The following is a 61,926-nucleotide window of genomic DNA, read 5'->3' on the forward strand; positions in this document are numbered from 1 at the left end:
ATACCTCCCCCTAATACCCCTAGATCAGGTAACCAACCCCAGAGGGAATAAAAAATAGTAGGTTCTGCTTCCTGGGCCTTCCACAGGTTAAAGGCCCGTTCAGCTGACAGGATGTGCTTGTTAATATCCTGTGAAGATTCTGGGACATAAATACAACATTCGTCCCCAATAAGGGCACAGACCCCGCCCCGTGAGGCCAAAATATAATCTAGGGCCTGGCGATTTTGCAGGGATAATAACCGGAGTTGGTATAACTCAGAATTTATGCCTTTGTCTATGGCCAGGGTGTCGTTGGCAAACTGAGTAAGGAATACAGAAAGTCTCTTATAAAGTTGGGCCATTTGTCCTACTCCATAAGAAGGGAGGAATATCATTCCAATCTATCTCCCTCACCGATGGGTTCAAGGGTAGCTCTCAGGGACCGGTAGTACCTGGGGCGACCTGAGGGAGCGTGGGCTACAACACAGAGGGGAGGGGCAAGGAATCCTTTATAGCAACTTCCATGCCACCCATGTGGGAGCCACTTGTAGGCATTTCGGCCACAACATATAAACAAACAATTGCCCTGTCCATTCAGCAACCAGACCATTAAATCCCCTGCTGGCGCTGGGTGGCAATATGAGGGGGCCTGAGTACTGGAGTCCTTCCCCTGTATCCTGGCCAGTGCTGTTGAGGAAAGGGGATGTTGTAACATTAGTTGTTGGAGACAAGTAATAGTGACAGGAATCTATTTCTGCAAACCAAAGGGCATTAGGGTGAAGAAGGCTCACAAAATCAAAGCAGACCTTGGGGTACAACCCGATGCTTGATGGGGGTAGTCCCTGACGGTTTTTGAAAGAGGTTGCCAAAGGGTTGCAAGGAGCTGTTGGGTCAAACTATAAATAAAGCGATCCTGAGAACAATTATTGCTTAGGCTTTCCCGCCAACTCTGCCCGACATAAAAGGCTTACTGCATGCCTGACTATTATAAGAAGTTTATACAATAAGTTCCTGGCAAATATCAGACCAATTTTGGGGTAACGGCACGACAGGGCACAGACCCGCTGAATGATGGGGAATCATGGGGCAACTAGATCCAACAGTTGGATGAGGATTCCAAACTCAAACACGGGGCCAAAAAGCATATTTTCAGTTCAGTCCAGCAGGGCTTCATATGTCATTCGGTAGCCATATCCTGTATGGAGAGGGTCCCCATTCTGCATGTGCCTGGTGGATGCTGTAACAGGAGGGAACAGAAGGAATGCCTCTGTGACAAAAAAGAATGCTCGTTGAAAGACCCTAAAACCTGAACCCATACTGGCAATTACACAGGCAACCCAAATGCAAATGCCCAATGGAATAAGAGATGAACAGCCCACCAAACAAAGCAGGAAAAAATAAAAAAAAAGGACCCTCCGGGGGGGGGGGGGGGGGGGGGGGGAGGACCATGAAAAATTTAGGTCAGAAGAGGCCTTCTGTGAATAAGATAAAAACCAATGCTCAGGATGCTTCGTGGGAAGTGCGCTCGTGGCTGTTCAGAGAGATCACACCACGACAGGCATTCCCAGCGACCCTTATTGTCTTTTGAATAGCAGTTTAAGTCCCAAAGTCGTCGCCTAGAAGAAGCCTGCTTCATTCTTTAGCAGGCTGCACAGTCCACACTGTTTCAGAAGGAGACAAAGCAGCCAGAGGCACTGCTCTTTTCAGAGTCCTCCAGGAGAGTGATGAATCCAGTTCTTTGTGTCCTTCGACAAACCACCTATTGCCGCCCGTGTGGGAAAACTAAGCAGGGACGGTGTAGGGTCCCCTTCACACTTCTCTTAGGAGAGGGTCGTCCTTCCAGGTCCGAACGAGTACAGAATTGCCTGGCTGCAAGGAGTGGACCGGGGTATCCAGTAGAGGAGGCTGTGAATCTTTGGTATACCTGTGAAGAGAAGAAAGAACAGCAGACAGGACACGATGCACATGTTACTGAGACCAAAAACCCCGCAGCCTACCTCCCACTCCCCTAACAGAACCGGTTTACCATCCAGGAGGCCATGCCCTTCACAAACATAATCTCAAAGGGACTAAGCCCTAACCTGCCCTTGGGGAGAGCACAAATGCGGAGTAACACATGGGGCAAAGCATCAGGCCACTTAAGAGAGGCTTCCTGGCAAATCTTAGAGAGGTGTCGCTTGAGTGTCTGATTAGTACGTTCCACTACACCACTGGCCTGTGGTCGCCACGGTGTGTGGAGCTTCCAGGAGATTTGCAAGACATTTGAAATCCTTTGAACAATTTGAGATGTAAAGTGTTCTCCCATTGTCAGATTCCATCCACTGGGGGCAGGGCCGGCTCTAGACCCCAGCGCGCCAAGCAGGCGCGTGGGGCGGCCCTTTCCCAGGGGGGCAGCATTTGGCTTCGGCGGACCTTCCGTAGGCAAGCCTGTGGGAGGTCCACCGGGAGCCCGGACGAGCGGACCTGCCGCAGTCATGCCTGCGGCGGGTGCCGTGGTCCTGCGGCTCCGGTTGAGCTCCCGCAGGCATCCCTGCGGCAGCTCAAGCGGAGCCGCGGGACCACAGCACCCGCCGCGGGACCGGGGAAGGGCGGCGCAGCACGCCGCGCTGCTTGGGGCGGCCTAATTTATAGAGCCGCCCCTGACTGGGGGAGCCCAAAGCGGGGGAATGATCTCCTTGACAAACTTAAGAGCCACTGTTTTGGCAGTGTTGTTACGACATGGGAAGGCTTCGGGCCATCCACTGAATCGATCCCACCATGACGAGGAGATACCTGTACCCTTTGGTTCTAGGAAACTCAGTAAAGTCTATTTGCCACACCAATCCTGGGCCTGGGGTAGGTTCCAAGGTGGCTGGCAGCACTGGCACTCTCCGGTCGAGGGTTATTCTTTTGGCAGAGTAGGCATTCAGCCTGTACCTGGGATGCTAGGGGTCTAAGTCCAGAGGTTTAGAAAATACTTGCTCATGGGCTGAGTAAGAGCCTCCCTGCCTGCGTGGGTGGTTTTGATGCAGTTTTTGCAGCACTGGTCGGATTAAGCCCTTGGGCAGGAGGACTTTTCCCTCTGTGGAGTAAAAACCATCCCATCCTTTTCCTGGAGACCAAGCCTGTCAGCCAGGTTTCTGTCCTCAGAGGAGTACTTAAGGGGCTGCAAGCTCACCCACTGATGGATATGAGGGCATGCATTTGGGCATTCTCCACTGTTGGTGATTTCAGGGTAGCAGCACGCTTGGCTTTCCCCTGTCTGCTCTAGCGTTGCCCTTGGTTACATCCTGGTCCTCCTTCTGGTGAGCTTTTGCAATGCATCACTGCTACTGCTGAGGGGAGCTGTACTGCTTCTAAAAGCCGGAGAATTTGAGACCCATGCTTGACCGGAGAAACCCTGAGCAGTTAACATTCCCCTTTGTTTCCACAGACCAGCGTGAGCATGCAATACCCCAAAAGCATATTTTGAGTCAGTAAAAATATTAACCCGTTTGTCTTTTGCCAGTTCAAGTGCACGGGTTAAGGCCACTAGTTCAGCAAGCTGGGCAGATGTTCCAGCAGGGTTAAACTCTCTGCTTCCACTGTATCGTAGAGGGTCACAACAGCATAGCCCGCCCTCCTTTGCCCCATCTATGACAGCACTGCTCCCATCAGTATTACCACTCACAGTCTGCATTTGAGAGCGGTTGATCTTTTAAATCTGGGCGGCTGGAGTATTGGGCATCTATGACATCCAGACAGTCATGTTCCCTGCTTCTCTGTTTTCTGGTAGCAGGAGTTGCTGGATTAAGGGTGGGACAGGTTTGCAAGGTAACTTCAGAGTTCTCTAACAATTTTGCCTGGTACCGAGCCACCCGAGCCTGAGTGAGCCAGAGACCACCCTTAGTGTCCAGCAGGGCTTGGACCATGTGGGGAGTATACACTTGAACAGTTCCTCCCAGTGTTAATTTTTCAGCTTCCCCAAGCACCAGGGCCGTGACTGCGACTGCCCGCAAGCATACTGGCCACCCCTTGGCAACTTGATCCAGTTGTTTGGAAAAGTAGGCTACAGGACGTTTCCAAGCACCCAACAGCTGAGTAAGCATTCCCAGGGCTACCCCTTTTCTCTCATGTACATACAGTTGGAACGGCTTAGATAGATCCGGCAAACCCAGGGCTGGAGCCTCCATTAACTTCCTCTTTAAGATTTTAAATGCCCTGTCCGCTTCTGGGGACCAGTGAAAGGGGTCATGATCCGCTCCCTTAACACATTCATACAGAGGTTTTGCCCACAGTCCAAACTCTGGGATCCACATTCTGCAAAAGCCTGCCATGCCCAGAAATGCCCTGAGCCTTTTCCGGTTGCTTGGGATAGGAACTTGGCAAATAGCCTCCTTTCTTTCGTTAGAGAGCTGCCGTTCTCCTTGCCTTATGTGAAACCCTAAGTACCTGTACTTCTGAGAGGGCAATTTGAGCCTTGTTCCGAGGCCACCCGGTATCCTCGGAGCCCAACAAAGTTCAAGAGGCTCACAGTGGCTTGGAGGCAAGGGGTTTAATCCCACAGTCGCAATTAAACAGGTCGTCTACATACTGCAGGAGGAGGATCCCGGTCCGGAGTATTCCACTCCTCCAGGTCTTTGGCCAGCGCCTGGCCGAAAAGCGTAGGGGAGTTTTTAAATCCCTGTGACAACACAGTCCAGCAGAGCTGTTTTTTAACCCTTCCAGTGTCTTCCCACTCGAAGGAGAAAATCTCCTGAGATTGGGTATCAAACTGGAATTGTAAAGAAAACATCCTTCAAATCTAGGACTGAAAAATGGGTATACTGCCCCCCTATAGAAGCTAACAGTGTATACGGATTTGGAACAAGGGGGTGCAGAGTCTTAACCCCGCTCGTTGACTGCTCTCAAGTCCTGTACCAGCCGATACGTCCCATCGGGTTTTGCACGGGCAGGATGGGGGTGTTCCAAGCTGATTGGCATTCTCGTAGTACCCCATGCTCTAGGAATCGAGCTATAGTCTTTTTCAGTCCCTCTCTGGCTTCCCTTTTAATTGGATACTGTTTGATCCGCACTGGGCTTTTTCCTGGGAGGAGTTGAACCTTAACAGGGGTGTGATGGGTTGCCCTTCCGGGGGCTTGCATGGCTGAGGGTTCAACTGCAAGGGCCATTATCCAGGCATTCTCAGGGGGTAAGGTAAGGGTTATATCATCTTGAGTAAAATGCAGAGTGGCACCCAAACGACAAAGCAGGTCCCATCCTAATAGGGGTGTTGGACAGTCAGGGAGGTAAACCAGCTTGTGAGATACAGTTGTGTTTCCCAAGGCACATTCCGCTGGGGCATATACTGGGCACTTGGTTCCTTTCCCCGTGGCACCAACCACTGTAAGGGAGTCTGCTACTGGCAGCTGAAGTGGTTGATTCACAGCAGTTCGTGCTGCTCCAGAGTCTACTAAAAAGTCTATTTCTGAATTTCCCACCCTCATTTTTACTCGGGGTTCCAGGGGCAGGATGGTCCGTCTCCCCTGACACCCCTAATCTTGATCCTCTGCTGCCATCATGGGGGTATCTTCCCTTTCAGGGCACTCATTTTTCCAATGTCCCTCCTTCCGGCATATGGCACACTGGTTGCGACCCAAACGCCTTTCCTGGGAACCGGGGCGCCCACGTCCACGGCCTCTCATTCCCCGGCCCCTTTCACCTTTCTGTGACTTTCCTCTGCTGCCGGCCTGCACCGCCGCTAACATCATCTTCACTTGCCTTTTTTCCTTCTCTCCCTCTCTAAGGGCATAGACCCTGTTGGCAGTCTCCAAAATCTGAGCCATAGACATTCCCATTAAATCCTCCTTTTTCTGCAATTTCCTTTTAATATCAGGGGCCGCACGGCTAGTAAAGATACCCTTTATGATTGCCTCAGTTGTCTGATCGTCTGGGTCTGCGCTAGTACTTTGCCGGATGGAGTCCCGAATGCGCTGTAGAAAAGCCACTGGACTCTCTTTTGATTCCTGGATTAGCTCATAGGGCTTTGCCCAGTTGTTATGTCGGACAGCCGAGTGCCTGAGGCCATACATAAGCAATTCCTTATAGGAGTTAAGCATCCTCAAACCCCCCTCCTCATTCGGATTCCACCCGGGGTCCACTGTGGGGACAGCAGCTTCTGGCAAGTATTTTCCTTCTCTATCCTCATTATACCTTCTTTGTGCCTCCTCTCTAGCTTTAGCTATAACTTGACTCAATTCCACTTCAGACAACAAAGTTCTCATAAGTATGTTGCAATCATCCCAGTCAGGCTTATGGCTAGCTAGACACCCTTCAAAGATTGAAATGAACCAACCTGGATTCGTTGAGAATTCCCCTGCTTCTGCCTTAAAGGCAGCTAGGTGAACAGGGTTAAAAGGAACATGAGAGTACACTGGCACAATCTGGGCTGCACGCTCCTGTGTTCCAGGACGGGTTACCACATTCTCAGTAATCAACGGATACAATCCCACCGACGGGGCATTCCCTGGAACCTGTGGGGGTGTTGGAGCCGAAGGGGACACCGATACTGCCATTACAACCGAGGGAGGGTTCTGGGGATTAGCAGCAGTTACTACCGAGTCTGTCGGAGTCAAATGGCACTTATATAAAATATCAGTCCTATTTCTTAACATCATAAACATATATGCATAGAGATGTTCATTCCATTTACCAGTTCGCTGACAAAACAAAAGTAATTGAAGGATCGTGTTGTAATTAAGTGATCCTTCTGGTGGCCACCTTTCCTGGTCCTCTAGCTGATATTGAGGCCAGTCAACTATACAGAACCTTTTTAGTTTACTTCTAAGCATTGAATCTGATGAGAACACATCCCAGTGGGCTAGAATGCATTCTAGGGGTGTACACTGTGTTCTGCCGGCTGTACTCTGTCCCTGTCCCATATTCTATGAATATGGAGACACTGGGCGTCCCCAGGTCCTAACAGGCAAAAAGTCCACACCACTGGACCGTTCCTACCTTATCCACAGGACCGGTTCCTCACCGTCGCCCGCAGCTGCTTCTCCACTTATCTGTGCGTTGCACCGTTGTGCCCTCCGGGGTCGACCAAACCACGTCTCCGCCGAGGCCCCCGATGAAGTCACCGGTGCGCGCTGGGCGTCGGTCGTTATCACAATCCGTCGGCCACCAGGAGGGATCCAGGCAAGGCTAAATTTTGCCTCGAGCCCACCCAGGGATGCCAAAACTGTTGCCGGCACAAAGGCCTGAGGCGACAGCAACAGTGGTTTGTTGCCCGGTGTGCTTCGCTCCAATAAACACACCAAGGTGGAGAAGCAAAACAAAGTTTATTTGAGATCTCAAAGCAGGCACTAGGAGAAACAGTATCTCAAATCCAGCGCAACAAAAACAAGCAATTTTCCCTTTTTATATTTCAAGCTGTTTGTAAAAGCCTTTGTTTCATTCCCCCCTACCCCTCCCTTGTTAACTGCAGCCACATTAGGAATTACATTATAGCTTGTTAGAAAAGTTCTCATCCGCATGTTTATCTGTTGGCCTTGTCAGCTCAGGCACATGAAGACTTCTCCCCCTTTCCTCCCCCTCTTATCACTACTTTTGCTAGTTTAAGCAGGACCGCAGCTGTCTGCTAGAAAAGCTGACTCTCACCTATTCTGCTTTTAGGCTGTTAGTATGTAGGTTGGTTAAAGTTCACAAGATGGAGTTACTGTGGCTCACTTAGACCCAGAGCAGGGGGGCTTCATCGACAATCGTGGTCTTCCACCCCCCCCCCCGAGTTACCTGGTAGCTACGTCCAGTGACACCAACAACGGCGCAGAGTACTAACCACTATACGATCACGGCCAGGCGCTGGGAGCGCAGGCAGCAACCCAGCGGAAAAGACGCAGGTTTTCCGGCGGCCACAGGTCTTTCTCAAGTCTCCCCATTACAGTCACAGGTCAAATGCTGAGCAAAGGAAAAAAGACAGGAAGCCAATCCCATGCCTGTCCCTTTTTCTGTCTTCCTCCACCCCTGGACCAAGTCCCTCCCCGTTTGTCTGGGCCATTGTCCTCATGGCCCTGGCCAGCCTATTTCCCTTTGCCGCTCTGAAACGTGCCCCCACGTGCAGGCCCCGAAGCTGGGCCCGGGGGAGGCTTTGGCTAGGGCGAGCGTGTCCTTGCGAGGTAATTGTCTCTCGGGAGGTGAAAGTCATCAGTGCGGGGTGCGAAGGGAAGTGGCCGTCGAAGGAGACTGCACGGCATGTGGTGGGCAGGCCAGGGATTTCTTTGTCCCCCCTTCAAAAGGGGTCACCCTCCCCGTCGGGGAATCGAACCCCGGTCTCCCACGTGACAGGCGGGGATACTCACCACTATACTAACGAGGAAATGGGCATGGGGAGGGGCCCCACCTCCCACAGACCAGCTATGGTCAGCGTACACCTACACCGTCGCATGGGCCCCAGCAGGCAACAACACCCCTGGCCCTCTTCTGCTTCCCAAAAGCTTTGGCCGCAGCAACAGCCCTGGGAAAAGCCCTGGCCCTCCTCACCTGCCCTTGCCCAGCAGGACGCCTTTCCGGGCCTACACAGCTCCTCACACAACACCCGCCTGGGACCTTGCCCTCCCCTACCAGCTCAGCAGAACCTTTTTTCCTCTCAAAACCTCCTCTTGCCACCCTCCCCCTTCCACACTTCACACTCACCTCATCACAAACTCACCCACGGCCCCTTTGGCTTCTCAAGCGCCTCTGGAGGGACGCAGCTTCCCAGGCACGCAGATCCTTCCCTTCAACACGCACTGGACGGATATTCCAAACACAGCCCTTTCCAGGAGGGAATGCGCCGCTTTTGGACCCTGGCGCCCAGCAAGAAGTCCTGGGACTCTTTTTCTGACCGATGGACCCCACTGACTTGCCTTTACCAAGCAGAAACTAAGGACCGGCTGATGGCTGTCTTTGCAAACGGACGCCATCAGACTGAGCCACGAGGCGTGGTGCAGGATAGCCCCTCCCCACCAAAAAGCAATGCCGTGACCCGGATTCGAACCGAGGTTGCTGTGGCCACGGCGCAGAGTACTAACCACTATACGATCACGGCCAGGCACTGGGGGTGCAGGCAGCAGCCCAGCGGATAATGCTCAGCTCTGCGATCTCGGGGCGGCCACCTACCTCGCCGGCGGCCACAGGTCTTTCTCAAGTCTCCCCATTACAGTCACAGGTCAAATGCTGAGCAAAGGGAAAAAGACAGGAAGCCAATCCCATGCCTGTCCCTTTTTCTGTCTTCCTCCAGCCCTGGACCAAGTCCCTCCCCGTTTGTCTTGGCCATTGTCCTCATGCCCCTGTGTCATGAATAGTTAGTAAAGGGTTAAAACATAGTTCCTGGTGGGCACCTGACCTGAGGACCAATCAGGGAAGAGAGTTTGAAATTCCTAGGAGGGAACTTTTTCCCTCTCTGTGTGTGTGTATTGTTCTTAGCCATCTGGAATTACAAGGGTCCAGAAGATTTAATCAAGTCTCTACAAGTTCCACCTTTCTGAGCTAATTTCTTCTAGTCAAGATAGTGAGTATTAGAAAGATACTTTGTGTATGCATCTAATAATCCTATGTTTGCAATTCTGTGTGTTTGTTATTGATTATTCTTAATTCTGCCTGTTTTGTTATACTGAGAAAGAGAGAGGATTCTCTCCAGAACTTAACAAGGTTATACCCTATGAGTGTCCAGCTTGGACTCATAGAGATTCTGTATTTTCTTGTTTTTCTTTTAATAAATTCTTTCTATAAAGATTTGATTAAATCCCTTCTACTGTGGATACAGGGGGAGGGAGCTAAGGAACTGTTTCTCTCTCGGTAGTGAGACCAGCTTATCTCCGAGCAGAGAAGGCAGGGGGAAGAGATCAGTCTCCCTGGGTTTGATTCAAGCAGTTTGAATCAGGTATCTCTTTCCAGTGGCTAGGAGAGAGGGAGGGGGGAGGTTTCCCTCCTGTGAGTGGATCTGTGTTTCCCCAGGGAACGCCTTTGGAAAGAGGCAGGGAGGAAAACAGGGGTGTCCCGGCCCATGTAATTGACCGCGGTGGTGGCAGCAAAAGGGGAGACCCACCCTAGGATTTTAGGGTGGGGAGTACATGCGGGTCCTCACTTTGGAACCCCCCAGTTTCAAGTGAGGGTAGGACTCTGACATGGTGGCAGCGGTGTTTCGGACCCAGAGGGAGAGGCAAGGCTTTTCTACCAGAGGCACTCTAAGGCAGTTTCAGGATTACAGGGCTTTCTTGTTACAAAGCCCACCTGCGGAGCGGTGTCTTCGTCCATTTTGATACGAGGTACCACTCAGGATTCCTGAGGTGGGGGGAAGTGCTCCTCAAAGTACATTCCCATCCAGCAGGAAAAACAGGTTTTGGGGGGGGGAAATAAACCCTCCAGCCAGGTTTTTTTTTCCCTGTGTCTTTTGCAATCCTCTGGAGCCAGGGAATACAAACCCCTGAGAGGATGCACTAGACTTTTCTCGCAGGTACTAAATAGCACCAGCCTGTCAGCTGGACTTATTAGTACCACAGCTCAGAAGGAGAGGGAGACAGAGAATTTTTTTTTTAATCTTTCCCTCTTTCTCAGTACAAAACAGTAACATTACACAAACCACAATTTGCTATACAGAGGATTGATTTACCTTTCTTTACTCAAGTTATCATAGGCAGGGGTAGGGACTGTCAAGCACCACAAACAGTTCACTGCCTGCATAGGAGTGTGGCCAGCACCAGAGGGCACAGACATGAGTGATACACAGGAACAAATGGACCTTGCTAGATTGCAAATACAATTAATTGAGGCACAAAAGGAGAGGGAGGAAGCTACCCACCGGAGGGAGGAAGCTAGCCACCAGAGGGAGCTGGAGATACTTCAAGCCAGGAAAGCTAACCACAACAGGGAGATGGAGATACTACAAGCCAGAGAGGCTGACTACAAGAGACAAATGGAGTTAAAAGACAAAGACCTGGAATTGGCAAAGGCTAAGCAGCAGGAGCCAACCAATCCAACCCCTCTTCAACCTACTGATCAACCTTCTCGGAGAAAATTTCCCGCCTACAGGGCAGGTGAAGATGTTGAGGCCTTCTTAGAAAACTTTGAAAGGGTCTGCCTTGGGTACAAGGTTCCTGAAGGCCAATACATGGTGGAGCTGAGGTCACAGCTCTGCGGAGACTTATTACAGGTGGCAACTGAAATGCCTAGGGACAACATGAACGACTATAAACTGTTTCTAACCAAGGCCAAGTACAGAATGGGCATTACCCCTGATCACGCCCGTCAGCGTTTCAGAGAGCAGAAATGGAAACCAGAGGAGTCATTTCCAAAACACGCCTCCTACATTGAAAAGCATTATTCTTCCTGGTTATCAGGAGCCAATGTTAAAACCATGGACGAACTAAACCTCCTGATAATGATGGAGCAGTTCTTGGATGGTGTTCCTGAGGACATTACACGCTACATACGAGATGGAAATCCAAAAAATATCACTGAGGCAGGGGAGATTGGAGCCAAATGGATGGCAGTTTCACCGAACAAGAAAACTGCTGCCAAGGGGAGCGAATCCCACAAGGTACCCACCGAGACTAAACCCTACCATCGAGGGCCAATCAAGCCCACACCTACAACCCAAGGACAGTCACACCCTACTTCTTCTTCTACCACACCAGTCTCCAGTAGACCAACACAAACCGGTGACCCATCAAGTGGGCGATGTTTTCGATGCAATGAATTGGGGCATATCAAAGCCAGATGCCCAAAGAACCTAAACCGAGTGCAACTCCTTGCACCTTCACACCAAGGAAAGCCGGACATAGATGTATCTCAAATACCCTTGGAACATAGGGAAACTTTGAGAGTGGACGGAAAGGAGATCATCGCATGGAGAGACACTGCAGCACATGTGTCAGCTATCCACCGATCCTTCGTGGACCCCAAATTCATCAACCAGAAAACCAAAGTGACAATTCGCCCCTTCATGTCAAAACCTGTAACGTTACCTACAGTGCGTTTACCTGTCCAGTGCAAGGGCTGGTCAGGGACGTGGACTTTTGCTGTCTATGACAACCATGTGATTCCCATGCTACTGGGGAACAACTTGGCCCGACACGTTGAACAGCAAAAAACAGAGGGAGTGGTTACACGCAGCCAAGCCAGATGAGCTGCCGGACCCATACCTGTTCCTGAGCCATCCACCGAGACCCCGTCTGTGTTACCAGAGAGGGTGGAACCGGCTCCCATACCTACAGCTACAGCAGCCATAACACATCCAGTCCCAGGACCGGAACTGGAAGAGCAACCAGCGCCAGCACCAGCGCCAGCGATTACAACACCATCGCCAGAGGGCGCCAGCGAGACGGAACTGGCAGAGGAAGCAAACAACCCAACCCAAGAGGCTCAGCCAGAGCCTGAAATATCACCTTGTGCACCTGCGGAGAGCGGTTCACAGTCAACGGAAACAACCTCATCACCTACATCGCTTCCAGAGGAACTGGTGTCTCCCGCCTCAAGAGAACAGTTCCAGACCGAGCAGGAAGCCGATGACAGCCTCATGAAAGCATGGGTGGCGGCACGCAGCAACCCACCGCCTCTCAGCTCTACTAACCGATCCCGGTTCGTTGTGGACCAAGGACTGTTATACAAGGAATTTCTTTCTGGTGGACACCAGGAGGGCTGGCATCCTCAAAAACGGTTGCTAGTTCCGACCAAGTACCGGGAAAAGCTCTTAAGCTTAGCCCATGATCACCCTAGTGGCCATTCTGGGGTGAAGCGAAGCAAGGACAGGTTGGGAAGGTCTTTTGACTGGGAGGGGATGAGCAAGGCGGTAGCCACTTACGTCCGGTCTTGTAAGGTATGCCAAACGGTAGGAAAACCCCAAGACCAGGTCAAGGCCCCTCTCCAACCACTTCCCATAATTGAGGTCCCATTTCAGCGAGTAGCTGTGGATATTATGGGTCCTTTCCCAAAGAAGACCCCCAGAGGAAAGCAGTACATACTGACTTTTGTGGACTTTGCTACCAGATGGCCAGAAGCAGTAGCTCTAGGCAACACCAGGGCTAAAACTGTGTGCCAGGCCTTAACTGACATTTTTGCCAGGGTAGGTTGGCCCTCTGACATTCTTACAGATTCGGGATCAAATTTCCTATCAGGGACCATGAAAGACCTGTGGGAAACTCATGGGGTGCATCACTTGGTGGCCACCCCGTACCATCACCAAACTAATGGCCTAGTGGAACGGTTTAATGGAACTTTGGGGGCCATGATCCGTAAATTCGTAAATGAACATTCCAATAATTGGGATCTAGTGTTACAGCAGTTGCTGTTTGCCTACAGGGCTGTTCCACATCCCAGTTTAGGTTTCTCAACCTTCGAGCTGGTGTATGGCCATGAGGTTAAGGGGCCATTACAGCTGGTTAAGCAGCAATGGGAGGGGTTTACACCTCCTCCAGGAACTAACATTCTGGACTTTGTAAGCAACCTTCAAAACAGCCTCCGAGACTCTTGGGCCCTTGCTCAAGAGAACTTAAAGGATGCTCAAGCAGAGCAAAAGGTCTGGTATGATAGACACACCAGAGAGCGTTCCTTCAAGGTTGGAGACCAGGTTATGGTCTTGAAGGCGCAACAGGCCCATAAGATGGAAGCGTCCTGGGAAGGACCATACGTGGTCCAGGAGCGCCTGGGAGCTGTTAACTACCTCATAGCATTTCCTAATTCCTCTTTAAAGCCTAAAGTGTTTCATATTAACTCTCTGAAGCCCTTTTACCCTAGAGAATTACAGGTCTGTCAGTTTACAGTCCAGGAAGGAGATGACACCGCGTGGCCTGACGGTGTCTACTACGAAGGTAAAAAGAATGGTGGTGTGGAAGAGGTGACCCTCTCCACAACCCTGCACCGTCTACAGCGGCAACAGATCAAGGGACTGTGCACTGACTTCGACCCCTTGTTCTCAGCCAAACCAGGACGGACTGAGCAAACCTGCCACTCCATTGACACAGGTAATGCTCACCCGATTAGAACCCCACCCTACCAGGTGTCACCTCATGCCAAAGTTGCTATTAAAAAGGAGATTGACAACATGTTGGAGATGGGTATCATCCGCCCTTCTACCAGTGCATGGGCATCTCCAGTGGTTCTGGTTCCCAAACCAGATGGGGAAATACACTTTTGCGTGGACTACCGTAAGCTAAATGCTGTAACTCGTCCAGACAACTATCCAATGCCACGCACTGATGAGCTATTGGAAAAGTTGGGACGTGCCCAGTTCATCTCTACCATTGACTTAACCAAGGGGTACTGGCAAGTACCACTAGATGAACCCGCCAAGGAAAAATCTGCCTTCATCACCCATGCAGGGGTGTATGAATTTAATGTGCTTCCGTTCGGACTGCGGAATGCACCTGCCACCTTCCAAAGGCTGGTGGATGGTCTACTAGCGGGATTGGGAGACTGTGCAGTTGCATACCTCGATGATGTGGCCATTTTTTCTGATTCATGGCCCGAACACCTAGAACATTTGAAAATGGTTTTTGAGCGCATCAGGCAGGCAGGACTGACTGTTAAGGCCAAAAAGTGTCAAATAGGCCAAAACAGAGTGACTTACCTAGGACACCAGGTGGGTCAAGGAACCATCAACCCCCTACAGGCCAAGGTGGAAGCTATCCAACAGTGGCCTGTCCCAAGGTCAAAGAAACAGGTCCAATCCTTCTTAGGTTTGGCCGGATATTACAGGCGATTTGTCCCACACTACAGCCAGATCGCTGTATTAAGGGCCCCGGACTTTGACAAACCCTTCCTAGTTACCACCGATGCATCTGAACGCGGGGTAGGAGTGGTACTAATGCAGGAAGGACCGGATCACAACTTCCATCCTGTCGTGTTTCTCAGCAAGAAACTGTCTGAGAGGGAAAGCCGCTGGTCCATCAGTGAAAAAGAATGTTACGCCATTGTATATGCCCTGGAAAAGCTACACCCATACGTTTGGGGCCGGCGCTTCCAGCTACAAACTGACCATGCTGCGCTAAAGTGGCTTCACACCAACAAGGGAAACAACAAGAAACTTCTCCGCTGGAGCTTAGCGCTCCAAGACTTTGACTTTGACATTCAACACATTTCAGGAGCTTCCAACAAAGTTGCTGATGCACTCTCTCGTGAAAGTTTCCCAGAATCGAGTGGCTAAAAAGTGTTATTGACATGTTTTCATGCTTTCTAGTCTATGTAATAGTGCATGTGTTTTATTGCTCTGTTTGTTTTACAGTTCTAGGAGGAAATCGCCGCCAGTGGATCCCACTGTGGCGATTTGGGGGGCGTGTCATGAATAGTTAGTAAAGGGTTAAAACATAGTTCCTGGTGGGCACCTGACCTGAGGACCAATCAGGGAAGAGAGTTTGAAATTCCTAGGAGGGAACTTTTTCCCTCTCTCTGTGTGTGTATTGTTCTTAGCCATCTGGAATTACAAGGGTCCAGAAGATTTAATCAAGTCTCTACAAGTTCCACCTTTCTGAGCTAATTTCTTCTAGTCAAGATAGTGAGTATTAGAAAGATACTTAGTGTATGCATCTAATAATCCTATGTTTGCAATTCTGTGTGTTTGTTATTGATTATTCTTAATTCTGCCTGTTTTGTTATACTGAGAAAGAGAGAGGATTCTCTCCAGAACTTAGCAAGGTTATACCCTATGAGTGTCCAGCTTGGACTCATAGAGATTCTGTATTTTCTTGTTTTTCTTTTAATAAATTCTTTCTATAAAGATTTGATTAAATCCCTTCTACTGTGGATACAGGGGGAGGGAGCTAAGGAACTGTTTCTCTCTCGGTAGTGAGACCAGCTTATCTCCGAGCAGAGAAGGCAGGGGGAAGAGATCAGTCTCCCTGGGTTTGATTCAAGCAGTTTGAATCAGGTATCTCTTTCCAGTGGCTAGGAGAGAGGGAGGGGGGAGGTTTCCCTCCTGTGAGTGGATCTGTGTTTCCCCAGGGAACGCCTTTGGAAAGAGGCAGGGGGGAAAACAGGGGTGTCCCGGCCCACGTAATTGACCGCGGTGGTGGCAGCAAAAGGGGAGACCCACCCTAGGATTTTAGGGTCCTCACTTTGGAACCCCCCAGTTTCAAGTGAGGGTAGGATTCTGACACCCTGGCCAGCCTATTTCCCTTTGCCGCTCTGAAACGTGCCCCCACGTGCAGGCCCCGAAGCTGGGCCCGGGGGAGGCTTTGGATAGGGGGAGCGTGTCCTTGCGAGGTAATTGTCTCTCAGGAGGTGAAAGTCATCAGTGCGGGGTGCGAAGGGAAGTGGCCGTAGAAGGAGAATGCACTGCATGTGGTGGGCAGGCTAGGATTTCTTTGTCCCCCCTTCAAAAGGTGTCACTCTCCCCATCGGGGAATCGAACCCCGGTCTCCCGCGTGACAGGCGGGGATACTCACCACTATACTAACGAGGAAATGGGCATGGTGAGTGGCCCCAGCTCCCACAAACCAGCTACGGTCAGCATACACCTACACCATCGCAAGGGCCCCAGCAGGCAACAACACCCCTGGCCCTCTTCTGCTTCCCAAAGGCTTTGGCCGCAGCAACAGCCCTGGGAAAAGCCCTGGCCCTCCTCACCTGCCCTTGCCCAGCAGGACGCCTTTTCGGGCCTACACAGCTCCTCACACAACACCTGCCTGGGACCTTGCCCTCACCTACCAGCTCAGCAGAACCTTTTTTTCTCTCAAAACCTCCTCTTGACACCCTCCCACTTCCACACTTCACACTCACCTCATCACAAACTCACCCACGGCCCCTTTGGCTTCTCAAGCGCCTCTGGAGGGACGCAGCTTCCCAGGCACGCGGATCCTTCCCTTCAACGCGCACTGGACGGACATTCCAAACACAGCCCTTTCCAGGAGGGAATGTGCTGCTTTTGGACCCTGGCGCCCAGCAAGAAGTCCTGGTACTCTTTTTCTGACCGATGGACCCCACTGACTTGCCTTTACCAAGCAGAAACTCAAATGTCTCTTCATGTGCCTTTGTTTCATTGATGAAAACACAAACTAGACACTTAGAGGATTGGAACTGATTTCAGTGGAGGGACATGTTTGCTAGATTTTTATGCATTTGCACAGGAAAATGTTGAGTGTTTCCATTCATTTCAGGCATCCCTAGTCAGTGGAGCTCCTGAACATAATGGAAATGGATATAATTATTTTTGTTGAAGAACCAGGTTTTCAAGGGGATACTTGAGTTTGAACCAAGGACTACTTGATTTGCAGTCAAACACTCTACCACTGAGCTATACCCTCTGACATTTGCATGGTCAAGTCAGTGATCTTAAGGATCTTGAAACCTGAGAGTGGATTTCGTTTCTTCCACACCAGTATTGCTGTCTATGCATCCCGAAGCTATGGGGTGAGTGTTTCATTGCCTGCCTCAATTTCACACAGAGACACAATTTCCTTTGCACAGATCCATGAACAGCAAAACCTCCCTGTGTCTCTGGTCTGAGCCAGGGCATTCGATTCCAGTGAACCCTTCTCTCCTGCAATGGCGACGGTCAGACAGAGGGGACATGGCACCTGCATCCCTGCCAGGGAGATATTGACTCGGCTCTTTCTTTCTGCTGCTGTTCTTAGTCCAGGAAACATCAAGGGTGGAATGCAAGACTGAATTCACACACCAGCCCTCAGTGCCCCAGAGAAATCCTGCCCCCTGCTATTGGAACGATGTGCTGGAGATTTGAATGGGAAAGGGACTGTCTGAATTGTCACAGTGGGGAATGAACAGCAATCTACAGCAATGTCATTCACACAGACACACTCTCATCCTGCTCCAGCCGGAAGGGAAATGGGCAGGAATTCTTACTGTTCACCCAAGGACACACTTACACTGAGTGTGCTGGGGAAGCTGGTCTGGGCAAAAAATTTGAAGTGACAATTCAGTGAGAACAGAATCATCATATAATGTTATATCAAGTAGTTGTGTCCGAGTGGTTAAGGTGATGGACTAAAACTCCATTGGTGTTTCCCCGTGCAGGTTCAAATCCTGCCAACTATGCAAGCACTGTGCTGTAGTTATTATTACTGTAGACGTAGTGCCTGAGCATCCAGAGTGCAAACTGGAGCCAGATCTATTTTCACTCTGTCGACACTTAAAACGCTGCTGTGGCACTGCTATAGCACTTTGGAATAGACACTGACTGGAGGGATTTTCCCATCCATGTAATAGCTGCATTGGCAGAACAATTCTTCCTTTCCTTTAGCATTATCTAACCCGGGCTTAGGTCACCTTAACTCTATGGGTTGTGGGGGGGGGGTGTCGCACCCTGAGAGACGTCACTCTGCCAGTTCAGTGCCCAGCGTACACCAGCTCTTAGATCCCTCGTGGTATTTCAATGCAGGCACTGACCTGTGAGAGGAAAACATCAGCTCACAACCACAGAGACTGAATTCCCCACATTTAGTCTCGCTGCACTTTCCAGAAAGTCACAAAATTCAATTCATTCTTGCTAGGAGAGAGAAAAAATAAGTGACACTAAGTTTTTGGCTTGGGTAAATAAAATTAAGTGTTTAATTAATATAGTAAAAATCTGTCCTGATTCCTCTAACTAACACCACAGCGTGAAATAGGAACAGAGACAAATCTTGTCAGTGACGACTAATTTCACAAATGATCTTCCCATTATTAATTTCCATGCTGCCCCCATTGGAGGTCTGGGCACCTGCAGTGTCATTGCTCTGCATTCACCTTCCCCTTAGAATTGTTCTCGGACATTCGCCTTCCTCTGCAGCGTGGGGCACGGGTCCCTTGCTGGAGGATTCCCTGCACCTTGAGGTCTTTAAGCCACAATTTGAGGACTTCAATAACTCAGACATAGGTCAGGGGTTTGTTACAGGAGTGGGTGGCTGAGATTCTGTGGCCTGCATTCTGCAGGAGGTCAGACTAGATGATCATAATGGTCCCTTCTGACCTTAAGTCTGTGAATCTAGTCCCAAATTTGGAAAATTGTGCAGTTCAGAGTGTGAATAGTGACCCCGTCTCCTTCCTGCACCTGCTCTACATTGCTCCACAGAAGCTTCTCCCCCTGCAGAGTCACCCCAGCACGGCAGTGCAGCCGCCCAGGGTTCAGCAGGGGTCCCTGGCAAGGACAGTGGGTGCAGCTAACAGCCCGGTGTGCCTGGCCCTGAGGCAGCTATAAAAAAGCAAACCCCCCTGTGGAGGCCAAGAATTAATTAATATAGGTTTGAAGGGATCTTAATGTATGTTAGCTAATTAGCAGAAGTTAAGATGTGACCCTGCATGTTGTAAGATATGTAATACAGAGAGAATTGTGTGAAGAGTCATTACGACCTTGTGAATTGCAGTCTTGTTTTCTGTTCTAGTATCTAGTAAAAATGTTTTCTTTTTACTGTCTCTAGGTTTGTTAGCCATTGTCTGTAACAAAGGTATAAATGAGTGCCATGATTGTTTACAAATTGAGAGAGATCCGTCCGGGACAAGGGGCAACCCAGTTCCTGACACTCTCCCTCCCTCTTGTGATCACTAGAGAAAGTAATAAAGTATTTTAATTTTGCTGCACCCAAACAAAAAGCGAGAACTTAGTTTTTCTTCGAAACCCCCCCTACAAGTACAGAGACTGAATTCCCCAACTTTAACATCACGACCCCCTGTAGAAAGCCACACGTGTCAGTTGTATTGTCACAGGGAGATGCAAAAATCAAGTGACACCAATTTTTAAGTTGAGTAAATAAAGTTAAGGAGATAGTTATTAACCTCACAAAAATATACTAAAGATCCCTCAACATAACACCTGAAGGCGAAATATGAACAGAGACAAACCTTGTCAGCAAAGGCTCATTTCCCAAACAATCCTCAAAATGTTACTAATTCCCACCCCTCCTCCACAGGAGCTCTGTGCAGTGTAACTGTTCTGCAGGCAGCTTCCCATTAAATGCTGTTGTGGGACATTCCCAGGCCTGGAAATGTACCAACGACAGAATTTGAAGAGCAAACCTGGCTCCCCGCACCAGGCGGGATTTGAGTGTTTTGTCCCTGTCACGTAGTCTTTGTCAATAGTACAGACGCCAGGGGCAGGACTCCAGGCTCTGCTTGAGGGATCCTGGCACAGGGGCTGGGGGAGAGAAAGGATTGTAGATTCTGACCTGTGCTCTGGAGAGGCGGTAATAAGTGAAAGGGGCATTCCCTCCTCATGGTCCCCTGGGCTGGAATTCTACATTCCACAGGGCCAAATAAGGGGGTGACACCACTTGGTTAATGAAAATCAGTGCTCCAGGTGAGGCTTGAACTCACAACCTCAGCATAGCTCCTCTCAGCACTGCGCTATAAGTACTGTGCGGTAACCAATTGTACCACTGGAGCACTTGTTAATTGTTGTTTTCTCAGTCCCCTAGGTTGATACAGGCGAGGAGTGACCCCAAAACATTCTCAGTGGAGCTGAGAGCAGGTAGCGACAAGTGTTGTACTTGGTGGGGTGGATTCTTCTTAAGGGTTCCAGGCACCATTTGACCCTTTTGTTCTTCCCTGTGTAATAACAGAGCTGGTTAAGACTCAATGGAGAGTCTTGCTGCAGACCAACAGAGCTGAAATCACTGATAACCAGCTCTAAGCATTAGTCCTGCTTTGGGACAGTGAAGTGCAGGGCCCCAGGGGTGTCTGAACAGGGGGGAACAACACCCCAGGACTTTAAAAAATGGGAGGGCTCTGCCTTGCCACTTTGTAATGACCGTAAGGGCGAGTGAGGGTGGGGAGGGGATGGAGAGCAGTGAGCGGGAGGAGGGGTCTTGGGGGATGAGGCAGCGCAGGAGTGGGGCCTTGGGGAGAAGGGGTGGGGTAGGGCCATGGCCTCGAGTGGAAGGGGTGGGGCTACTGTTTGGGCTCTGGTGGCCGCTACTTTTAGGCAGGGCCACCCTGGGGGGGCAAGTGGGGCAATTTGCCCAAGGCCCCGGGCCCCGCAGGGACCCCGCAAACCCTGGCCAAGAATTCCTTCCCTGGCAGCGCTCCGGGTCTTCGGATGCACTTCTGTGGTGGGTCCTTCAGTGCTGCCGAAGACGCAGAGCGAGTGAAGGACCCGCCGCCACTGAAGACTCGGACGCCGCCCAGTGAGTACAAGCGCCACAGCGGGTGGCACCTTTTTTATGTCCAGTCCCCTACTTTGCCCCAGGCAAAAGTCCTCTGGGCGGCCCTGCTTTTAGGGAGCCTGTTCCGCTCCTGCTGGGACCACAAGACGTCCCAGAGCAGAGAGGGTGGCCAGCAGAGCGGTGACAGGGGGGAACGGCAAGTGGCCGGCAATGTGGCCAGACAGCGGAGGGAGAAAGGGGCTTTCCCCCCAGGAGGTGAGAGGTGAACTCTGGGTTTTCATTGACCCAGGACAGCAGCTGTGGGTGAGGTGCAGTGAAGGGAGGGGCACATCCACAGAACTTCTGGGGTCTGGATTTAGGAGCCTGAGGCAAAAGGCCACTGCCCAGCGCGCTGTGGGGTGGGGGGGGGTGTTTTGCTCATAGTGTTGTGTTATGAATCCTGATTGTGGTGTTTTCCCAAGTTAATACAAGGTGATTTTCCTCCTTTAGTTTCTTTTCTACACTCCGTGGTTGTGAGTGGGGAAAGTATCGCCCCTTAGAGGCACCCAGTGGCCAGGGTTAGTTTCCCCAGGTTACTGGGTGGGGGCTTAAGCAGATTGTGTGTTGTAATGTTGAAGAGGAGCCCCGAGCACCCAAACAGGGAATTGTAACTTCAGCCTTCAGAGTAAGAGCCAGAGGTGCTGCCAGCTGAGCTAGCCAGGCCGCCTAAAGGTATTAACCCCTTTCACCTCAAGAGCAAACACCGGGTACTTCTGTGCTTCTCAGCAGCTGGGAAAAAGCCTCTTGGGGGAAATATCTCCTGCCCCACCGCCAAAAGGAGCCCCGTGAGTGGGACCAGTCAGAGGCCCTGTTGGGAATAGAATGTGAAATGCTGAGATTGTTTAGGCTTCTGGGACGAGCCGATAACGCTGGAAATTGTGTATAAAGGGCTGACCTTGGGCGCGCTCTCATCGGCCAGCTAACTGTAAATAGGATGATAAGTCAAACAGGTGTGTAGGATGTTAATTAGAATGGGGTTACAGCTGCGGCTGTGTATATTTAATTAACCAATTAGCAACTGTCTGATTGCTGGCCATAATGGGATATAAGAGCATGCTGGAAATGAATAAAGAACTCTCTGCTTATGATCACATGGGTTGTCAAACTCTGTCCCTGCTCCTCTGCAATGCAACAAGGCCCCACCTGCCTTCCAACCACCTTGTGATGCTGGCCGGCCGCAGAACGAATGCTGGTCTGTGGGTGGCCTTCAGTGGGGGTTCGCCATTGCAGGGAGCAGGCTGGCCGGGTGTCTCTGTGGCTGTCTGCTGGCCACGCATAGGCATGGTTCTCCCCTCCTCTTGCCCTGCCCTTGGTTGCTCTGTGGCTTTTAAGCCTTCCCTTGGAGCTGTCAGCACCAGCCCCCTCTGCTCCAGGTGCCCAGAGGAGGAGAGGTGTGTTGGGATCCAGCCTGGGACTCTTCCGCCCTCCTGCCTAGCCCTGACTATGAAGCCTGGCCCTGCCCCTTCTTCCTTTAAATGCCATGTGGGCAAGAGGAAGAGTGTGGCAGCTGCAGGGACCAAAGTTGTGGACATCAGGTGAAGCAGCGAGAAACAACCATATGATCAATCCACAGGAATCTCTAGCCAGACTGTTAAGTTCTAGGACCCCAACCTATAGCCGCCAGCCCATTGAACCAGCCGGACCAAAGACCTATCTCCAGTGGGCATCAGTCACCCAGCAGGAGGGAAAAACCTCACTCTAGTTCACCCTGAGAGAAGGTAGTCAAACACATTGAGCTCCAGGGCTTTGCAGCAAATTCACATATCTCCAGGAGGTCCCACTGAGATTTGAACTCAGATTCCAGGATTCAGAGTCCTGAGTGCTGCCCATTACACCATGGGACCTGCTGCCATTTCTCTTTTTTTAGGCTCCTGTGACTCTCAGCTGGGTGGCTTCCACTCTGCACTTATTGCTTCCCACCAGCGGCTTCCTCTCGCAGGACTCTCTCTCCTCCTCCAGCGATTGTGGTCCTGCACTACCGGATCCGCAGGTCCTGCCCTGAGTCCCTGCATCCCCCTGCTTTGTCTCCATTCCCTGCAGGCTGCAACAATGTCAGGGGAGGCTGCTCCTCCCTTCACTCGGTGCTCCCGCTCATATCGGCCAGCTGCAGCCTCATCTCCTGGAACTCGGGCAGCTGTCGCTTGATCCGGTCGTACAGTCACACGCTGACTGGCTCCCCTGCCTGGATGCTCTTGTGGAAATCCCACAGGCGACGCTGCAGGACTTGGCACTGTTGGTTTCTTTAATATTGTGGTGTTTCCCCAGCCACCGGAACAAAGCCGCCATCTCCTCCCTCACCGACTCCCACCAATCCCCCTGGTAACCACAGAACCCTCTGATGCTTTCCCGTTCTGCCAACACCTCCAGGCCTCTCCCCCTGCTCCTTTATCTTGCTAGCTCTGGATGTTCAGCTTCCAATGTCCTCTGCCCTGGGTCAGGGAATTGCCCACATTGAGCACACGGTGAGAGCTGTGTGATCCGAACAGTCCATTGGCTCCACCCTGCACTGGGCTGTCGACGTGCTCTCCTTCACGGAAATCCGGTCAGTGCGACTCCTGGCCTGTCCCCGCAGAAAGGTGTACCCCCTCTGCGGCTGGTGTGAGCTCGGGTCAGAGGAATAGGAGGCTACTGCCCAGCCGCCACTGGTTCCACTATGGAGAAACACGTCCTCTAAGCCGACCTCACTACAGACCTGCGCCAGGTAGTGCTCATCATAGAAGAGTTTCCTCTGACAGTCAGGAAAACAGGACCAGCGGTCCTCAGGCCGGTGCAACAATTGAAATCCCGCCCTTACACCAAACACGGTGCAGTCCAGAGGAAGGGAGCCAGTTCCTTCCATAGAACTTTCCTTTCATGCCTTAAGTGGGGACCATACACACTAACACAGCAGTAACTAGTGCCATGGAGCACAAAGCCACCAGTAATGCCTTCCCTGGTGGGAGCTCCAGCCCCTTCTGTCCTCGCACCGTGAATATGAAGAACAAGACTCCAAACCCATCATTCTTCACTGGCCTGGAGGACCAGAGAGATGGGCCCTTCCACCCATCAGCCTCTGCCCACCAAGCTACCCTAGAGTTATTAATGTGCATTTCCTCAACACCCACCATGTCCAAGTCCAGCTGCTCCAAGGCAATGAACATCAAGCATCTCCTCCTGGGCCCCCAAATCCCTGCCACCTTCCACACAGCCACTTTCACAGATGCCCCTTCCAGGGCACTGCCCTTGCTCAGCTGCACAGAGGAGTTTTCATCCCCAATCCCTGCCTGTCACTGCCCAGCACCCCCTCTGGCACCATTCCTGAGGGCCACCCTGCCTCACTCTCTTCCTGCCATATTGGGTGCACCAATAATTCATGTAGGAGAGACAGCTCCCATCCCTCATTGTTAAAGGTCAGGCCAGCCAACTAGGGGCAGAAGCCCACAGTATCTTTTCCTATTGCAGAGCCCAAGCTCAGGGAGCCACCTTGGGTGCAGGCACCCCTGTCTTCCCAGAAAACAAGCCACCACTGCACAAAGAGAAATGACAGGGCCTGCCAAAGCCTGGGATTGAACCAAGAACTTTTAGATTTTCAGTCTAACACGCTCCCAACTGAGCTACTTTGGCAGTCATGTGGTAATATTTTGGCCTGTTGCTTCTCTGCCCGGGATGTTTTTGCAGCAGTTGCACACAAAAAGGAAGTCATTGGGAGCGGCCCATGAAGACAAGACTCGCTTTTGCCTGCCTTGCTCAGCTTGACTTGCTGCCTCACCCCGTTCCTGCCCTAGTGCCCGGGTTGACCTGGTGGTGGAAGGGGACGGGGGCCAGTGGTGCGGGGAGGAAGTTGAGCTGGACCCTGAGCTAGACTAGACCCTGGCGGTGAGAGTCTGGCCACCACTTGCCGCCCCACCCTGTTGTCCTGGCTTCCCCCACTGGGCGTCATTTCGGGAGGGAAGTGGGGCTTCTGCCTCCCCTCCCCGATTTTCACACCGCAGAGGAGTGTGAACAGGAAAACGAAGGGCTGCTCCACACCCCCACCAGAGGAACCCGGCGCCCTTAGCTGTGGGAGTAAGAAGTGGCTGTTGGCTGACAGGGCCTGTCCCCGAGGAGCTGGAACAGCAGCTGCTGCCTCCCCCTTGGCTCCAGGCTGTGGGAAATGCTCATTGCCTGGCTGCATGGGCGGCTGCTGCTCCATGCTCTGGAGAGCGTCTGTATTGCTCTGTCAACCCCCCCGTCTTCACTGAGCCAGTCTGGTAAGGTCCCAAGTGCCCCCTGCCAGCCCCACAGGCAGCAGCAGCGCCAGCCCCCCAGCACCACAGGGGCACTCAATGCACTTCCTGTGGGGAAATGGCTCCTTGGCGTCCAGCTGCTAGAGTGAGAGCCAGGGGAGAGCAGTGTCTGGCTCACCGTGGGGGAGAGAAGAGACCTGGTGAGTGCGGATCTCCCTCAGCCTCCCCCGCAAGGCTGGTCAGTTGTATTGTCACTGTGAGAGTCGGTGCTTCCCTTCAGGGCCGGCCCTAGAGGGGTGCAGGGCCCAGGACAAATCCCCCCTCTTTCTGTACCAGGCCCCGCACCCACTCCACCCGTTTCCCCAATCCCCCACCCCTGTCCAATCTCTTCCTGGCCTTCACCTTCCTGCCCCATTCCTCTCCCTCCCCCACCACTTACTGTCCCTTCTCCTCCCCCTCTGCACCCAGCGCCTCCTGCACCCCACTGAACAGCTGATCACTGGCAGGTGGGAGGTGCTGAAGGGGAAGAGGAGGAGCTTGTCGGCAAGGCCTGTAGTGGGGGAGCAGGGAGTTGGCTGCCAGTGGGTGCTGAGCACCTATTTTTCCTCTGTTGGTTCTGCAGCCCCGTAGCTCCCATGGAGTCGCTGACTTGGCTCCTTTCACACTCTAGAGAGAGGAGCAGAACCAGGGCTATGGCTGATCTTTGGGGCACCAGGTGAGTGGCAGAGGCTTCAGGGGCTGAGAGTTTGCCTGACCCCTCAGGGACACAGTGTGAGGGGGTGTCTCAGGGATCTCTATGAAAGGAACAGAACAGGATTTACTTGGGGTGGGGAGAGAATTGAGAGTGTCTCAGGGGGTTGTACAGAGGTGTTGCCTGGGTGAGAGACTGGCTAAAACACAGGCCTCGCTGTGAGCAGGATTTGAACCTTCGCAGGGGAACCCTATTGGATTTCAAGTCCAACGCCTTAACCACTCGGCCATCACAGCTGTGAGCACAAAACTGCTCCAATGCCAGAGAAACTGGTAAAGAATCACAATGCCCAGGCGTGAAGTCATCTGAACTACAGAATTCCCACTGCAAACCTGGCTCCCAAAGCACAGGGGGGATTTGGGGTTTGTTCTCTTTGCTTAGCCACGTGCAGTAGTTCATGCTCCACTACGTCTGTTAGTCTATAAGGTGCCACAGGACTCTTTGCTGCTTTTACAGATCCAGACTAACACGGCCCCTCTGATACTCCTAGTGACACTCTCCAATGGATCCCCATCCTCCACCCACCGTGAGCTAGGTAGGAGCGGATCATTATTATCCCTACTTGAAAGAGGGAGAAGCTAAGGCTGAGAAAGGAGAATTGACTTGTCTTAGGTCACACAGCCAGTTAGTGGCAGAGTTGGGAATAGGACCCAAGAGCCCTGATTTTCAAACTGACTGTCAGATCTTGAATTTCACACATTGAATGACCTGAATAAAGTGCTCTCGGATGAGCTCCAGACCAACAACAGTGCACTGTAATTATTCAGCAAGTATTTGAGGAGAACTGCAATGTTAGAGAGAATCATGAACTCCTCAGAGACCATTAATGCAGCAAAGCAGCAAAATCTGTCAAACATATAACAGCTTATGACTTATTTCCTTGGTCTTAAAAGAGAACAACAAGGACCTGAGTCTCCTCCCTGTCAATAACCCCCTGCTCAGCCAATCAGGGTAGAGACTGAGGACGGGAGGCTGAGGGTTCTCACCAGAGAGCCCAAAGGATGGACCAGGTCACCGGTGGGGATCACTGCCCGAGCACTATTTCAGCCCCACATTTTTGGGTGGACCTCCCAGAGTGGGAGCTGCAGAGCGCTCCCCCGCAACACACACACACACACACACACATCCTGCTCCTGGTGTTGGGAGGGGAACAGGAGAAAGGACAAAAGAAGCAAGAGAAAAAGAGAAAGGAGGAAGAGATGGATGGAGGAAAAGGTGAAACAAAAAGGACAAACCCTAATGACCCCAGTGATTCTAAGCGAAAAATCCCAGGTGTGAAATAAAATTCTGGCTCCTTAAATTCGTGTTTTCCATGCCTAGAATTCAACTGTCACCAGATGGATCAGACTGAACAGGTTTCAAACCTCGAGGAGGCTCTTACCTTCTAAACAGGGACGGCTGTTTTCTAGTAAAATCAGGAAAAGGGAAGGAGAAAACTCGAAAGAGGTTCCTCCTGGCGCTCACGTACGTGAACCCGAATACTCTCTCAGTCCTCAAAGAGAGACCTGGAGAAGGAGACTTGCTAAAGCAAAGCCACAGGGGACTCTAAGGTTTCCCTGGTCCCTCGCCCCTGTCCTGCCTGCCTGATGTCAGCATCTCTCTGTGAGGTCACCACCTCCCCACCACCTTTGACCAATAGTCTGAGGTCCTGCAAAAAGCATTTGTGATGTCACTGCCACACCCCTCCCTTGCTATGCTAATGTCCTGCTCCTGGCCAGGCACTTTGGAGGTTTGAGCTACTCCCTGTGGCTCACCCCACTCAAGGAGCGTTCGTTCTAGGAAGCAAGCCGGATAGATAGGAAAACATCAGACGCTGCTCCCAATGCTACACTCAGTTTTTCAGAAATTAGTCAACTTTATGGCCAGAAGAGACTATTAGAGCATCTAATCTGACCCCCTGCATATCACAGGCCTCCTGTATGACTCAGTAGCTACTTTTGTGGCAAACACATTCCATAAAGGCATCTAGTCTTCATTAAATGACATCAGGAGATGGTGAATCCACCACTTTCCTTGGTAGCTTGTTCCTGTGGTGAATCATCCTCGCTGTTGAATATTTGCGTCTTATTTGTAATATGAATTTGTCTTTTTTCACCTTCCAGCCACTGGGTCTTGTTATGCCTTTCTCTGCTCAATTAAAGAGCCCTTTAATACCCAATCTTTTCTCTCCATTAAGGCCCTTCAACACTTCAATGAAGTCACCTTTCAATCTTCTTTTGATAAGCTAAACAGGTTGAGATCGTTCAATAGCTCACTAGAAGGCATTTTTCTCCAGCCCTCAGAACATTCATTGGCTCTTTGGTCATCAGACTCCTGAACTGCAGCTGGATGTGGCTCTTGTTCTTCTGCACAACACAGCTCCTGGAGAAGAGGGATCTGCAAATGTACATTCATATGATACCTTTATTTAATTGATGAAAACATAAACTAGACACTTAGAGGATTAGAACTGATTTCAGCGGATGGACAGCTTTGCTAGGTTTTTATGCATTTGGACAGTGAAATGTTGAGTGTTTACATTCATATCAAGCACCCCCGTATAGTGGAGCTCCTGAACATAATGGAGAATGGAAATGAAAATGTTTTTCTTTTTTTTTAAAAAAAGAAAGAAGGTTATAAGAGAACACAGGGGTTTGAATCAAGGATCACTTGATCTGCAATCAAACTCTCTACCACTAAGCTCTACCCCCATGACTGCAGGAGAATGGACTCATGAGCTCCAGGACTTTGAAGGACAGACCCTGCTTCATCGAGGTCCTTTGCCATTCCCAGACCACAGGTGGTTTTAAAAATGGGGTTTGATTAAACTTCTTAAATGTAGTAAACACCACAGCTTGCACACCCACTGATATAGCTTCTCCCACTGACATAGCTGCCACCTCTTGGGAAGTGGATTAACTACACCCACAGGAAAACTCTCCCTTTAGCATAGAGCAGTGGTTCTCAAACTGTGAGTCAGGACCCCAAAGTGGGTCATAACCCTGTTTTAATGGGGTCACCAGGGCTGGTGTTAGACTTGTTGGGGCCTGGGGCTGAAGCCAAAAGTCTGAGCCCCACCACCCAGGGCTGAATCCCTCAAGTTCTGGTTTTGCCCTCCCCTAACTGGCTAAGAGGGCACAGTGTGAAATGTTTGGGAACCACTGGTTTAGGATGACGTTCTCAATCGCATCTATGCAGTCCAATAAAAGCTATTCCTCACCCACCTACCCCTCCATCAGGACCGACTAGGTATGTTCTCCTGCCCTTCACTCATGCAGGAAGGATAATAACATTTCATTCCACTCAATCCTAAAGTGATTTGTAACCCGCCACCAGCCAAAACTGGTCATTTTGGGAAAGTGGCCCCATCATGCTGCATAGCTAGGCAGAGTAGGCGTGTCTGTGCAAACACGGTCTGTTCCTGAAGTCTTTCCCCCAGCTCCTCACTAGATGTGAGGGGGGAGCTCATTCAGCCCCTGCTTCCGCTTAGTATTTAAAAACTCCATATTGGCCTTATCACTGCCAGCCTTAGATTTCTCCTCCTGCCTTTTACTTGATAGTTCTGGTGAGGTGGCCGAGTGGTTAAGGTGATAGACTATTAATCCATTGTTTTCTGCAGGCATGGGTTCGAATCCCATCATCATTGGATGCGTTTAGTTTTCACTCCTCCTTTATAGACAACCATCTCCCCCTTTGGTACAATGACAGATCAAACAATGTTGCTTCTTGCAAACAAAAACCGTCTCAGAAACTCAGAACTCCCTTGCTTTAAATAAAATGTCTAAATCCCATATTTCTTTAAAAAAAAATTCCCTAGTCCTGTATTTCTTAGTTTTTATCTCAAAAGGTACATCCTCATCATCTCCCCCAAACACCCTGGGACCTGCCCAAATTATTAAAATACCCTCAACCCGAGCAAGGCCAGAACAGTGAACCAGAGCTAGTGTCTAGGCCAAGCTGTTCTGAAGGAGGCAACTCCAACATTTTCTCCCTGCTTCCCTTGGCAAGGTCTGACTGAGAAAAACAAAATCCCCCAGACTGAAAATTTTCTGCTGAAAACCAATACTAGTCTGTTTGGGGACTTTGGTTTGAAAGTATTATTGTTATTATTCTCTTCTGTTTTCTGAGTCATTTCAGTTCAGTCTTTGTCCTCCAGATGTGTTTCCAGCTACTGAGTTGTGGGGGAGAGAGGCAAAGTCATGATGTCTCTTCCCCTCTTTCATAGTTTCTTCCAACTTGCTAGGAAGCTCCTTTGCTACGATGTGAGTCAAGCAGTGTCCATTGTCTCTGTGCTATCTCGGAGAAGCCTGCATTGTACACGGTTCCTGGGCTAGTCCTTGGGAGTGTGGATACCTTCAATGGGCCAGCAGCGAGTCTGGCTCCTCCATTGTCACACCTGAAAGGCTGGTGGGGGGCATTTCCCAACCTCATAACATATCTCAGTAACGCACACAGAGCAAAACTTCATAACTTCCCAACCAATGCTACACACACAATCCAACAAGATATTAATGTTCAACAGATCAAGCCTTTTGAAATGACACCTCACCAGGCAGACTTTGTACAAACCATGTCATCGTTATATGAGAGTGGTGAATATGGGCCTTCCAGGGTGCTGCTTTGAGCACAGCGTGCCACACCTGGGCTTTCATTGCAGTGGAGACGTACCCTTAGAGTCCATCTCTCCTGGGATAAAGATGGCAGCAGGGCTGGCCTGGGTCATCTGACTTGGGCTCATGGAGCTTAAGCTGAGGGGCTAAAAACTGTGGTGCAGATATTTGTGTTCATGCTGAAGCCTGGGTTCAGAAACCCTCACCCCTCGGGCGGGTCTTAGAGGTTGGGCTCAAGCCCATATGTCTGCATTGTAATTTTATAGTCTTGCAGCCCAAGCCCCATTACCCTGACTCAGCTGACCTGGGCTTTGAGGCAGGTGCCCTGGGTGTTTTAATCACAGTATAGACATAACGTTAGGCTACGTCTCCAGTGCAATGAAACACTCATGGCTTGCCTATGTCACATTAATCAGGGTCATGCAGCTTGGTCTGGAGTAAAGTTGCAGTGTCCGTGTCTGGGCTCAGGCTCAGTCCCCTGCTCTAGGAGCCCAGAAGGTTGGGAGTTTAGCGAGTGGAAATGGTAAAACCACAGGGAAGTATTACCCTGGACTCAATAGCATTTCTCCATTGGTCTGTCTGCTCTGGGGCAGGGACAATTACACGTCCTGCTGCATTTGTTATTTCAAAGGGTGGTTTAGGATTTTCATTCTCAGACACTGGGCACAAAGCAGGACTCAACCCTCGGCATAAACTAAATGAGCTGCCCACAGATTCTGGCAGCTGCAATGAGCCATTTGGTTTGAGAGCTCAGACCTGCCCCTGTCCCAGAGGGAGGGGGGTCATCTGCGAGGGGACTGGACCACTGACCTATCGGCCCCTAACACCCAAACTTTCAGTAACTCTATTATCAGTGCCTGTGAGTGTTATTTAAACCATAAGAAAAACCACACTGGGCCAGACCAAAGGTCCATCTAGCTCTGAATCTTGTTTTCTGACAGTAGCCAATGCCAGGTGCACCAAAAGCATCTCAACAAGGCACCACTGGGAGTTGAACCCATGATCTCCTGTTTTATTAAACAAGGGCTTTAGCCAGCTAAGAAAAGCAAAAGTGAATCTTGCCTTAATGGGCTGCTGACAAAGACATCCCAAACAGAAAAGCAACAGGCTAAAAAGAAACCTAGCAGCTATTCAAGTAGTTTAGCTGGGTGAGACTAAAGGTCTGTGGCTCAATCCCAAGCTTTGGCTGGCTCTTCTTTCCCCCTTTGTGCAGGGCTGGGCTGTTTTTTGAAAGTGCGGCAGTTCCTTTAACTGCCACAAGTCCCTCATTTCAGGCTATGCAGCAGGAAAAGGCAGCATGGGCTTCTGCACTGAGTTGGCCCACCTGACCTTTCATTCTTCTCCTGCTCTTTGTCAGCAAGGGGAAGAAAAAGAAGCTCTCTTTCAAGCAAGGTTCAGAAGGGGGCGTAAGGATGACTTTCTGAGCACTGGCTCCAGTCCTCTGCTCTACCAGCTGACCTATCGAAGGGCTAACACCATTCGCTCTGTTTCCCCATCGGTGTGTGGCAGGGCAAGCACCAGCCAAGTAGATGGAGTTTCTGTAGTGTCGTGGTTAGCACATTTGTCTAACACGCAAAAGGTCACTGCTTCAAAACCAGGCAGAAATATGCTGCCTTCCTTTTCTCAGATCCCCTTGCTGTTCAGGAAGGCGCTCCTCCTTCTCCTATTGGCCTATCCCTGGGATAACTCCAACTCTCACATGATAAACGGTGCTGACGTCAGTGGAGAAAGCCCCTTGGCATCAGTCTGGAGAACCTAGACGAGTGTGGTGTGTCACCTTTTGGAGGCTTGTGGCTTGGCCTCCTCTGCCCTTGGAGGTTGGCCTATAGATTGATGGCTTTAGAGGCAGGGGTTGGGCTGGCTGTGAGCAACTGGGATCCAGGAAGCCCCCATCTGCCCTTCTGAGGAGATAGACCCCAGTGCCTGCTTGTTGGCATCCCAGGGGTGGCTACTTGCAGGCCAGGAGAAGCAGGGTCCTGGGTGGAAGGAAAAGAAGCAATGGTGAGGCTGAGTGGGCTCCTTTCTGGCCGACATGGTGGGCTGTGGGGGGTCTGGAGTTGCCTGTAAGCCATAAGTGCACTTCATGCAGTGAAAACCGCTGCTCCATTCTGGCCAACCTGGGGGCACCACTGACAACTTGGGAGTGGGGGCGGGGGTCTGGCTGTGAGCAAATGGGATCCAGGAAGCCCCAGCCTGCCCCTCCAGGAGCCGTCTTCTTCTTCTCTCCTGCCATGGGGAGCCCAGCCTTAAGCCTGCCCAGCACGTGCTGCAGCTCAAGAATTAAGCCTTCCTGTGGGGCCGGTGCTGGAGCTGACCCTGGACCCCTGTGGGGTACTGCTGGGGGAAATCACAACTGCAAATAATTCTGGCCACAAGATCAACCCCTTGGGTCGAATGGGGCAAGCTGGAGGCCTGGTGACTTAGTCCGTGGGGCCAGCAGGTCAAGCCATTTTCCCGCATGTGGGGGAGGCAGGCGCTGTGGTTCGCCCTTCCTGCGGTATGATCCAGGGGTGCCAGGCTGCAGAGCTGGGGGAATTGGCGGGAGGCTCTCTATCTATCGTTAGTTTTGTGAGTGGCTGGGAGAAGCATTCATGTAACTCAGCTGGATGTGCCCCTACCTGTGGATGTCTGTGTAAGTGCAATATCTGCCAGAGATTCGCAGCCTGTCACAGCATCATAGTGTGAGAGGGAATCCAGGCGGTGGGACACAGGGCTCAGGGGTCCCACTGTTCAGGTTGCATCTCGTAGATCCCATCACAGACTTTCAACAGCCACAGCGGATGTTCACAGAGACAGAGAGAGAGATGCCAAATAGTGATCTCTAGGGCTTGCAGACATCGAACGATGAGGAATTCTGCGCACAGAGAGGACCCTGCTAGTGGAAAATGCCTTTGGAAAAGCCCCTTCTGTCACCAGCTGTGGTCATACAGTGCTCAGTGCTCTGCGTTGTGGCCTCAAGAGCCATGGATGCAAGTTGAGTTACGATGACCTTTTCCTTGTCCCCACATTTCTTAGGTGCCTCCTGCCGACACTTGTCAGAAAAAATGACCGGTTTCTTTTGGAAGCATTTGCACTGCAAGGCAGAGGCATCTTCTCTGCTTCCTCGAAAGATTGACCAAAATGTGGGAGGAGCAGACACATTTGTTAAGGCACCACTGGGTGCTGCATCCCTAACCTCCACTTTACCTGGCAGGTGCCTTGGCCAGCTTAGCCACGGTGCCGCTCTCTGGGACTTTTCTCCCAGCTGCTCCATTTCTCATCCCTGACAATCAAAAGGAAGGTGACATGGCCTCTGTGTGTGGACATCCCCAGCGAATCTCAGGGACATGTGGCGCAGGCTCTCGTGCTGCAGCAATTGCAGTTGAAGCAACCGCCATGCCAATGCCAGTCACAGCAGCCTTTTCATCAACTCCAGGCTTGTGATTTGATTCTTTCCAATGCCTCTCTCCAAAGAAGCCTTTTCCTTAGCAAGCAATTACTTGCATACCAAGGGAGGTCTCTTCTGTTTCCTAGAAAGACACAGGAAAATGTGAGCAGAGGAGACAAAAGCCATACAACAAGGCACCACTGGGAGTTGAACCCAGGATCTCCTGTTTACGAAACAGGTGCTTTAGCCAGCTAAGCCATAGTGCCTGCCTCAAGAAGGTATTTACAACTGTTCCATTTGATGGCTCAAGACAACATCTGCACATTCCAAAGTACAGACGTTTCCCATGTCCCTCAAGACTTGCAGACTTTCAGGTGCCTGGCTCTCCGTGCACAGAAAGCCACAGCTGAGTTGACAGAGGGCTTCTAACATGTGCTTCTCCCACCAGCCACTGTGATCATATAGTGGTTAATGATCTGTGTTTCAGTCGCAGCAACCTCGGCTCAGTTCTGAGTCATGGTAAGCTTTCCTTCAGCTCTAGACTTCTCATTTGCCGCTTTCCAAGTGTGGTGGAGTGTCTGCCCCCAGACAAGCAGGAGAAAGATTAAGGCAGCCTTGCAGAGGTTGCGCAGAACCCAGCCAGTCAGGAAAGGGCTTATTGGGAGAGCCAATCAGGAGAAGGCTTGCTGGAGCAGCCCATATATAAAGGGCTGCTCAGCACAGCAGGAGTCAGTCCGTCCTTGGAGTTTGAGGAGGGAGGATTGGCTGCCCTGAAGGGAGGGCACCATGATCAGAGTAGTGCTGGGTGGGTAAGGGGAGCGTGAGTGACCTCCTGGCCGACTACTGCCAGACTGAGGCCCTGATACAAAGGCGGAGGAAGGTGCTAGGTCTGTGGGGAAATGGTCCAGGGAAACAGATGGCGGGGGTTGGAGGTGCACCCCTTTTGCCTCAGTTGCCACTGACACAGGTGGCTACACCATGGACTGCAGCTGGCCACTGAGGCAAGTGTCTGGATACAGGACAGCTGCCCCCTGGAAGTGGGGAGAGAACTGAGTGGGGCACAGCCAGAGAGCTGTGTCCATAAGAGGACATTGAAGTCCTGAGAGCGACATGGGTCCTAATGATAGAACAGATGGCAGCCAGACGCCACTAGATGAAGGCGCACCGGTGAACCAGAGCTAATTGCCAGGACAGCCAACAGGGGGCACTGCAGTGGTGAGACATGCCCCATGGCACCAAGACTCAGCCGCAAGGAAGGCTCTCTCTGTCTTGAACCACCACTTAGAAGGATTCTGCTGACAGGTCTTTTCTTTTTATGAAAAGAGATACAAAAAAGGAGCCAACAGAGACACTAGGTTCAGCAAGGAAGAACTGGCAGGCCAAGGCAGGATTTCCTGGTTACTAGGAAGGCTCTTCAGCCAGCGCTTCCCAAAGATCACTATCCAGAGGCCTTTTAACAGTCACTGCAGATGTTCACCACAAAAGAGACAAAGAGATGCCGAAATAGAGCTCTCCACTGCCTGCAGCCATCACGCTACCAGGAGTTCTGTGCACAGAGAGGCCCCTGCTGGTGGAAAAAGGCTTTGGCAGAGACTCTTCTGACACCAGCCGTGGTCATATAGCGTTTAGCGCTCTGTGTTGTGGCTTCAGTATCCACAGATGCAAGTTCAGTTAGGGGATGTTTTCTTGTCTCCACATTCGTCTAATGGCTCCTTTCAACACTTGTCACCAGAAAGACCTGTTTCTTTTGCAAGCAATGTACAGTTAGGCAAAGGCAGTCTTCACCATTTCCTCAAAAGATCACCAAGATGCGGGGAGAGGAGACGCATTCAGCCAGGCACCACTGGGTGCTGGATGCTGAATCTCCTCTTTATTCAGCAGGTGTCTGTGAAGGACATAAATCTACACCGTCAAGAGGTCAAGAATAGGAGTTTATTACACACAGCGCTGGTGGAGTGTCACCTGGCTTATTAAGCTCAGAGACACTGCCAATCAATTGATTACAATAGAATATATAGGTTTTCCATGGGCGGGGGAAAGTGATGGGGAAGGCAGTTCCACACCCCGGGACAGGTTTTGCAACAAGACAAGATAGCACAGTAGCCAATGATTAACAGGTTACATAATATCTCCACCCATGGTCTCAACTTAGCAAGTTAACATTTAATGAATACTTTGATAAAATGTTAGTAGTATAAAATATATATGTTGAATTCTGATTTGAGGTCCACAGGAATGGAGCAACTCCTTTGATTGTCCAACAGGTACATTCCTAGGGGTTAAAGCAAAGAAACAGTGAAAGTATATAGAAATAAAGATTGTTTTCTGAGTGTCTAAAGGCAAGGCATTGGTTCCTTGGAAGGGAGGTGGAAGGATGCCATATCTTATACTGACATGTGCCAACTTCTCATAAACTCAAGGCTGGATCTGTGGGAAGAACGTCTCCCTACAGAAGAGACTAACACAATAGGAACAGGGATTCTTTGCTCAATCTGCAACTCTGAATAAGACACAATTCTTTAGTTCTTAGCTCCAACACCTGGCAATTTGCTGACCAGGCCTATCTTAGCAAGCAAGGCTTTCTCTTTACCCCAGCTTTCTCTTAGCTGATCACGATGTGCTAGGCCTCTGGTCCCTTGACCATACTCTGGACTTTGGGTCTGGAAAAGAGCTGGCACAATCCATAGACCAGGTTGTTATGTAAAATGCACATGGATTTTAACCCTTCACATACAGTAATGGCAAAGTTCTTGATTCAGGCTTGTAGCAGTGATGGAATAAACTGCAGGTTCAAATCAAGTCTCTGGAGTACATCCACAGCTGGGATGGGTCATTCAGTCCTTATAGAGAGCTTCAGTTTGTAGCAAAGTCCCTCCAGAGGTATGAAGCAGGATTGAAAACAAGATGGAGACGAGGCATCAGCGTTTTATAGTCTCTTGCCATGTGGTCTTTGCTTTTTTTGTCCCAAGGACACTCTATCCAGCACGTGACATAGAAAAACCTTAGAGTTCTGTCCACAGGCAGGTCCCTGCATATCTTGCTGAGGCACAAGGTGAATCTGCCTTCTCTCAATGGGTTGATTGTATAGCTGATGGTCCTTAATGGGCCATCAAGCAGGTTAGGCAGAACTGACACCAACTTGTCCGGCTGGGGTGTTCCCCGGAAGCAGAGCACAAGTTTGAAATACGGGCAGACAACAACCTTTCTACCATATTGGCTGCAAATATAGAACAGCGGTCGCAACGGTGATCTATAGAGTTACAGATTATGTCAATAACGTCACAGGAGGTGACACAGCATCAGTGAGACTGATACTGGAATAGTGCCTCCAGTTTTGGTGTCCTCATTTGAAAAAGATATTGTGAAATTGGAGCTGGGGCAGCAAAGAGCCACCAAATGTTATGAGGGCTGGAGAAAAATACCTTCTAGTGAGCTATTGAACAAGCTCAACCTGTTTAGCTTATCAAAAGAAGATTGAAAGGTGACTTCACTGAAGTGTTGAAGTGCCTTAATGGAGAGAAAAGATTGGGTATTAAAGGGCTCTTTAATTGAGCAGAGAAAGGCATAACAAGACCCAATGGCTGGACGGTGAAAAGAGACAAATTCATATTACAAATAAGGCACAAATATTCAACAGCGAGGATGATTCACCACAGGAACAAGCTACCAAGGAAAGTGGTGGATTCACCATCTCCTGATGTCATTTAATGAAGACTAGATGCCTTTCGGGAATATGTTTGCCCCAAAAGTAGCTCTTGTGTCATACAGGAGGCCTGTGATATGCAGGGGGTCAGATTAGATGCTCTAATGGTCTCTTCTGGCCATCAAGTCGACTAATTTCTGAAAAACTGAGTGTAGCACTGGGAGCAGCATCTGATGTTTTCCTGTCTAACTGGATTGCTTCCTAGAACGAACGTTCCTTGAGTGGGGTGATCCACAGGGAGTAGGTCAAACCTCCAAAGTGCCTGGCCAGGGGAAGGACATTAGCACAGCAAGGGAGGGGTGTGGCACTGACATCACAAAGGCCTTTTGCAGGACCTCAGACTATTGGTCAAAGGTGGTGGGGAGGTGGTGACCTCACAGAGAGGTGGCGACATCAGCCAGGCAGGACAGGGGCAAGGGGCCAGGGAAACCTCAGAGACCCCTGTGGCTTTGCTTCAGCCAGTCTCCTTCTCCAGGTCTCTCTTGGAGGACTGAGAGAGTATTCGGGTTCACGGACGTGAGCGCCAGGAGGAAGCTCTTTTGAGTTTTCTCTTTCCCTTTTCCTGATTTTACTAGAAAACAGCCGTCCCTGTTTAGAAGGTAAGAGCCTCCTTGAGGGAAGGGGTGTCATGAAGGCATCACAGTTCAGCTGTCAGAACTTCCCTGAGCTATGAAAGGGGAGGAGCCCATGGCTCTGTAGCAGGAATGCAGGGCAGGCGAATTCACAGCGGACATTGTGGGATACTGGAGAAGGCCAGTTATGATGATATAATGAACATCAGCGTCCACACTGACACTCTCTCACTTTAAGTTTGCTGCAAAAATCTCTAGGCCTCTCATCGAATTTGTTTTATTTTGTCACCTAAACAGGGCAGTTTTGTCACCAGACATGGCATGGCAGTGTGTACACCAGCCACAAGCTGCCGACCGAGGGAGCATAGTGTGTTTTTCACACACCTAAGGAATATAATTCTGCTGAAACAACTTTGTAGTGCAGACCTGCCCAAAGATTCACTCACACACAACTTGTAAGGAAAACGTCACCTGCTTCTCTGCTTTGCAAAATCCAAACACAAGCAAAGCTTGTCAGGCCCCGCTGAAGGAAGGCAGGAAGTCAGGTGTGGGCAGACAATGGGTTTTAGCCACCTGCAGGCACCATGGCTTAGCTGGTTAAAACGCCTGTTTTGTAAACATGAGAGCCTGGTTTCAACTCCCAGTGGTGCCTTGTTGGCTACTGTCAGAAGACAAGATTCAGAGCTAGATGGGCTTCTAGTCTAGCCCAGTGTGGTTTTTCTTATGGTTTAAATAACACTCGCAGGCACTGATGATAGAGTTACTGAACGTTGGGAGTTAGGAGCGGGTAGGTCAGTGGTCCAGTCCCCACACAGATGACCCCCTCCCTCTGGGAGAGGGGCAGGTCTGAGCTCTCACCCAAATGCTCATTGTGTCTGCCAGAATCTGTGAGCAGCTCGTTTAATTTTCGTCAAAGATTGAGTCCTGCTTTGTGCACCGTGTGTGAGAAAGAAAATCCTAAACCGCCCTTTGAAATAACGAATGCAGCAGGACGTGTTATTGTCCCTGCCCCAAAGCAGACAGACCAATGGAGAAATGCCATCGAGTCCAAGGTGATACTCCACTGCCATTTTACCTTTCTTGCTGGCTAAACTCCTTCTTCTCTGCCCGACCCAGGCTGTCCTCTGCCTCAGCTGCTGCTCCCGGCCTGCTCTAGAGTCAAACACGCAGGCCCCCAGGGGAACAGAGGCTGGGACAGGGCAGCAGCCTGGGCTGGGCTGGGAAGATGCTGTGAGTTCTCGTTCCCTGAGAACTGGCCTGGCTCCCTTCTCAACAGCAAACAAATCAATTCCACGTCCCCTCCCCAGAAAAACCAGCCTGGAGCCAAGGGCAGCAGGGGACGATTCCCTCCAGTTCCCACCGAGGCAGGAGAGAAACCAGGGTGTTTCTAGCAGAGCTTATGGAACTGATGTGGTGAAACCAGCCTTTAATAACAGGCAGTTCCAGTTTAAGCTCAGTGTTTTTAACAATTTCTACAACATTAAATAACCCTTTGATCGTAGTGTCACCATCCATAACATTGCTTCAGCCTTACAGGTTCCCAAGTGCCTAACTAAACATCTCTTCAAATCCAAGGGAGTGGAGATCAGTCAGTGTTCAGAGTCATCCCACATAAAAGAACCATGTTGTGGTACTTACTGGCCCCATCATGTGGCCATGGCCTTTCCCTCCTCCTCCAGAGTCAGAATGTGATCAGCTCACACTGAGGGGGAGCAACACCCCTCCCTTCTTCTCTGTGCCAGAGCTCCTATCAGCTCAGCGTCCTTCCCACAAGAGTGGGCTGCTGAGAGGGTTGCGATGGGGTAAATGAAGGCAGAGGAGGATTGTTCCTCGTGGGTTTTCCATTGTGTTGCTCTGTGATCCTGCTGGAGGAAGCATGATTTGAGTTTGTTTCAGTGGCTTGGGTTGGGCTGAGGTTGTGACCCTGAGCACAGGGGTTCCTGGACTCTGCTCCTATTCCCTCAGGGAATGGACAATGGGTCAGCTTCAGAAATTGGATAGAAAGTAGCCTAAGAAAGTGTAACATAAGTGAGAAAAAAAACAGTTTGATCACCTCCTTAGTGGTCTAGTGGTTAGGATTTGGCTTTTTTACTGCCATGGCCTGGGTTCAATTCCCAGTCAGGGAAAAATGACTTTAAACCAAAACTGCTTCAGTTATTCTTCACTTACAACATAAACAAACCCCTGGTATTTTCCTGATTCCCCATCTTCCCAGTGTCTCCATGGCAGGGCTGGCTCCAGGCACCAGCGCAGCAAGCAGGTCCCTAGGGCCAGCCATCAATGGAAAGGGGAGGCTTCAGCAGCAGAGGGAAGGACTTGCTGCCAAAAGCAGCAGAGGTAGAGCTGCAGTTGATTGCAGCTTCTTTCTTTTTTTTTCCACTTGGGGCAGCAAAAACGCTGGATCTGGCCCTGCTCCATGGAAGACAATTTGTTAAATCCCAGATGAGTGGGGTTCTATCAGTTCTCAGCCTGAGTCCTTAGGTCTTAATCCTGAGGCTATTGTCCCACCATGGGGCCATTTCCTGACTCTCTTTCCTAGGGAAGCACAATTTTCTTTGCACAGACACAGGAACAGCAAGATCTTTCTCTGTCCCTTGTGCAAAGCAGGGGGCCAAATTCCAGGGAAACAATGGAGAAGCCGGGGGCCCTGGGCCCATCCAGCCCTGGCCGTGAGATGTTCCCTCCTCTCTTTCTTTATGCCCCTGTTGTTCTTTCATGGATTGTCTGGGATGGGGGAAAAGCTGAGTTCACTCCAGGTGGAGGGTAAAAAGGACCCTCAAAGTCTTAGGACCCAACCCCTGCTACCAGGATCACTGAGGTGCTGGGAATCTGCATGGGAAAGGGACTGTGTGAATTGTCAAGGTGGGGAATGAATAACAATCTACAACTAGATCCACCTCATTAACCACCGACACAGATAGAAGGGAAACTGGGAGTGATTCTTTGCTGTTCAGCCATGGAAAGAGTGACCCATAGCAAACCCAGCCCATCTGGGGATGTAGCTCAGTGGTAGAGCACATGCTTTGCATGTATGAGGCCCTGGGTTCAATCCCCAGCATCTCCAAATTCATTTTTTCACGCTGCTCTTTGCTCATGCCCAGAGGGGATGTGGCCCAGCAATCTTCCTGCCCCAGTTTCAATCCTGCTCAGTGAGGGGCAAGTGCCAATTGCATGGTAGGTCTGGGGGGGTTTCTGTTCCTAAGTCACCTTGGTACATTTAAAAGCAGCAAAGAATCCTGTGGCATCTTATAGACTAACAGATGTTTTGCAGCATGAGCTTTCGTGGGTGAATACCCACTTCATCGGATGCAAGCCGTTGGTACATGTAAGATTCCCACCCGCTGTGCTGCTTGGAACAAGGGTAGATGAGAAGGGCGAATCCTCCAGCACTGGAGGGAAAGGTCCCATCTGCTCAGACTGAGAGGCAAGGAAACAGAGGGGCAGTCAGTGCTCAGAGAGGAGAGAGGTCAGTGATTTACACCCACCAGGGGACACTGTCTTTTTGAATATCACAGGGGCAGCTGTGTTAGTCAGGATCTGTAAAAAGAGACAGAGTCCTGTGGCACCTTATAGACTAACGGACGTACAGGAGCATAAGCTTTCGTGGGTGAATCCCCACTTCGTCAGATGACTGGAGTGGGAATTCTGTGCCTGGCTAGCCAACTACAAAAGCAGTTTCTCCTCCCTTGGTGTTCACACCTCAGCTGCTAGAAAAGGGCCTCATCCTCCCTGATTGAACTAACCTCCTTATCTCTAGACTGATTCTTGCCTGCATATTGATACCTACCCCTGGAAATTTCCACGACATTCATCTGACGAAATGGGGATTCACCCATGAAAGCTCATGCTCCAATACGTCTGTTAGTCTGTAAGGTGCCACAGGACTCTTTGTCTTTTTGAGGCGAGTGCAGCTTGCTTGGGATGGTGCTGACGATGGGTAGAAAAAAGGCTGGAGTCAATGACAGACGAGACCACAGAAGGGGAAGGGGAATGACAGCCCCACAGAAGGTCCTGGGTGCTCAGATGCCCCAGTTATTGCACCCTGGCCTGTCGTAGAGAGAGAAAAGACACCAAGGGACCCAGCCCCCCGGCAGTGATCCCATGGACAAGAACGTGGCTGGGAGTGGGGTGAAAGCTCCCTCTGGGCAAAGGGGAGCTGAATCCCCTCAGTGTCCTGAAATTTAAGCAGTGGAAGCTTCAAACCCTGCACGGGTGTGGGCTGAGGTGCATCAGCAGAAGGTTGGGCTGGACAGGGGCGGCAGGTTTGTATAATTTTTGGTTGTTCCCAGAATGGGACCAAGTCCTGCCCCACCCCACAGCTGTGTAAGGCTCTGGGGGGGAGTTTGGGTGTGGGAGGGAGAGGGATTGGGCTCTAGGAGAGAGTTTGGGTGCAAGGTCTGGGCTCAGTCAGGGGGTTGTGCTGCAGCAGGGTGTGCAGGGTGCAGGCTCTTGGAGGGAGTTTGGGTGCAGGTGTTGGGTCTGGGTTGGGGGTGCAGGAGAGGGTGGGGGTGCAGCATTTACCTCGGGCATCTCCCGAAAGCAACCCGCACCCCCCTCTGGCAGCAGCCCCTAAGTGGGAGGGCAGGGGGCGTCTCTGAGCACGGCTGCCCGCAGACTCCACCCCTGCAGCTCCCATTGCCACAGTTGTCAGAGTTGGCTCTCAGGGCGGGGGCAGCACGTGGAGACACCCCCACCCCCACCCCAGGGGCCACAGGGACGTGCCAGCCGCTCCCGGGAGTGGCGTGCCACATGGAGTGAGGGTGGGCAGGACACCGCTTTAGCCCCCTTGTGCTGGGGGTGGTGGTGGCGGGGGTCCTCGGGCTCTTTTAACTTGACCGGGGCAGCAGGTGGGACCAGGGGGACACTCCCAAGGGCCTAACGTTGCTTTGCACAAGGATAAATCTCGGAACAGGACAGAAATGAAATGGCGGCAGAACCTAAGGAATTAAAAGCCTCCGGATTCTTGTGTGCGCACTGACTCCAAACGGAAACTGTAATTTGACTCGCTTTGTGTCTACGGCTGGTTTAAAATATCAAGGCAAAGCCATTCCAGTGATTGTGACCCTGGGTTTGAGGAGGCTTTGGTCTTATTAAAATGTAACTAGCATGTTACACTCGTGTTTTTAAAGGTGGCTTCCCCAAGCAATCCCAAGTTGTTCTTCCCACAGCTGGCTGATGGGGGGCAGCAGGGGATCTCCCCAATCTGGGGGAATCTCTCTGGGTCCCACTGTTAGTTCTCCATCCATTCTCCCCCTAATCACAGACACCCCTCCCCTCCCCATTATCAGTGTTTTAGAGTGACTCCTCCCTCCTTTTTGGGATACAGACTCTGTGACAGAGACTGACTGGGGCTCCTCTCTGCACGGCCCCCGTGGGGAAGGAAAGAGACGGGGTGGGGCGGAGCGGGGAGGCGCGGGGAGAAGATGGGCAGAAGGAGTCAAATGGGACTAAACCAGAATCGAGGAGATTTTCTTCCTGTTAAAATGTCCTGGAGTCTCATCACTGAAAAGCCGCATCTTGAGTTAGGTTTGATGCATCAGCCTTTCAATTACCAGGCAAAGGTGTGAACCCCAGAGACTGATCACTGCCACTTCCCAGCTTCCTCTGAAAAGCCCCTGCAGTGGTGCAACTGGTTGGTATAAAGGGGGGCTACTGCTGGGGTTATAAGTTCAAGCTGTGTTTTAAGCACTGGTTTTTGTTACCCATGTAGCTTCCCCAACTTGCTTTGCCCAATGCACAGGGAAAGTGCCCTGCTAGGGAAAGGAGATTGAGTTCTAACATGTGGCAGTGGGTGCACAGCTTGGAAACATCATCCCCCCTGTGCTGCCATTAGCTCCAGTACGTTATTCACGGGCAGGGAGAATTGATTTATTTGCTCCTGTGAAAGCCGCCAGGACAGGTCTGTGGGCACCAGACCTCCCTGCTTTTTCCAGCACATCCCTGGCTCCTTCCCTGCCCCAGTCACTGCTGTAGGAGGATCCTATATGTACTGAGCCTAAACATTTCACTGGGCCTTCTTAGCACAGCTGGCAGCGTGTCAGTCTCATAATTTGAAGGTCTCGGAGCTCAAGCCTCAGAGAAGACAATGGTTCTGTTTCCTGCTTTGGATTTTCTAAAGGAATTCAGAGAAAGGAAAGTGGTTTTTAGACACCCTCCCACCCATCTAACACACAGAGACTTTTCCAAGGCATTAACTTTTCCTTCTCGATGGAGTTTGTATTCTCCATAGAGCAAAATAAACCAAAAACATGCAAGTCCAAGCCTAATACAGTACAAAACAATACAGATAAAATCTCACCCTCAGAGATCTTTCAATAAGCATCTTTTGCAGACTAGACTTATTTCTTGTCTGGGCCCAATCTTTTCGCCTGGTATAGCCCTTGTTCCAGCTCAGGTGATAGCTGGGGATGTCTCATGACTGCAGCCACCTTTCTTCTGTTCCACCCCCTTTTATAACTTTGGTACAAGGCAGGAATTTTTTCTCTCTCTCCTGGGGAAAAGCCCCAGGTTTAAGATGGATTCCTGTACCAGGTGACATGGTCACATGTCCTGTGAGACCCCCAAGCCTTCATTCTTCCTGGCCTGACTCACAGATGGTGCAGGACAGAGCCATCTACAGTCTATTGTCCTGGTTAATGGGAGCCATCAAGAGTCCAAACCACTGTTAATGGCCCACACTTTGCATCATTACAACAGGACCTCAGAGTTATAGTTCATATTTCTAGTTTCAGATACAAGAATGATCGAGTCATACAAATAGGATGAACACACACAATAGATTATAAGCTTTGTAATGATACTGCACAAGAGACCTTTTGCATGAAGCATAGTCCAGTCACTTTATATTCACACTCATTAGCATATTTTCATAAAATCCTATGGAGTGCAACGTCACAGCAGGGAAAGGGTTTTACTGCGGCACCTGGGAGCAGTTGAGTTTCATGTTCAGGCTGTGATATGAGTTCCTCCAGGTTTCTCGTAAGCACACAGGGACCTTTGAGGGTGCTCTCGATACAGGAATGGCCCCGACATGATAAAGTGATGGGAATTGCATTTTCCTTTTTTATTTCTGTATTTCCAATGACATTTCTGTTTGTGATTTCGTTTTGCTTCGTATAACTGTGTTTTCTCCTGGATTTGATATTTAACTAAAAAAAGAATAAGACCTCAGGGCGCCGGATGGAGGAGCAGGCTGGGGCTAGGACTGCTAAGAGAGTGAGAGTAGCAGGTTTTCTGTATTGTTTCCTGCCCTCATTTTCATGACTAGTTTCTGTTGTGCACTAAATTTGTTTTGTTCACATGTGAGCTTGGCTAGCTCCGTTGGTAGAACATCAGACTTTTAATCTAAGGGTCCAAGATTCAAGTCCCTGGTCAGGTGAAGAAAGAACCCCTCCCCTCAAAATGAAAGAAGGCATCTCTCCAGGGTGTTATTTGACCATTTTTCCCCAGGACTTGGCTTTTCACTAGGAAGGGCCATATACTGCCTGGGACTGAAGGGGCAACTTCCTCACATGCCCACTGGCCTCTCAGTCTGGATTAAGAAAGGCCTCTGGGAGCTGCAGCAAACTGCTGCAGGCCAACTTGGTGAGCAAATGCAGGGCTGCCCCCACAGGGTCATCCACACCAGAGCTCAGCAGAGGTCTGGGGGTTCCCTATTGGTCCCATGGTGTAAGGGCAGCACTCGGGACTTTGAATCCTGCAATCTGAGCTGAAGTCTCAGTGGGATCTGAGAACAATTCCTGTGCCACAAACACTGCTGGGTCTTCCAAGGCTCAATCTTGCTTTCTCCAATGCCATGAAAGCCTGTCTTTTGCCCGCTAGCTGTTGTGACTTGAGCACAAGAGGGGACGTTTGATCCAGAAGCCTGGCCATGCCTGGAGTCCTGTAGGTAGGGATGCGAGCTGCATTTCCTCTGAGTCCTGAAGCTGGGCTGCAGCCTGGCCTAGGAGGCAGCCCTATTGGTTGACCTACTGGCCCAAAGTCACTTGGGCGGCGTTGGTGTTCCCCAGGGATGCTGAAGGGCCTAAAGGAGGGAGGCTCAATACTCCCCCCTTCAGTCAGGGCGGAAGAGGAGGGCTGCAAGAGTGGGCAGGTTGATGGCTGGGCCTTCTAGCATTCGGTTGGGGACGAGGTGGGGAACGCGAACTGGGAGAAATGTTTGCTGGCCTGTGAGGAATGGTTTGGCCAGTGGCGTAAGTGGACCTTGTCATTACCTACAAGGTTGTGATGCTCAAGACCCATCTGTGGGGAATTTCCTCAGCCATGTATTTCCCCCTGCTCCACGAGTGCTGCTGAGACCGAACACGATGGCCTTCCACTTCTTGTGGGGCAATAGGAAGTCCCTACCTAGTCAGGAGAAGTGCGGCTTTTCTGCTATATTAGAAGAGGGGTTGGGCCTGGTGGGCTTTGAAGCCTTGTACGGCTCTACTGTTTTGTGTTTCAATTTTCAGTGGTGGCTGAGCTGGAGGGCAGGTCAGGCCTGAGGGGAATGTTGGGGCAACCGCAAAGAACGCAACTGACTCTTCCGATATGGCCATATTTTCTTTTTACCCCACTGGGTGCAGCACTGGGTATGGGATGGCTGATGGTGGGGGAAGGGGGAGGCCCCACCCCAGTGTTCTTCTACACCCACCTTACACACTACATGATTTTCAGCGGGTGTCTAGGTGGAAGGTGCTTGCAGGATGGCTTCATCTGCAACAGTGGCCACCCTCACAGCAGCGGCGGCCACAGCAGCGAGGCCCCCCCCCCGCTTTGGCTCAGTCTGAACAGAGGTCAATGTACCACTGGGTGAGACAGGCCAATTTTAGGGAGCTTCCTCTGAAGGTGAGCAACTGTCCCCAGAACTTACTGACAGGAGCTTTAAAGTATTTGCAAATGTGCACGGCCGGCATGTGCAGAGCAAAGGCTGCCCGGGGCACTGTGTCAGGCTCTGGCACTGCTTGAGACAATGGACCACCTTCAGCCACCAGGCGACCCAGGATCTAAGGCAGGAATGGGGTGAGGAAGCAAGTCAAGCTGAGCAAGGCAGGCAAAAATTCATCTCGCCTTCGTGGGCGCTCGCAATGATGCCCTTTTTGTGTGCCAGGGCTGACAAAAACCTCCCAGACAGAGAAGCAGCAGGCCAAAAAGCCCTCTATACCAACGTTCCACACAAAGATGGACTACAAGCCGTCAGGAACAGTATCCCCGATAATGTCACGGCAAACCTGGTGGCTGAACTTTGTGACTTTGTCCTCACCCATAACTATTTCACATTTGGGGACAATGTATACCTTCAAGTCAGGGGCAGTGCTATGGGTACCCGCATGGCCCCACAGGATGCCAACATTTCTATGGCTGACTTAGAACAACGCTTCCTCAGCTCTCATCACCTAACCCCCTACTCTACTTGCCCTACACTGATGACCTCTTCATCATCTGGACCCATGGAAAAGAAAACCCTTGAGGAATTCCACCAGGATTTCAACAATTTCCATCCCACCATCAACCTCAGCCTGGACCAGTCCACACAAGAGATCCACTTCCTGGACACTACAGTGCTAAATAGCAATGGTCACATAAACACCACCCTATACCAGAAACCTACTGACCGTTATACTTACCTACATGCCTCCAGCTTTCGCCAGAGCACACCACACAATCCATTGTCTACAGCCAAGCTCTAAGATACAACTGCATTTGCTCCAACCCCTCAGACAGAGACAAACACCTACAAGATCTCTATCAAGTGTTCTTACAAGTAAACTACCCACCTGCTGAGGTGAAAAAACAGATTGACAGAGCCAGAAGAGTACCCAGAGGTCACCTACTACAGGACAGGCCCAACAAAGAAAGTAACAGAACCCCACTAGCCGTCACCTTCAGCCCCCAACTGAAACCTCTCCAGCGCATCATCAAGGATCTACAACCTATCCTGAAGGACGATCCCTCACTCTCACAGATCTTGGGAGACAGGCCAGTCCTTGCTTACAGACAGCCCCACAACCTGAAGCAAATACTTACCAGCAACCACACAACAAAAACACTAACCCAGGAACCTATCCTTGCAACAGAGCCCATTGCCATCTCTGTCCACATATCTATTCAGGGGACACTATCATAGGACCTAATCACATCAGCCACACTATCAGAGGCTCATTCACCTGCACATCTACCAATGTGATATATGCTATTATGTGCCAGCAATGCCCCTCTGCCATGTACATTGGCCAAACCAGACAGTCTCTATGTAAAACAATAAATGGACACAAATCACATTTCAAGAATTATAATATTCAAAAACCAGTTGGAGAACACTTCAGTTTCTCTGGTCACTCATTTACAGACCTAAAAGTTGTAATATTACAACAAATAACCTTCAAAAACACACTCCCACGAGAGACTGCTGAATTGGAATTAATTTGCAAACTGGACACCATTAAATTAGGCTTGAATAAAGACTGGGAGTGGATGGGTCATTACACAAAGTCAAACTATTTCTCCGTGTTTATTTGTCCCCCTACCATTACTCACACCTTCCTGTCAACTGTTGGAAATGGGCCGTCCCAATTATCACTACAAAAGGTTTTTCCTCCTGCTGATAATAGCTCACCTTAACTGCTGACTCTCGTTATAGTGTGTATGGCAACACCCATTTTTTCATGTTCTCTGTGTATATATAAGCAGCAAAGAATCATGTGGCATCTTATAGACTAACAGATGTTTTCCAGTATGAGCTTTCATGGGTGAATACCCACTTCGTCGGATGCAAGTAGTGGAAATTTCCAGGGGCAGGTATATATATGCAAGCAAGAAGCAAGCTAGAGATAACGAGGTTAGTTCAATCAGGGAGGATGAGGCCCTGTTCTAGCAGTTGAGGTGTGAAAACCAAGGGAGGAGAAACTGGTTCTGTAGTTGGCAAGCCCTTCACAGTCTTTGTTTAATCCTCAGGTGATGGTGCCAAACCCGCAGATGAACCGAAGCCCAGCAGCCCCCCCCCCAAAGTCCGGTCCCGAAGCCCCCCTGCCGCAGGATGGCCACCCCAAGACCCGCCACCGCGCAGCCAGGGAGGCCGAAGTGCTCTCCCACAGGCCCCCGCACACCGCCATTCCCAACATCTGATTTGTGTCCATTCATCCCCCTCCTTAGAGATTGTCCAACCCAGCCAATGCACACAGCAGAGGGGCATCGCCGGCACACGATGGCGTACATTACACTGGTGTAATGGTGGTGATGGTGTACATTACAGATCCAGACTAACACGGCTACCCCTCTGATACTTGTGTATATATATATATATCTTCCTGCTGCATTTTCCACTGCATGCATCCGATGAAGTGGGTTTTAGCCCAGGAAAGCTTATGCTCAAATAAATTTGTTAGTTTCTAAGGTGCCACAAGTACTCCTCTTTCTTTTTGCAGATAAATTAATGGAGGATAAGTCCATGAATGGCTATTAGCCAGGCTGGGTAAGGAATGGTGTCCCTAGCCTCTGTTTGTCAGAGGGTGGAGATGGATGGCAGGAGAGAGATCACTTGCTCATTACCTGTTAGGTTCAGTCCCTCTGGGGCACCTGGCATTGGCCACTGTTGGCAGACAGGATACTGGGCTGGATGGACCTTTGGATCTGACCCAGTATGGCCATTCTTACGTTCTTATGAAGGGAGGGGCAAAAGCCTCTAACAGAGTTTCTGTAGTGTAGTGGTTATCACATTTGCCTAACACACAAAAGGTTCCTGGTTTGAAACCAGGCAGAAACATGCCGGTTTAATTTTCCAAGCTCCTACTGGCCTGTCCCTGCTGTTGAAGGAGCAGCAGTGATTTCTATGCTCAAAAGGTCTGTTATACTTCCCCTGCTCCCACTTTTGTCTCCTCTCCCTCTCTGAATGCCTGTGAAGTGGCTTTCCCCCTCCCCTGCCCTCCTGGAATGCTCCTGGGATGAATGGGCTGGTTGAAGAGCAGAAGAGCTTCCAGGTAGACAAGGTGTCTGGGACTCTAATTAGGCAGCGATCACACACCCAGAGCATGGACACTGCCCAAGGTGGAGTGTGACCAACCAGATGCAGCCAAGTCATCTCTAGTCGCAGGCCATGAAGAGCAGGTCCTTAAAAGGGGAAGGGGCCCTGTGCTCAGGAGAGCACTCACAAGCTTGTACCTCCAGTGAATGCTCTTTGCCCGGACCGCCTGGCCAGTGGTTCTCTGCGTTGTATTTCATTGTGCCTCAGGAAGACTTACCTTCATCGCACCATCCATAGCTGCGCTGTGGGACACTTACCTTGCAGAATCCTGACATCTCCAGTGCCGTGCCTGTCCTGGGAGCGTGAGTATGCGAGTGTGACTCCTCCCGCCCCCCTGTTTATATTGAGGTTAGCTGTCAGTATAATAAATGTGCTGCTTTCTGCCAAACTCTGGTGGGTCATTAGTCCTCCCTACGCTTACTAACTGGCCCAATTTTGGGTAACACCTGCGATAACCCCAACCCCTGCAGGGCAGAGAGTGGTGAAATGAGCTGAGGAAAAAGCCTTGGCATCAGCAGGGGAAAGCTAGAGGATCTTGGCTGGTCACCTTTTGAAGCCTTGTGGCTTGGTCTCCTCTGCCCTGGGAGGTTGGCTTATGGCAGCCGGCTCTTCCTGCTGCCTCCTTTGCATGACTTGCGAAAGGAGGCAGTGAGGCAGGAATGGGGCAAAAAAGGAAAGTCGAGCTGAGGAAGGCAGGGCAGAAGCTAAGCGCCTCAGTGCAGCTAAGTGGGGTTAGTAGAGCGTCACCATTCATTCTGCAAAGCCTGGGGAGGTGCGGTTGGCTACTGGGAGGTAGAATCTTGTGCCTGCCTCTTGGCTTCCCAGGGGTGGCTACTTGCAGCTCAGGAGAAGGACAGTTCTGGGTGAAAGGAAAACAAGCAAAGCTATGGGAGGAAATTTGGGTGCAGGGTGCTGGCTCTGCACTGGGGGAGGGGGTTGGGGTGCAGGAGGGGTGGCGCTTAACCCGGGCAGTGCAGCTCCCAAAGTGACCGGTACACACAACCCTGCGGCAGCAGCTCCTAGGTGGGCCATGCCAGGGGGTCTCTGTACGCCGCTGCCTGCAGGTGCCGCCCCCAGAGCTCCCATTGGCTGCAGTTCCTGGCCAATGCGGGCTGCGGAGTTGGTACTCGGGGCAGGGACAGTGAATGGAGACACTCCCCCCATCCCAGGGGATGCTGGCACATGCCGGCCATTTCTGGAGTGGCACGGAGGGACGGAGGCAGAGTGGGCAGGGAGCCACCTCAGTGCTGCTGGCACATCTCTGCACACCCATGGGGAGGGGAGCAGAGGGCCTCCATGTGCTGCCTGGGGTTGGGGCAGAGCACAGAGCTGCCTCCCCTCCTGGGTGTATTACAGGAGTGGGTGGGTGGGGTCTTTTGGCCTGCAAGGTGCAGCAGGTCGTGCTAGATGATCACACTGGTCCCTTCTGACCTTAAAGGCTCTGAGTCTAAAAGGGAGAGGGAAGTAAAGGAAGTTTTTTAAAAAAATAAACCAAACATTGTAATATCAGGAAAACTCCAACAGCTCATTGTATAGTCCTGCCCCTTTCTTCCTCCACTGTGTGTTGAATGACCTGCAGAACATTGATTCGCTCATTCCCTTGATAAATTGATACAATGTGACTGAAATAAAACCAATTCCCAGGGGAGAAAACATCACATCCCTGCATTTACTGGGATTCGAACCCAGGTCAATTGCTTGGAAAGCAGCTATGCTCACCACTATACCACCAATGCATCTAGCAAAAGTGCTCCTTATGCTTGTCCAATGAGGCTAGACCAGCATTGAGGAGATTTTCTGCCTGTTAAAATGTACTGGATTCTCATCACTAAAAAAAAACCACCTCCATCTTCACTTGGGTTTGAACAATCAGCCTTTCAATTAGCCACCAAAGTTGTTAACCACAGGGTATGTCTACACTACGGGATTATTCCGATTTTACAGAAACCGGTTTTTGGAAACAGATTGTATAAAGTCGAGTGCACGCAGCCCCACTAAGCACATTAATTCGGTGGTGTGAGTCCATGTACTGAGGCTAGTTTCGATTTCTGGAGCGTTGCACTGTGGGTAGCTATCCCATAGCTATCCCATAGATCGAGAATGTGGGAAAGATTGCAGTATATGTGATCTGCATGGTACTGAATTAAAGCTATGCACTGCAGCACTAGAAGCAGACATTTGCCCAGAATCACCCACGACACTGTTTTTGCCCCATCAGTCATTCGGATCTCAACCCAGAATTCCAATGGGCGGGAGAGACTGCGGGAACTATGGGAGTTTGCAAGTTGACAATGACAGTTGCCAGTTATACTGTACCATCTGCTGCTGTCATGGGTGCTCCTGGCTGGCCTCGGTGAGGTCGGCCGCGGGCGCATGGGCAAAAATGGGAATGACTCCCCAGGTCATTCCCTTCTTTAAGTTTTGTCTAAAGGGAGAGTCAGTCCTGTCTAGACTAAGGCAAGCCTACTAAAGAACCAGAGAGGCAAATGGCCGCTCCGGGTCAGAGCCCCAGACATCCCGCAGAAATGATGGGCTGCATGCCATTCTACGGGGTGCCCCTGCAACAACCCCACCCATTGCTTCCCTCCTCCCCCACCCCTCCTGGGCTACCGTGGCAGCTATCCCCCCATTTGTGTGATGAAGTAATAAAGAACGCAGGAATTTGAAACAACACTGACTTTATTGCCTCTGCAAGTAGAGCTCAAAGTGGGAGGGGCAGGCAGCCTCCAGCTGCTATGATATTCCAGGCAGGACTGAATCTCCATTAGACAAAGCTTAAAGAAGAGAATGACCTGGGAGTCATTCCCATTTTTGCCCAGGCGCCCCCGGCCAACCTCACCAAGGCCAGCCAGGAGCACTCACGGGACGACGATGACGGATACCAGTCCTACTGTACCATGTGCCGTCCGCAAGGGAAGGGAAGTGAAGGAGATGCTGCTGAGTATCGCTGCAGCACCATGTCTGCCAGCAGCATCCAGTAGACATACGGTGACATTGCTTTCACGGGGGAAGGGGGGGCGATGACATATACCCTGAACCACCCGCAACAATGTTTTTGACCCTTCAGGCTTTGGGAACTCAGCCAAGAATTCAAATGGTTTTCGGAGATTGCGGGAACTGTGGGATAGCTACAGACGTCAGTCACCCCTCCCTCCGTGAGTATCCATTTCATTCTGTGGCTTTCTGGTACGCTTGTCTCAGCTCCTTAAGTTTCAGCACTGTGTCGAGTTCCTGTTGTGGCCTCTGTCTATCATGGCCTTGGAGATTTTTTCAAATGCTTTGGCATTTTGTCTTTTGGAACGGAGTTCTGATAGAACAGATTCATCTCCCCATACAGAGATCAGCTGCAGTATCTCCCGTACGGTCCATGCTGGAGCTCTTTTTTGATTCTGGAACTGCATTGTCACCTGTGCTGATCGGCGCTCCACGCTGGGCAAACAGGAAATGAAATTCAAAAGTTCGCGGGGCTTTTCCTGTCAACCTGGTCAGTGCATCCGAGTTCAGATTGCTGTCCAGAGCGGTCACAATGGTGCACTGTGGGATGTCACCTGGAGGCCAATACCATTGAATTGTGGCCACACTAACCCTAATCTGAAATAGCAATACCGATTTCAGCGCTACTCCCCGCGTCGGGGAGGAGTAGAGATTCCAGTGTTAAGAGCCCTTTATATCGATATAAAGGGCTTCGTTGTGTGGAGGGGTGCAGGATTAATGCGATTTAATGCTGCTAAATTCGATATAAACTCGTAGTTTTGACCAGGCCAGAGAGAGCAGCAGGTTTCCTCTATTGTTTCCCACGCTTGTTTTGTTGACTAGTTTCTCCTCTGCACCAACTTGCTCTTTTGGTTTGTGAGCCTGTCTAGCTCAGTTGGCAGAATATCAGACTTTTAATCTGAGGGTCCAGGGTTCAAGTCCCTGGTCAAATAATAAGATGCTTATTAAGATCTTAAACTGTCTTTCTCACATCTTCTTTGTTACTTTTTCTTTTCAGGATTTTCCCTTTCCTCAGAAGGGCCTTTTTGTGTCTGGGTTTGAAGGAGCAACTTCCTGACAGCCCCTCTGTCCTTGCAGCCTGGAGGAATAAAGCCTCTGGGCATATAGCATGTTCCTCCCCTGCGCACGCACACACACACACACACACACACACACACAGAATATCCCTAAGGAATTAGAATCAATTGCTGCCTTCCCCTGTCCTGCTGGATACCCAAACGAAGATGCTCTTCAGCCTAAACCCATGTCCCCTCGTTTCCCAGTGCCCCTCAGACCCAACCCTCAGGCCCTCCTATGCTCACTGCTCCTCACTCCCAACCAGAGCCTGCTCCTCTTCACCCTTCTCCTCTGTCCCAATCCACAGCCCCCTCCTATTCCCAGTGCCCCTCAATCCCAACCCACAGGCCCCGTCCTATTCCCAGTGCCCCTCAGTTCCAACCCACGGCTCCCTCCTTCCCTCCAGCAGCAGGTGCTTCAGATCCCCTCAGGAAGATTTTCTTGCAAGGTTTCGTGTATGAGTCTGCATGTGGATTTTACAGTATGTTGGAAATAGTGTCGAAGAAAACTCAGTTCTCGCTTATGTTTAGGTGCAGCAAAAACAAATACTTTATTATAATACTCTAGTGAACACAAGAGGGAGAGAGTGTCAGGAACTGGGTTGCCCCTTGTCCTGAACAGATCTCTCTCAATTAGTAAAACAATCATAACAATCTTTATACCTTCTTAACAGACAGTGGCTAGCAAACTTGCAGACAGTAAAAGTAAACATTTGCATTTGTTTATACATAAGCCTATTCATTATCTTATTTGTCTGCAATACCAGAACAGAAAACAAGACTGCAATTCACAAGGTCATAACGACTTTTCACACAATTCACTCTGCACCAGATACAGGGTAACAGCTTAACCTCTGCTAATTAGCTAACATACATTAAGATCCCTTCAAACCTTTATTAATTAATTCTTGGCCTCCACATTCCCCCCTTTTGTACTTCTAGTACAACAAATACCTCAAATCTCAATTTGCATTAAACCATGGATTTCAGAGTCCACAGGAGACATCTCAACCTTAGGGGTTTTCATGGGATGTAAGGACAATGCATGATTAGCATGAACATGAAAAGTAGTATTACTATCATTACGTCCTTTACAACAACAACAACAATAACATAATCCCACACCAACTAACAACACTACAAACAATAACATCCCCATAGGAATAAAATAATGGGGTTGTTGTACAGTTTTGGTAAGAAAGCACAATACATCAAACTTAGTACATAAAGTAGAAACTCTATAAGCTGTATGAAAGGCATTCTGCTCAGCATGATATATATTCTGAAGCATGTGAATTTGCCCCTGCAACTCAGAGATTCTGCGAACCTCTGGCAACAATGAAAGCAAATTCTGAAACCGATCAGGTACTATCCTAGTCCAATTAAAATATACCTGAAATCTAAGAGCTACATGTAACATTCTATCTGCAGGCCAGTAAATAATATGATTGCCTGCAGCAGTGGTAAGATTAATATGTATATCTTGTAACGTGGTGGCATTAATGTACACACAGCTATCATTAGCCTGAAAAAGTGGGTGTCCTGTAAGGGTAGTCCCTTGACCTTTACCCTCCCAGCAAATATTGTCATAAACAGTGACAACTTCCCCTGGCTTCAGTTTCCGTATACACTGAAGCTGTGGTGGTTCTAACGGCCAAAATGTCCATAAATTCCCTAACCCTATCCAAATATCAGCTGTAATCCCAGGAGCACTAACTAAAAATCGATTAGGAGAATCAGGTGGCCTGACTTCCCAGATATCTCGGTGAATCACCCAATCCCACATGCATCCTCCCCATGGACCCGGCAGGATTCGGTATGTGGGAGCCCACACCCCCTTAACCGGTCCATATGCTTGGAAGGAGCACTGTGAACGTCCACATTTCCATCCAGAAAGTCTCCAAGTATGTCTCCATGGCCACAGATCAGATGGTACTCCTGACGTGTCTGTAAGGGCAGTGGGCCAAGCTTGGTGCACTAGATCATTCCGAATGGCCATCAGCTGGTCATTCAGGAAATCCTGAATTTCCGAACATGCTAGATCCCACTGCAATGCCTTCCCAGCTTCAGTTATATTCAGTACCATCTCTTTCAATAAATTCTGGGTCAGAGAACTAAGGGCGGAAATGACATGTAACTCACCCACGCCGGTTCGCACTTGTGTCAGCTGTGCCCCAGAAATCAGGCCAGTGGCCTTCTCTAATTGGCCCAATTTCTCATCATGCTCCTGGGCCTTAAAAATATTCCAAACAGCAGCTGCAGAATTGGCCCCATCCCACAAGGATCCGGCTAGATCCCTCTTCTTTCTAGAGGAAATAACCCAGGCCCTCAGTTGTGCTAATCTAATGGCAGCCCCTTGGGAACAATTTGGATATGTAGAGGTGATGTGAAAACTAGATAAAGGCAATGTAAACTTCACAGTCCCTAGTGTAGTGTTTAGTACAGTCCACCGATATTCTGGCACATTTCCCCTCAGCGTAGGTCTATACCACATCTGTTGGTTGTAGACCTGCATATATTTCTGAGAGGCATTAATATCAATAGCATAAGAGGGAGTGTATTGCAATAAAGTACAAGTCACATTATCAGTCACTGGAATGGTCTCAAGACAGGTAAAATTTCCAGTAGTAGAACAAACTCTTTGGGTAGTCGTTTGATTATTCACTAATTGGGTAACCAAATAACAATAAGGGCCTCTTTCAGGAAACATAGCACAAATTCCAGGAATAACCATCATATCTACTTCACTATGGAATCCATCAATTTCATATCTAAAGGCTAGGGGCTGATCTGCAGTAATATTATGGATCTCTATTGCCACTGAGCCATTTGTTTTCCACTCAATGGTTCTCTCATATGAAGTCTGTTGAACTTTAAAAAATAGGCTTTCTGAGCAATATTCTAATAAATCACTAAGATGGGAAGGTCTGGGCCAACGAATCTCATTAGAATATACAATTTCGTTTACATCTGGATAAATTACAGAAGTGACGGCCAGGGTTGAGGGGCTAGTGGGGGTAACCTTTGTGGTAGCAAGGTGCTTTTGGTAGTCATTATCTGAAAGCCAATTAGGGAGGGCAATACATCCCCAGGGTACTTGTCCATAAGCACAGAGCCCTGCCCCTGGAAGAAATCCAAGCCACCATTCAACCCCACACGCCCAAGCACGCTCCCCACAGTTCCCTCCTTGCCAATAAACGATGCTTCGTTTCTTCCACCAGGGCCAGTCCATAATGTCTCTTTTAGTCAGGAATCCCTGGACTCCGGAGGAGTTTGCAGAACGAATGCATCTTCTCCTCTTCCCCAAAAACAATCGTGCTCTAGCATGATAAAGGGAAGAGGGTTGTAATGTGGGAATACCTTTAGAAAAATCCAAAGGCACAGTAGGTCCGTCAGAGGACAAGGGAGAGGTCACCAGTACGTCACCTTGTCCTCTTCTTCCGCTGTCCAGCAGGAACAGCAGGGCTAGAAGAAGGAGCACGTTGATCATCAGTAGGTGTGGCCTCCCGAGGTGGAGGGGTCTTTTTGCAGTGCGATGCATGGGTCCAGGCAGGTAGTCCTTGACACTTCACAGCAGTGTTGGTAGTCAACAGGACTTGGAAAGGGCCTTTCCAGCGTGGAGCCAGGGCAGTCTTTCGTTGATGGACCTTTATGTAGACCCAGTCTCCCGGTTCCAATGAGTGGCAAGGTTGCACAGGATCCTTCGGTAAGGCTTCCTTCACCTGTGTATAAAAAGACTTAACACATTTCATTAGTGCCTGACAATACTTAAGCATTATATCATCCATCAAATGAATGTCCATCTGAGCTAAGGTCAGTGGGGGTGCAGTTGGTAGTCGCATTGGGCGCCCCGTCAAAATCTCATGAGGGCTGAGTCCAGTCTTTCGATTGGGAATGGCTCTCATACTCATCAGTGCCAATGGAAGGGCATCTGGCCACTTTAAGTTCGTTTCAGCACAAATCTTGGCCAGTTTATTTTTTAAAATCCCGTTCTGGCGTTCCACTGTCCCAGCAGATTGTGGGTGATGAGGGCAGTGAAGGTTGTGTTGGATCTGCAAAGTTGTACATAACTCCTTTACAATCTGTCCAGTAAAGTGAGTTCCACGATCACTGTTGATACTCACAGGAATGCCAAAACGAGGGACAAAATCCTTAAGCAGAAGTTTCACAACAGTCCTGGCATCTGCCTTCCTGCAGGGAAAAGCTTCAACCCAATTGGTAAATACATCAACTAAAACCAATACATATTCATAACCACAACATTTAGACATTTGAATAAAATCAATCTGAATATTTACAAAAGGTCCCCAAGGAGGAGGGTGGGCTGCTCGCATAGCTTTAACAGCTTTACCAATGTTGTGTTGTTGACAAATCACACAGTGTTGACAGTAGGAATGGGCAACAGAAGGGAAAATGGGTGCAAACCAATCTCGGGCAACTGCAGCAACCATCCCCCCTTTGCTCACGTGTGCCATCCCATGGTATATGCGAGCAAGATAGGGCAATAACATCTTTGGTGCCACCAGGCGACCATCCGGGGCACGCCAAAGATTATCAGAATGTAAAATGCAGCCAGCAGCACTCCAAGAGTGCTTCTCAGTTCTTGATGTTGCCTCCTGGATCTTAGCCAGATCGTCAAGGGAGGCCAGTGAAGGCTGCTTTATCAGTACACAGGAATGTACAGCCTGAGGTGCAGAAAGAGCCGCTGTCCTAGCTGCAGAGTCAGCTAGAGCATTCCCACGGGTAACTTCATCATGAGGGGTCTTGTGAGCAGTACATTTAACAACAGCTATAGCTTTAGGCAACAAAAGAGCATCCAAAAGAGCAGAAACATAAAAACCATTCTTAATAGGAGAACCAGTGGATGTAAGGAAGCCTCTATATTTCCAAAGCAATCCAAAATCATGAACCACTCCAAAAGCATAACGAGAATCTGTATAGATAGTGACCGTTTGATCTCTAGCCAGAACACAAGCTCGAGTCAAAGCCACCAGTTCAGCTACTTGCGAGGAAAACACTGAAGAAAGGAAAGCACTTTCAACAACAGCACAGGTAGTGCAGACAGCATAACCAGCAACTAATGTACCCTTAGAATCTCGCAAGCACGAGCCATCCACAAAATAAAGGAGATCAGGATTCTGCAAAGGCACATCCAGTAAATCATCTCTAGGACGAGTAAGAACAGACGTTACAAACACACAAGCATGTGGGGTTCCATCTTCAGGCCCAGGCAACAAAGAGGCTGGATTAAGAACAGGGCAACGAGCCAAAGTAATATGAGAGGAAGAAAGCAAAACCAGTTCATATTTGATAAGACGAGAAGCGGATAAATGCTGCGTCCTAGATTGCAACAAGAGTGCAGCCACAGCATGCGGAACACACACACTCAAAGGAGAACCCAATACAATAGATTCAGATAACTGAACAGAAAGGGCCGTTGCCGCTACAGCCCGTAAACAAGGGGAAAATCCTACCGCCACAGCGTCTAAGGCAGTACTGTAGTAGGCAATTGGACGGTGTTTGTCCCCGTGCTTTTGCGTTAGTACAGCCAAAGCAAACCCATTACGCCCATGACAGAAAAGAGTAAATGGTGTAGTATAATCAGGAAGTCCCAGGGCCGGAGCAGTAGATAGTCTCTGTTTAATAGCAACAAAAGCGCTCTCAGCCTCTGGGGGCCAAGGAAGAGGTTCAGGGGTACCAGACTTAGTCAGATCCTGTAAGGGTTTAATCACTGTTGCATAACCTAAAATCCACTGCCTGCAATATCCAGTCATGCCCAGAAAAGTACGCATTTGAGAAACAGTACTAGGCCTAGGCATATTTAAAATAGCTGAAATACGAGAGTCTGATAAATGACGCTTGCCATGAGAAATATCATGACCAAGATAATGAACCTTGGGTTGACACAGTTGGAGTTTCTCTCGGGATGCTTTGTGACCTTTGGCAGCTAAAGCAGTTAAAAGAGTCAGAGTATCAGTTTTAGAAGAGTCAAAAGAGAAAGACGCCAGTAAAAGGTCATCCACATATTGTATAAGTACTGATTTTCCAGGGAAAACCACATCATCCAGATCCTTCTTCAGGATCTGAGAAAACAGGGAGGGAGATTCAGTATACCCTTGGGGTAACCTGGTCCAGGTATACTGACATCCTTTATAAGTAAAGGCAAACAAATACTGACTATCTGGGTGAATTGGAATGGAAAAAAAATGCAGAACATAAATCTACAACAGAGAAATAAGTGGCTGACGGTGGAATACAAGAAAGAATAGTAGCTGGATTTGGAACCACTGGAAAAGAAGGCAAAACCACAGCATTAATAGCGCGAAGGTCTTGAACAAACCGATAGGTATTCCTTCCTGGCTTCTTTACAGGAAAGATAGGAGTATTACAAGAACTAATAGTGGGAACAATAATACTCTGTTGCAATAAAGATTCTATAACCGGAGCTATGCCTGCCACTGCTTCAGGACGCAGTGGGTACTGTGGAATCCTTGGCAAAAGCTTAGCAGGGTCCACAAGAATTTTAACCAGCTCGGCTGTTCTAATCTGTCCCACTTCATTTGCATGACGAGACCAGAGATGGGGGGGCACTTGTGACAACAAATGCACAAGGTCAGGGCTGAGTGGAGACTTCGACGCAGCTGGCTCGGATATATGGAGTGTAGCCAACACCAGGTTAGTATTCTCATCAGGAACCTGTAAGAATACGCCATCTGGTGTACAGTAGATGGTACAACCTAATTTACACAACAGATCTCTTCCCAGCAAATTCACAGGAGAAGTAGAACTGAGTAGAAAGGAATGTTTATCTTCTAGAGGGCCAAGACAAATTTCAAGGGGTACTGAGACAGGATGCGAAACAGGACAGTTTGAAATGCCCACAGCATTAACAGACAAAGCGGACAAAGGAACAGAGGGAAACTCCGAGGATCTCAGAGCAGACCTACTAGCCCCAGTGTCTACAAGACAAGTAACAGATTTACCAGCAATATTACAATCAACAAACGGGCCTTCTTGATTAATAGAAATTAAAGGATTCATGATGCAGTTACGTTCCCTCAGGCTGTCCTAGTAAGGGGTTCCTTGTGGGGAGAAAACAGGCGCTTCAGGATTGGGGAACTGAGTAGGATTTTGAGCAAATCGATTTGGACACTCATTTCTCCAGTGTCCCTCCTGACCACACAAGTGGCATGCAGTGCTCCCAGTCGGGGCAGGATTCTGGGCAGGATATGAGGAACCTCGTCCCATACCTCTCCCACGACCTCGTCCCCGTCCTCTTCTCAGTCCCCCACGACCCCTATTCTGATAAGTTTGTAACTGTAAAGCCATAAGTTTTGTTTCACTGGTTTCTTTCTTCTGGTCTATGCAAGCTGTACAATGATTTGCAACTGTCACCAATTCTGAAAGGGGTTTAGTTTGCCAGCCAATACAAATAGTTCTCAATGGTTGCTGAACTTTTGGCAAGAGTCCCTGAACAAAAGCAGCTCCCACCGCTTCCCTGGCATTATCAGCTGGATCAGTAATTCCCGAATGCTGTTCAAAGACCTTAGTCAGTCTATCAAGATAATCAGCAGGGGATTCTCCCTTATTTTGTTTACAATTTGCAATCTTGGTCCAATCTGTTTTCTTAGGACAAACTTCTGAAATAGAGGTCAAGAGACGATTCCTA

The 61,926-nt window shown here is 50.0% G+C and overlaps 7 non-coding genes across 7 annotated transcripts; 2 read left to right on the top strand and 5 right to left on the bottom strand.

Annotated features, from left to right (window-relative positions):
- Window positions 1-8,221: 8,221 nt before the first annotated feature.
- TRNAD-GUC lies at window positions 8,222-8,293 on the bottom strand. The gene has a single exon. It is a non-coding gene; the product is annotated as a tRNA-Asp (tRNA).
- Window positions 8,294-16,279: 7,986 nt separating this feature from the next.
- On the bottom strand, window positions 16,280-16,351 carry TRNAD-GUC. Its single transcript has one exon. It is a non-coding gene; the product is annotated as a tRNA-Asp (tRNA).
- Window positions 16,352-17,861: 1,510 nt separating this feature from the next.
- On the top strand, window positions 17,862-17,943 carry TRNAF-AAA. The gene has a single exon. It is a non-coding gene; the product is annotated as a tRNA-Phe (tRNA).
- Window positions 17,944-22,795: 4,852 nt separating this feature from the next.
- TRNAQ-CUG lies at window positions 22,796-22,867 on the bottom strand. Its single transcript has one exon. It is a non-coding gene; the product is annotated as a tRNA-Gln (tRNA).
- A 3,266-nt stretch (window positions 22,868-26,133) lies between these two features.
- Window positions 26,134-26,215, bottom strand: TRNAS-UGA. The gene has a single exon. It is a non-coding gene; the product is annotated as a tRNA-Ser (tRNA).
- A 7,912-nt stretch (window positions 26,216-34,127) lies between these two features.
- On the bottom strand, window positions 34,128-34,201 carry TRNAT-CGU. The gene has a single exon. It is a non-coding gene; the product is annotated as a tRNA-Thr (tRNA).
- Window positions 34,202-41,202: 7,001 nt separating this feature from the next.
- Window positions 41,203-41,274, top strand: TRNAA-UGC. The gene has a single exon. It is a non-coding gene; the product is annotated as a tRNA-Ala (tRNA).
- The last annotated feature ends 20,652 nt before the right edge of the window (window positions 41,275-61,926 follow it).

Source organism: Mauremys mutica, unplaced genomic scaffold (genome assembly GCF_020497125.1).
Source record: "Mauremys mutica isolate MM-2020 ecotype Southern unplaced genomic scaffold, ASM2049712v1 Super-Scaffold_100221, whole genome shotgun sequence".
In the NCBI taxonomy this organism is placed as follows: domain Eukaryota; kingdom Metazoa; phylum Chordata; order Testudines; family Geoemydidae; genus Mauremys; species Mauremys mutica.